This window comes from Crinia signifera, chromosome 1, assembly GCF_055691185.1.
Source record: "Crinia signifera chromosome 1, ASM5569118v1, whole genome shotgun sequence".
NCBI classification, from domain to species: domain Eukaryota; kingdom Metazoa; phylum Chordata; class Amphibia; order Anura; family Myobatrachidae; genus Crinia; species Crinia signifera.
Window position 1 is genome coordinate 264683782 of NC_139217.1, and position 72089 is coordinate 264755870.

The following is a 72089-nucleotide window of genomic DNA, read 5'->3' on the forward strand; positions in this document are numbered from 1 at the left end:
CTTACATTTGCATGATCAAACCTGTACCGATGAGTTAGAAAGCTATGAAAATCCTTTTATAGGCCCTCTCACTAGATCAGACTACCCAATATAATTTCATTTCTCCACATAAGATTTTTATTTATCAAGGGGTATGTATATTTAAATGCCACCTAGCTGTAAGCACCGATGATGGTTTAAAAGAACCATGAATGAGGTGTTACTGTAAATGTCAGCTCTCTGTAGTACAGGATGTTGAAATTCCAACCATCCTGAAAATATCCGTCCTGACGTTCAGAGAAAGCCCTTGACGTTATGAAGGCAAGGGGGGAGGGGGGGGGGGGGGGTGGTGTGACGTACACATTTCAGACAGGCAAGCACCCTGCCCCAACAGTGCAAAGAATGATTGGTGGAAATTTTACGAGTGTGTTGATAGGCCACTAGTCTGGTAAATCATTAATGTTTGTCATGTAAGTAGCATGTAGAGTACAGCGTAAATGTTGGATTAAGTAAACTGAATTATTAGCTATTTATTTTTAGATTTATGATCTACCAATCTTTGCTCTGTGATTAAGGCATAGTTGCTGATATAATGGGACTTCTTTATGGGAGATCATGTAAATTGAGGTCTCAAGAGCAATAGGGGAGAGAATGGAACTGAATTGCATTTTTAAGGTCTCTTCTCTGCTGCAAATCGTAGCAATCCACAGTATTTTGCTAAGGGAAGTGGGGCCATGATGCAGCAAATTGTCCACTTCGGAGAGATGTCCTGGATCCCATCCACTTCACTGTAGAGATGGATGGGATTCCAAAAGCCCTCCCCAAAGTTTACTAGACTTGGACATTCCAGGTTATTATAGTGCGTAAGAGTTTTTTTCAGTTAAAGGAATGAAGTCTTCTAGCAATGGTGAAACATGCTCTGACTAATTGCAGTTAGGCGGGCCATCTGTCCTTTGTACTGAACAAAGTAAATCTATATAATCTATACTTGCTTTTTTTAGTCATATAATAGTTTCTATGTGATGGAATAGTAACTATAGAGGCGTATATTTTTCATAGGCTGCATTGACGAGTACTGGTTTATGTAGCTTACTAGATTCAGGAACGATAATGGTGTTAATGAAGCCGTTGGTTACCTTGTAATTGCAATGAGTGACTCACTAATTTTTATATTGTTATGCACATGGTTGTGGCCAGATTTTATATGCAATTACAGGCAGTCTGGGCGTGATCTCTCTTCTGTCATCACCTGTGAGTGGTGTAATTGCTATTCTCTGTACACAAGGACATATGATGTCATATCACGTACTAGTTCCTGTTATGGAACTTCCTTTCACTCGTTTTATGCAGTGAGGTTTTCAGATGGTGTATTCCTGCTAATCTTCTATATGCAATGCTAATTAAGGTTTAATGGCAAATTCTCAGTATTTCTTAAGTTTTCTACACATCCAAAAATCACATGAACACACACATACTGGTATGTAACCTACCGGAGTGTAAGAGGAAACCTGTGTAGATATACATATTCCACATGGAAGGGGAGGTGGCATTAATTTGTGGAGTGATGAGGGCGTGTGGAATTGTGGAGAGAGATTAGGTCAGACATATACATGGGAGAGGAATGATGATGGAGTGATTTTGTGAGTGTTGGAAGCTTGAATTAGGTTCTGAACGGGTGTCCAGTGTAAATCTCCATACATACCTGGCAATTTTGAGCTGAATGCTCAGTTTTGCCATTGGAGCTGCTTTCAGCACAAAAGCCGCTTAGTGTGTATGGCCCGGTTGTGCGCACTGATGGGTGCTCACACATCATCGCTGGCCACCGCCACTCATCTGCTGATATTTATGTAAAAAGTTATAGGCATGTAGCCAAGTATGTGTTGACATTGCAATGAAGCATCTGTAACTCATGTGTCCATCTTTGGTCAATCTGGTCCACTACTATGTTCTTGTGTGATCGAAACAATGTATACAGATCATGCCTGCAAAGTTAATATTGAATCAAAGCACTAGTCTGACAATCATAGATTCCTGTAAGGGAAGGGGATAATTTATTAAAAATAAAAATCTAAGAAATCACTTGTACACAAGTATTTACAGGCTTTGCTCAATAATTTGTTGATGCACCTTTGGCAGCAATTACAGCCTCAAGTCTTTTTGAATATGATGCCACAAGCTTAGCACGCCTATCTTTGGACAGTTTTGCCCACCTCTCAAGCTCCATCAGGTAGGAATCAAATTCAAGTCTGGGCTCTGGCTGGGCCACTCGAGGACATTCACAGCGTTGTCCTAAAGCCACTCTTTTGATATATTAGCTGTGTGCTTAGGGTTATTGTCCTGCTGAAAGATGAACCATTGCTCCAGTCTGAGGTCCAGAGCACTCTGGAGCAGGTTTTCATCCAGGATGTATCTGTACATTGTTGCATTCATATTTCCCTTTTTCCTGACTAGTCTCCCAGTCCCTGCTGCTGAAAAACATCCCCACCGCATGATGCTGCCACCACCATGCTTCACTGTAGGCAGTGCCAGATTAAGGTCTAAATGGGCCTGGAGCTGAAAATGATCAAGGGCCTATTATTCGCAATAATAGGGGTTGTGCCAGCACCTAATAATGTGTGTGTGTGTGTGTGTGTGTGTGTGTGTGGGGGGGGGGGGGGGGGGGGCGGGACCAGTGTTCTGCTTGGGTGTTCTGCTCATGGGTGTGTCCCTATTTGTGTAAATACTTTCAACTAATTATATATGCCTGAAAAAGGCAGGGGATGGCATAGGAAAATTGCAAAGGGTTCAGTATAAGGTGGAAAATGGCAAAGAGGTTGGCATATGCAAGGGCCTGGCACAGAAAAGAGGGAAATTAGAAGCTGCAGATATACCTTCCAGCGGCGGCTGCAGACTTTGGGCTGTAGTGCCTACCATGTATCGCCAGAACTGACAGCTATAGAAGATATATATGCACATTCCCTCAATCCAAAGAGTGCAATGGCGCATATATATATACTGTGTGTATATATATATATATATATATATATCGCAGGTGGACCGGCACTCCCATTGCTGTAGACTATCTGCCGCTTGGGCCGTCACCACTTGAGATCACGGCGCCCATCGCATCGATGTTATCCTACGGGGAAAACGTTCCAGCTTTGCCCAGCAGTATCTCCGGTTTCCGGGGCTAGCAACGTGGGACCGGGCTCGTTGGAAAGCCTTGGCCCTCAACTACAAAATGGGCCTGTTTGAACAGTGAGCCTGGAGCTGCAGCTCGATTAGGCCCATTGTTAATCCGGCCCTGACTGTAGGGATGGTGTTGGCCTGTTGATGAGCGTTGCCTGATTTCTCCAAATATTATGCCTGGCAATAATGCCAAAGACTTCAATCTTATACCCTGTTCTCACCGCAAGGCAAATTCCCAGGTAATTTGCCTTTTAACACATGTTTTTTTGCAGTGTGAACGGGTCAACACGTGTCTGCATACACGAGTAACACCCTTCTTTTTACCTGTGTTTGAGATCTGGGTATGCAGATACGGGTTGACACGTTCACACTGCAAAAAAACCTGTGTTAAAAAGCAAATTACAGGGTAGAACTGCTTCACCCGCGAATTTGCCTTGCAGTGAGAACAATGGTTCGTCGCCGCAGCTCCCAGCATTTCAAATGCCGGGTAAAAGCTGTGTGGTTCACACTCACCATGTGAACATGACATGAGTCTCAACAGACCAGATCATTTATTTTTCATGGTCTGAAAGTCCATCAGGTGCATTTTGGCAAACTCCAGATGGGCTGCCATGTGCTTTCCGTCTGGCCAATTTACCATATAGGCCTGATCGGTGGATTGCTGCAGAGAAATTTGTCTTTCTTGAAGATTCGCCTCTCTCCACAGAGGAATTCCAACAGAGTGACGATAGGGTTCTTGGTCACTTCCCTGACTAGGGCCTTTCTCCCTCCCCAAACGCTCTGTTTAGATGGCTGGCCAGCACTAGGAAGCGTCCTGGTGGTTCCGGACTTCCATTTATGGATGATGGAGGCCACTGTGCTCATTCGGACCTTCAAAGCAGATTTTCTTCAGTACCCTTCCCCAGATTTTTGCCTTGAGACAATCCTGTCTTATACCCCTTTCAACCGGTAATTTCGTTTTCTGTCTGAATCAGTTCTACCCGGTAATTTTGTGAATAACATGGGTCCTTTTTCTGTGTGAAAGGGCACACCTGTGTCTTAAATCCCATGTCTCCGACCCTGGAATTGACCAGGGTCGAGGACACGGGATTTATGACTCATGTTGACCTTTTCACATAGAAGAAATACCTGTGTTATTCATCAAATTACTGGGTAGAAATATTCAACCAGGTAAATTGTTCCTCTGTGTGAAGGGGGGTCAGGTTGCTACCGGCAAAATGACACAGCATTTGAAATGCTGTGTATTTGCCGGGATTTTCAGACTTTTCTGTCGGAATCAGAGGTCTTTCAAGTTTGGGACCTTATACAGATGGGTGTGTGCCTTTCCAATGAACTGAATTTACCACAGGTGGACTCCAATTATGCTGTAGGAATATTTAAAGGATGATCAGTGGAAATGGGATGCACTGGAGCTCAATTTTGAGCTGCATGGCAAAGGCTGTGAATACTTATGTACATGTGATATCTATTTTTTATTAATTAGCAAAAATCTCCCAAAAACTTTTCACATTGTCTTTGTGGGGTATTGTGTGTAGACTTTTGTGGGGGAAGAATTAATTTATTCCATTTTGGAATAGGGCTGTAACATAACAAAATGTGGAAAAAGTGAAGCGCTGTGCATACTTTCTGAATGCGCTGTATGTCAAGGCTTGACCAAAAATCAGAAAAGCAAGTTTAGACAACTTTATTAAGCGTTTATCATATGTAAGTAAGTTTTAATTTATAGAGTGCACTTTCTCCAACAGCACACAAGGCTCTTTGTACCAAAAAAAATATTTTTATCTCCTTTTTCCCATAAGTGATCTTTACAGTCCTCATTTTCTGTGTATGCGTTCCTACAAAGTAAATACCATTTTTTTTATAATATCCGTAGTTTCAAGGTGCTTCAGAACAAGAAAAAAGTTTTTTTTTAAATGCACCTTTCATACCTGTTTCTGCATATAATATAGACCTATAGGTATTTTTGGTACTTGTGTAGTATCAAGGCGCCCATCGCATCGCAGACCATAAGGCATGCGATGGTATGGTATGCGATGCGATGAGATTTCCCCCGATGTCATGCAATGTTAAAATTGTATAGCATTGTATATGGCATACAATGCGATGTGATGCAATTTTACATTGTACCCTAATGGGAGCTTATAATGCTAAATGCACCCCCAGGCCACCCCCACTATGAACGCGAACCCGAAGAATGGCGAGAAGCAGCGGTACGCGTCCTCTGACCTTTTCATACCCCCACCATCCACATCGGTTGTCTCAGCCACCGAGCCCGAAGCGTGGCGAGGGGACGCAGAATACATGTAAAGTAATACGCGTCCCCTCGCGGGGCTCGCCACGCTTCGGGCTCGCTGCACTCGCCACACTATATAAAATCATCTCCACGCCGACGTGGATAGTAGGGGTATGAAAAGGTCGGAGGACGCGTACCGCCGCCACTCGCCACGCTTTGGGTTGGCATTCATACTGGGGGTGGCGTGGGGGTGCATTTAACATTGTAAGCACCCATTAGGGTGCTTATACAATTTTAAATCGCATCGGTGTGCACCCGGTGTATGGCATGCGATGTGTTGCAATTAAAAGTCGTGCGACTTAATATCGGGGGCGCCGTGATAATACACAAGTGCCGTATTTTTATATTGATCAGTATATGGATCTGGTTCTATATATGTGATCAAAACGTAGCGTTGTTATACCATATTGGTTGCTCATATGGATAATGTGAGCCTCATAGGCCATGACCTTGACATGTGTAATGAAATAAGAGGAGTACAGTATGTTGTAAGTTTTATCGGGTAATGCGTGTGGTTGCAAGTATCTATACATGTAGTTCTTGATATAAGCTCGTACTGTGCCTAATGAAGCGAATTTCATGCTGCAGAACCTACAAGGTCAGAATGACCTGCGGAAGGAAAAGCCACTTCCTCCCTGCAGCACACTATGTCCTTTGTCTCCCCAGGATGTGTCTCTTACTCACAATAGCCGCTCACGGGCTGCGGGAAGTTGAGGCATAGAGAGGGATGTGTGATTCTTCTTAATAGAGTAATTCATATGAGGGAATACCCCCTAGAACTCTGAACACTGCTGAATAAAGCCGGGTAGACTGTTTTTGTTCTAGACTATTCAGATTGTCTATATTCTCAGACTATTGGGAAGGGGTCAAGCATTGCCAGGTTCAAATGAAGATTCATTTTACCATAGTGAAGTACTGTTCATAATTTTTTTTTCACGTTTATGTAAATGACCAGTCATTTTAAGCACTGCTGAGTAATTGATTTTATGGCGCTGCAAAAAATTTAACTAAAGCAATATTACAGCTGCCTTTTAAATTTTCCCAATATTGCTGTGGGGTTAATGGGAAAATATTAAAGGAATAAAAACCAGGTGACCCTGGTGCATATTTATGGGGTAGGTATATAACAGCAAGATTTGTCCATGTGTGGTTGGCAGCATCTCCAGAGGAGGGGCTGCAGCGCAGTGCAAACTCAAATAGGGTGGTCACACCAACTGCCACCGAAAATGCAGCCAAACATCGCCGGCTGGGAATCACTGACTGTTGGCGTGGCTCCCCTATTTTGGACTCCGCTGCCGTCATACCTCTGAAGCAGCAACTGGTGGTTACTATGCGGCAGACTTATAAATGTGTTTATTTTCCTGCGCAACACATTTTTCATATGATACATGGGCCTCCAGCCAATCAGCTCCCAACTGTCAATTTTCAAAGATAATCATAAGTAGCTGATTGGCTGAAGCACCATTTATCACACGCTAGAGTTTTAAAACCCATTGCGGGTAATAAAACGTTGATAAATCAGCCCCTAGATCTTGAATCTAATGTAGGACGATTTCCTGAGTCCTATTTCTTATGGCCTCCTTACATTACAGATGTATTGTGGGCAATGGCCTGATTTCCCCTTTAAAAATCCTGAAAATGTATTGGACGATATGGGGAAAGAAATGAGCCATGCACGTCCAGGTCCCCCCCCCCCCCCCTCCCATCTCACTCATTCCCCTTTTACACTAACTTTTCTACCTTTTTTTTATTATTTCTGTTGAAGTCTACATATTTCTTTGTAATTTCCTATTGTTGGTATTGTTGGTAAATGTGGAAATAGTGGTGAAGTCTTCTTTTTTTTTTTTTTTTGCCGCAAGTTGGAAACCTGTTTCCGATTCTTTGGCGCAAAGGAAGCATGAAGATCGGCAACACAGAATTTTCTTCTGGACTATTGCCTTTGCTGTTTCTCAGGATGATTGTATGTTCAGAGAAATACTGTAATCCTCTGTATATTATGATCATCTTAGAATTGTAAACTCAATACTTATGTTATGTATCCATGTGGCTCTTGCTTTTTACCTTGTGTTTAAAATTTGAGGTCAATAATAAACATATCCTGAAAATGGTCAGATTGGCTAATTTGTTTGATGTTTTGGATTCCCTGACAGACCGCTGTTCTCTAGTGGGCGATTTGGTGGTGCCAGGGAATCAGGCTGCAGATCTATGGTGGCCACCAAAAATTGGAAAATAAGCTTGTATTATGGATTCTTAAGGAGCCCATACACGCTCCGTTGTGTACGGCTCCGTTCTGTACTATGCGATGCGCGCTCCCGCGCATCACATAGTACGGTACAAAAAGTATGTGCTGCACTTTTTGTACTAGGTACACATCGTATCGGATCGCACTGCATGCACTAGGGATGCGATCCGATACGATGTGTGCTGTTTAAGTCCCAAACGGACCGTGTATGGGGGGCTTTATTCATATTCTAGAAGTCTTGTAAGAGCAGGTTACTTTGACAAGTTCAAGTAATGCTAGATCGGTCTACTGTAGGGTAGTATGTTTACTAAAAAAAAAAATCGCACCGGTTCTGTGCTGGAGCCGTTTTAATATATGTGACATCCTATCTATACAATATCAGTACATGTTCATATAGTGGTAATTTCATAGTACAGTAGCCATGAACTGAGTATCATGTGTGCATGGCAATTAATGTTTGGGGGGAAAGGTGGTTAAGAAGCAGCCTCATGAATCCTAAGCCTGTCCTTGGTATGTTACTGCCATGTCCAAATTCCTGGGTTTCAAATGTATGTGGTGTAAAGGATTTTACATTACATAGATTATGGAACATAAGGCCTAATTCAGATTTGACCACTAATGTGAGAATTCGCAGTGGACTGCGAGGAATAAGCTGCCACCCAGACAAAAAAGTGGAAGTGGTCATCGCTAACGTCACAGACCCTCCTCAACTGCCTGGGCACGCCTGCGTTTGTTTCACCACACTCAGAAAATGTCCAGTTTCCACCCAGAAATCTTGGCTTCCTGTCAGTCACACTGCAAGTGGATTAAGTTTAGGATCCATTCTGTCGCTAATTCTGCATGCGCGATGCGCAGTTCGATAATTGCTTGTGAATTCTCTTTATTGCAGTCTCCAAGCCCAAGGTGACTGCACCTATGAATTTGAGAGAGCAAAATTGTCAATACATCTTTAAAGAGCAGTCTGCAGAGAAGTTAATGATTACAGCATTTTTTTGTCATCATTTAGTTTATTTGACGTAATGGCGGCAAAGGTGTAATAGGAAGGTCTGAGTATTGGAATTGGTGTGAAAAATCTGGCTTGGGCTGGAACAAGTGTGACTGGAAAATGTTCATGGCCACAATTAAGGGCCTCATGCATTAACAATCCCCATAAAAACCCTAATTATTTGGGGCTTCCCTTCCTAATTCGTTACTAGCTCTATGCCTTGTCAGCTGTTGGGAAAATGGGGTGAAACCGGTGTGGGGTTTTCCTTATTTACCTATAAGCACCAGATTTAACTAGCTGTGGGGAAATAGGGGAAATAAAATAGAGCCTATACCGTGTGGTGTTCCCCTGACATAAAAACAGTCAGACCAAAATTGGTTAGCCCAGGGCTCAAATTCTACAGAAGCCTCTGGTGTCGGTGAGTGCAGATTTAATGATGCAGATATAGTTAATCTTGTCACAGAACTACAACTACCAGCATTCATGGACATTAAGGCCCAGCTGAAGCCTGTAATATGTCTGTAAGGAAAATATGGCGGTGACTGTTTCGAATTTATGAAACCGGTCTCTCACCTGATGGCCTTTAAGCTTGTTTGCAAGACTTCAAGAATCTTCTTACCATAGCTTCACCTGGTGGAAAATTTGCCTTTGAACTCTGTTAGAATGGCTGCTTCTCCCAGGACTTACTGTACATCCTCTTTCTTCAGGAGCTATTGACTACTCCTTTCGCCAACTTGGGACTCAATGCCACTGGCTCATGTAAGCCAGCCCAAAGGGGTTGGCTTGGTGAGCTGTCATTGGCTTGCCAATAGAGTTACAAAAATGGGGCTATCAGCAAACCAATTATGGCTTGTGGTGCCAATTAAATACAAAAATGGTCCACCCCACCATTGTGCAATTAAGGCAGTGGTGGAAACCCACCACCACTGCCAGACTTTTGAATGAATGGCTAAAAGGGACAGGATTCCTCAAGGTTCAGGCCCAACACTATACCCTTGGTCTTCGTTGTGTTTCATAGCATTTTCAGACATTGCCCAGATCCCACGGACTAGATCCAGTCCAGCAGCCACAGGGGACTATAGTCCCTACCCACAACAACAATTGATAGGCAGCAATTGTTCTATTGGTGAAATAGCTAATTTGCTGATCGTTATCACACATCATATCTCCTATCGAAATGATCTCCTGCTATGTGAGCACCAAAGTTGCAGCATCTGTATGCATAGAAAACTATGGTAATGGTGCAGATGGACTATTTAACAAGGCTTGCCTCCTCTAGCAAATGGGGAGTGGATTATTAGATATTAGATTAGACAGTCAATAGGTCAACATAAAAAAGGTAGACACATGAAAAGGTCCACATGAGTTTTTGACTTTTTTGTGAATGTCGATACAGACCCCCAATTAGTGTAATGGCTATATGTCGCATGGCTCGCCATGATTTGTAGAAAGTATAGAGGGGTTTAGGACACTGAGTGTCCTAGGAGGGCGCCTGGAAAGGAGTGGATTTGCTCCAGCTGTGGTTTTGTTAGTTTGGGTGTCAGGCCCAAATATTGTGGAAATACAAAAACAAAGGAGTGTGAAACCAGGCTATAGCTAAAAACATGCAACAGGTGTAAAGAAGTATTAAACAAATGTAATAAAATTCTGATTAAAAAATAATAATAATCTGGTAAATTCATAGAATCATTGTATTAGGAAATGTAGGTACCAAGCAATTAAAATAGAGCATGGATAGTTACCCAAAGTTCAGCGTGAATAGTGTCCTGTGTCCGTTCCTAAATTGCTTCCTTAGTTGTAAGGTCCCAATTTTTCAAGGCTGATTTTGTAGGACTTGTTAGGAGAGATTGCAGTCTCCAATCCAGGGAGCACCTGTTGGTATAGGGTTCTACCTGGGAAGCTTTATGTTGTCCTGGTAGTCACAGCTGCTGGGATAATTCAGGAAGCTGGTCCGGTCACATGGAATAGGGACAAATTTAGGGTCCAAAGAATGGGTGTCCTGGCTCTGCTCCACCAACGCATTTCGCTTTACAGCTTTCTTAACTAAGGAAGCAATCTAGGAACGGACACAGGACACTATTCACGCTGAACTTTGGGTGACTATCCATGCTCTTTTTTTAATTCCTTGGTACCTACATTTCCTAATGGAATGATTCTATGAATTTACCATATTATTATTTTTTTAATATCAGAATTTTATTACATTTGTTTAATACTTCTTTACATCTGTTGCATGTTTTTAGGTATAGCGCGGTTTCACACATGTTTTAGGTTGTGCCTGGTGCTTTTGGTTCCCTACGAAGTCGTTGCTCAATTGTAGTCCATGTGGATGGTAAAGTATGGAAAAAGTCCACACAAAAAAAAATTGTGAAAAACTAATGTTGACATTTTTGTTTTGACCCTGTTGTCCTATTGCATCTTGACCTATTCATTGTCTATCAAGACACTGTATTTCTATCAATTGGAACCAGGCAAATGCTGTCTTCTTGCGATCCCTGTCTGGTGGATTGGACAGAACCACTGTACACATACTATCCTAATTTATTCTTTATTTATTTTCAGGACAATTCTATTTTTGGGGGGCCACTCTTCAATCCATGGGCCCGCAGTGTCTTGGGGTATGGGCAAAGTTGGGAGGTCCACTGTAACTCACACGGACAGTGTCTTTTCATGGGTCAGAGGGTCTGGGAGAATGACTAGCAGTTTCCAAAACAGGTTTTGTGACCCTGATCATTGTTTTAGGCTGTAGTCTGAAATTAGCTAATGGATTGCCTTTTACACATAACCTGGGTTGAGTAAGCCGGGTCCATACTTTCACACTGACACATGACCTGGTTTTACCTGTCTTTTTCCTGGCTCCAAGTTTGATGTGAAATATGTATTACTAATCATATGAACAGGTGCTTTAAGCTTTCATCACAACAATTTGAGGTGAGTTGGATACATCGTCACTGGTGATTACCTGGCTCCTAATAATGACAAATACGTTCTTACATCTGCTGGTCATATGGTACTTTCCAGATTCTAATACCTATTCCAGCCTCCATTTGTGATTATATTGAATGTTCTATTTTGATATTTTTGGTGAAGAACCAACTTTCTGGCATTTCATTGCTCCTCTGTTCTACATCAGATGATGTAGCTAAATGGTTCCCAAACTCTGTCCTCAAGGATCACTAACTGTTCATGTTTTCCAGATCACCTGTTTATTTTTCAAATGTGGCAGTTGGTGATACTCGGTGCTCCAGCCAGGTGATGTGTGTGTTCCTAGACTGTATTTGAAAACCATTAATCTAGAGAAAACTGAGTTGGTACATTGCACTACACTTTGGGGGGGTAAATTTCAATTGTGAGCGACAGGTGTGAATTGCTGTTGCTGTAACATTTAAACACTGGTGGTTTTTACCTAGGGGCTGCAGGGCTGCAGCCCCTTGGTAAATTCCGCAAATGTTCTCTGCCTAAGTGAAGCCAGATGCTGTTTGCGAGACTGCTCTAGCTTCACTTTGACTGGCAGATACTTCCTATTGGAAGTTCGACCTGCCAGTCACTGAAGGCAGTCCATTGGGAGGTGTTCCCTACCTCCGGGATGCCCCTCTATGCGCAACTGCCGGGCAGCCCAAAAAACGGGTTATGCACATGCGCCGGACCCTGAATATACCTCCGGGGGCTGCTGCAAAAGCAGTCCATAGAGGCTGGGGCCAGCGCATGCACAGTATGTAACAATCTGCTGTGCGGGGACCGGCGTCTGGGATCAGGATTTGCAACAGCAGTGGGGATCACTAGCACAGCAGCAGCAGCAGAGGGGAGGCCTACATCCACAGAGGTAAGAGCCGTCACTGCATTTAAATGCTTAAAAACATCCTGGATCCCACCGCTCTTGCATAAAAGTGGTACGAGGGATGGTTATGGGTGCTAAACACACTGATGGTGATACCTACTCACTACCCCTGGGGTAGCCAACTCCAGTCCTCGAGAGCTACCAACAGTTAATGTTTTCCAGATCTCCTCACAGAATCACAAGTGAAGTAATTAGCTCCACCTGTGGATCTTTGAAAATGTTTCAGCTAGTAATGAGTGCACCTTTGCAGCAGCTAGGATGTCTGGAAAATGTGAACTGTTGGTAGCTCTCGAGGACCGTAGTTGGCTACCACTGCTCTACCCTAAGGAGGTAATGAACACTGGTGAGCAAGTTTATGCTGTTGTAAAATATGTTGGATTTTTGCAGTTATTTGACCTGGCAAACAGATTCCATTTAGCGTGAGGTGTACAGATGCTTGTGAATAGTAGACTACACATCACAATTGAAACATCGCACTAGCTTTTATGTGTACTGTAGATAAAAGCCTTAAAGCTGGGTACATACACTGTGATTTTAGACAACGATATGTATTATAATTATATTACTGTACATATTGTTTAGTGTGTACCCACTTTAGTGTGTAGTTCCGGGGATGGTCGCATGCACGTGGATCTCCGATCCCCCATCCACGGAGCTCCACTATCTCCGGCCTCCACCACTCCTTACCTCTCTTCACTGATCTCTATCCACACTCCCTCCCGTCCTCTTCGCTCTGCCGCCGACCAATGCCTGACCTCTCACCTAATCACCACCTCCTACTCCCGTGTCCAAGACTTCTCTCGCGCTGCCTCCCTACACTGGAACAACCTCCTGCCACCCATCAGGCTTTCTGATTCCCTTACCTCCTTCAAGCGCTCCCTCAAAACCCACTTCTTCCGACTAGCTTATCTCTCCTCCTCCTAACCTCTTTCGCTCCTCCTATCCTGCCTACCCTACCCCTCCATCTGTTCCCATCCGTTCCTACTTATCCTATTGTTTTTCGTTCGTCCACCCACCTCCGTTTAGTCTGTTAACTTATGAGTAGGGCCCTCCTTCCTCACGTACTCACCCTACCTCATTACCTCACCTGTGCTCCTGTCCTGTTCTTCCCTTCCTCTACTTCATCTTCAGTCTCCTCGACAATTTTGACACCTACTTCAGAACTGATGCTGATTTTAGTTCTACCAGCTATACCCCTATTTATGCTGGATATTATCAACACACCCTGTACGTTACCTTGTAATTTGTTTTTTTGTTTGCAATATACAGTGCTGCAGACACTTTGTGGCGCCTTATAAATAAACAAACTACTACATTAGGCATGATATGCACACGATCTCTCATAGGACACTTTGAGATTGCGTTCGGGGTGCAATGTCGTTCTGGTGTATGGGGGTCTTAAGACTCTAGCAATGCATATGTACGTCATTTATTTTTAAATTTGTATCTCATATTCATTATTTTCCGCAGATGTATGGTTTTTTTTTGTGTAACTACACCTTACAAGCCTTCCTTGTAACCTCCGCGCCCCCTGTCACCCGTCGGCTGCTTGCATCGTCTCCCGTGACCCATCTCTTTGTTTTAAATCCAATTTATTATGAATGGCCGTGAGGGCGTGGCGATTGAAAGAGTGGGAGGGGTAAGTGGGCGGCATCAACGGTAGCTGAGCGGTGATTGGTTTAAGGCTTAAAGTAGGCGTCCAGTAGTCGCCACGTGGGGGGAGGTGAGAACTCGCTGTGATTGGCTGGGAGGCGGCGTCGGTCGTATCTTCTCTGGAGGGGGAGCCCGTGTAACTTTGTGTGTTAGTTTTTACGCCGGAGCTGCTGAGAGCGTAGACCGGAGCCGGCCACCGATCCCGGATGGAGCAGCAGCCCAGCACCCGGAGCTGCATAAACGGAGCCCGAGAGCCGCTCATGAACCTGAACATTCAAAGCACAACGGGCACCCGCTATGAGCTTCATGTGCCGGCCGAGGAAACGGTGGACGGACTGAAGCGGCGGATCTCTCAGCGGCTCAAGGTGCCCAAGGAGCGGCTCACCCTACTGCACCGAGAGACGTGAGTGGCAGCGTTGGCCGGATACATTGCCCCTCCCCCCTTGTGCTGTGTGTGCCCCAGCCGGGCAGTGCCGGGCTCAATCGGGGGGGAGCACAGTGATGGGCTTTGTGTGGACGTGTGATTCACCCCCACCCCCCTCCTGCCGCGGGCGTGTGCAAGTACCCCGGTGTTTCCGTCCTTTGTTCCGCAGGCCGGGGCGGGGGGTCTTTGTCTAAGGAAACCTACACGACCCACGATGGCTGCTTCCTTCCTGTCCCCCCCCACCCCCATGCTCCTTGTATCTGTCGGTCCTAGTGTACAGCTGACCCCCCCCCCCTCCCGCTAATGGTCCCCGGTGCCTGCATAGGTCTCGCTGCTCCCGTTCCCCTGCGCCTCTCGTTGTGCTCTTGTATCTATATGTGTGGCTGCAGTCTATGCTGTTGACTAGGTTTAACATTTATTTATGTCTGGTCATTCTATAGCTGAACATCTATCACAGTGTGTGTATATATCTGATATAATGTGCTGTTCTTACCTTTTTTGGGGATATTCTGAGTGTTTATGGTGTACCCTATGTTTCTCATGCCAAGCCGGTTTACATTCTCTAAGATCCCCAAATATCCGTCATTAGAGAGTGGAATCTGTTGACTACTCCCCAGGTTGGCCCCAGCTACCCCCTCTTCCAGTAAGTAATTCAGGGAGGCTCTAGAAGTGATGACATCACCGTAACTTCTCACCCCACCTTCCCCCATCACCACTGTGGCACTTCTAAAGTGGCCTAGTCATAACCCATTCATTGCCAAGAATAGCCAAAACATGACGGAAGGTTAAAAGAGACCAAGTAAGCCAGCCAAGTAGAGGGTGGTCTCTTGTCTGGGGAAGAAGGGGGGTTGCTGCCAAGCTATTTCCTCTGGAATGTATGTCTTACGTCTATCTCCCTTCTCTCTTTAGACGTTTAAGCTCTGGAAAACTGCTGGATCTGGGAGTTTCAGACGGAAGCAGGCTGACCCTCCTACCTACTGTTGAAGCTGGGCTCATGGTGAGTGTATGGATCAGATTAATGCAGGAGATTGTTAACACAAAGTACTGTGTAGTGATAGCTCACCCTCCCGTATGTCCCCACAGTCCCAGATGTCCCGCCCGGAGCAGTCAGTTATGCAGGCCCTAGAGAGTCTGACAGAGACACAGGTGAGTAGCTACAGCGCTGTATGGTGGGGGAGGACTTATGGAAGTCACTGCATTTTGTGTGGTGTCATCATGTACTCTGGTGCAGATCATGCCTGTCCTACTGACAAACGTACAGGTTGCTAATTAGATGGTGCAGTGGTAGTGTGGGTTTTTGTATTTTGGGGGTGTTTTGCTTTATGGCTTTCTTGCTTTCATTTGGTTTTATTTTATTAATTCTCAGCATAACTTCCATTCCATGTTGGTGTTTCCTTCTCTATATATTGTTAGCGTTTCCTTGTTGTGACACACTACTGCTATCGCTACTTGTCTCACGTCTCATCTTGCAGACTAAAACCTCTTAGTAATCACTTTTGTATTTGTGGTTTTAATTCGTTTTTTGTTTTATTCCAACCCTTGGTACAGTTTCTATTTCCCCTTGCATTGTGGACCTACCTTTTTGGGTTGCACCTTGCAAGTCTTTACCATTTCTGTACCTGAGTCCCCTCAACCCCCTCCCATGGCCTTATTCTCCTATCTGCGTGCTGGACTCTGCTATATTTAGCTGTTCCTGCAGGCGTGGGCTGGAAGGGGGTGAGTCAGAGAGAGCAGTCTGATAAAACTGGGAGAGTAGCTGTGTTCGTGTATATATGCAAAGGAGTACATGCCGTACTGGTCATATATGCAGTGTTTATGTATTGTCTCCAGTCCTTGCAGGGTTAATGTTCTGCTCTTTGTCCAGTGATGCGGGGGTGGGGGAGTCGTGACGTGGGGGAGGGGTGCTGAATTCATGACTGCTAGTATGATTGAGTCGTGATGGTGTGATGCTTCTGTGTAGCTTGTGTTTACTCCATTTTGGATGGTTTCATATTGTAGTCTCTAGATCGCAATTCTGGTTAACCTGTTCAGTAGCCACAATGAATGTGTGCCGATGGCTGATAGGAGGATATTGCAAAGGTCACTATTTTGTAGCTCTGAAATGTTTGCTTTATGAGAGGGGTGTCTGGTGACTGATATAAAACAAATTGTTATGAATTCAGTATCACTTTCTGGTAAAATGTTAAATGGTAATAAGTCTTGTGATTTTGTTATATTTACATATTTTTAATTTGTGGGTGTTCTCCCCATAACACTTTCTATAGCAAGTATAGATCTAATATATTGTGTTCTTTGTTTATGTTACTCAGGTGAATGACTTCTTATCTGGACGCTCTCCCCTCACTCTGGCACTTCGTGTTGGGGATCACATGATGTTTGTGCAGCTTCAGTTGGCTGCCCAGCAAGCTGGGGGGTCTCACCTTCAGCACCGCCATCTGATCACCAGAGGGACTGAGCACACTGCAGCCCCACACTTCCGTACCCTGCATACAACGACCACACCTGCGCTTACCCGACTGGCTGGTTGCTCACAGAGCTCACCTCCTCCGTCTGTTCCGGCGCCCGCTGCTTCCACAAATGCCCCTCACTCTTCCCTCACCACTAGCGTCTTCCGCTCACATGGAGAGGGTGTGACTACATCACCCCCTACGGAGGTGAGTACAGTGGCCCAGTTTGTTTTCAATATCAAACTTTAATGGAATATTGATACTTGGCTTGTTTGCTGCCTGGTGTTTCCTGATCTGATATGGACTTTGCATATTTTCCATTGTTTCCCAGCAGGTAGAATGCAGTAGCAGCAGTCGGAATAGTGATGATGCCAGTACTTCCCAGTCGGGTAGACAACGCAAGCCTGGTGCAATCATAGAAAGCTTTGTCAACCATGCTCCTGGTGTCTTCTCAGGGACTTTTTCGGGTCAGTTTCCTACCAGTACGCCATTTCTTAAAATATGAAACCTGTTTCTGAAGCCTAGTTTGTCCCACTCATACCTGGGGTTTGTTTCTATTTGTTTGGGCAGTAGTGCAAGCGCAGTGTAGATTAGTGTGCGTTGTTGGGAGATTTTCATCAATGTGCTATTCCTTTCTCTGGTAAATAGGGGGCAGTGTTGTAGTTGGTGAATTGACCTTTCAATGATCATAGTTCTGTAACACATTCTCTGAAGTCCCTGTTATGTAGAACTAACCTACTGTGCATTGCAATAGGAAATATTGAATGGTAATAAAGCAAGAGTGAGTATTTGCAGAGTCTTAAGCCCCGTACACACAGGGGGAGATATATTGCTTAGCAATACATTGCTGAGCAATATATTGCCCAGTGTCTCCTTTTCATCAGCGACTAGAGATGGTCGTTGATGAAAGGGAACCTCTACCGGTGGTGCCGCAGAGGTAATCAGCTGGTCGGGGCTAGAATGGGGCTGAAAACGGGAGCGCGCACCTGGCGATTTATCGCCGGGGCACACTTCCATCACTGGCAATATGGTCACCTGCGACCATATTTTCAGCCCCTATCGCCCCCGTGTGTACACAGCTTTAGTGCTATATCATTGGGTTGATCAGTTTAGGAAGTGAAAGTTTTCCTGAGACTGGGGTAGTCAAGGCAGTTTAGAGCAGGGATGGGGAACCTTCGGCCCTCCAACTGTTGAATTCAACAACCCAGCATGCCCTGCAACAGATTTAGCATTGCCAAATAGCAAAACTGTAGCAAGGCGTGCTGGGATGTGAAGTTCAATAACAGCTGGAGGGCCGAAGGTTCCCCATCCCTGTTTTAGAGGATGGTTTTAGAAATTGCCAAATCCTCTGAAGAGGTGAAATACAGGAAGTAGTTGTCTGTCTAGAGAAGGAGAGAATTCCAGTGTGTTGTAACAGCAACGAAAAGAAAAATGCTTTTTTAATGCACTCCGGTTAAGCATCTTGTGTTGTGTTTAATTTTGACTTCATATTCTTTCCATTCTGCAGGCACTTTGCATCCCCACTGCCAGGACAGTACAGGACGTCCTCGCCGTGATATTGGAACAATTCTGCAAATCCTTAATGACCTACTGAGTGCCACTCGCCACTACCAGGGTATGCCACCCTCACTCACCACACTCCGCTGCCACACCCAGTGTGCATCACAGACCAGGAATGCCAAGGCTACCTCTCCCAAAAATAGTGATACCCAGCAGACAAGTCACCCGGCAGGACATTCCCAGCCTCAAGCTCGCCAATGCAAACCTACTGGTAAGTAGCATGTAGAATTTGGGAACCTAAAGGTGCCCACACACTAGAAAGATCTGCGATCTAAAGATGTGTGTATAAATTAGCCTTGAAATCTTTTGTCCGTCCTGGACAAAAGATTTCAGGCAAGCGCACACCTTCACCAAAGTCTTTTCTTTTTCTTAAGATCCCGTGTGCGTTCCTATGGATCTTTTGCTAAATCTTCTGATATTTCATACAGCATGTAAGATCAGAAGATAATCTGAAGCACGCATCCAATTTAAGATCGGCTGATTTTCAGATAAAATTCTGAAGGAAATCGGCCGATCGCCCAAAAAAATCGTTCTAGTGAGTGGGCCTTTTTTTTTTTTTGAAGATCTGGTCTGATTAGTACTGAATGTGTTACCTGACCTCTCCCTCTTCATACTCACGGGAGTGGAGGCCAGTTGCCTGTGTTTGTTTAGTGGGCTGCAGATGGGGAGGGAAGTAGACAAAGGTTTCTTAACAAAATAGTCCTCACAATGCCTCTACCAACCCCCACCCCCATGGTGTCTAGGTGTATTTAGAAGATTAAACCTGTATTGCCCACCTCTTCTCACCCAACCACAGCCTGCAACAGATTTGAAAGAAGGCAAAGTCAAACACGTGTACATATTGCAGGTATGCTGATGCAGACGTTTTCCTTCTTTTCTTCCCATTGACCTGCCTATGTGGAGTCTGTGTGCAGTAGGGTGAGGAATGTGTGCTTACACAGGATTTGTGGGGGTGTACAAATAGAGTGGGTTGACTGTTTCCTAGGGGCAGTGCATTTAGCAAGACAACCTAACCGGCAGTCCCTGGGAAGATTGTCTGGCTGTGTACTGTGCACATTCTCACAATTTGACTCCTGCAGTCAGTGTATTTGTAGACAGACCCCAGGAAGAGGTACCTCCCACCTTCTTCACGGAGGGTGTGGGTGAGGAGGAGGGGAGGGGGGTCTAATGCATCTGGCCGGTTACATTCTGTGTTTTATGTTGGAGAACAAAGAGCGCCTGAGTGTGGGAGGGGTGAGCAGATCCCATTATACAGCAGGAAGCTGTGGGAGCTTCATGATAAAATATTCAATGCCTGTGTGCAGCTGATAGTCCACAGTCTGTTTAACTATTTCAGCGATTTTACCCTTTTTTAAATGCTTTTTCAGATCAGAATAGGCCAGATGTGGTATACAAAGGGCTATAGTGCACGAACTCAAGCTCTTGCCTCTAAATATAGTTTGTCAGTATACCCGGGTTCATGAAATGTCTGCTCCCCCAAAAGTGTTTAGAAACTGATTGCTGCTCATTTGCTAGGTGCAGTTCATATAAAAAAAAATTTGTAGCAGGTGTTTGCTATTCAGTTGTCTCTTAAAGGAATACTGGTACTTCTTTACTTTCACGGCGCCAGCATGGCGCCGCGCGTCAGAATCCCCTTGCGGGGCTCGCTTCGCTCGCCCACGCTGCGGGCTCGGTGGCTCGCCACGCTAATTAAAATCAACTCCATGCCAACATGGATAGTGAAGGTATGAACTATCCATGTTGGCATGGCGTTAACTCCGTTTATTTAACTTAATTAGTGGCGAGCGTAACCCGGAAGTACGCGCGGCGCCATGCTGGCGCCGTGAAAGTAAAGAAGTACCGGAATACTATGTTCATGCATTTTCTGGGAGCATAGATATTTGGTTAATATTTTGCCATTATAGCACACTCAAATTTCATAATTCTGTTTACAGGTGATCGCTTGCGGCAAACTGAAAACAGGGCAACTCGCTGTAAAGTGGAAAGATTGCAGTTGCTTATGCATCAGAAGAGACTACGCCGGAAGGCACGGAGGGACTCTAGGGCTCCATATCAGTGGCTTCCTACTAGAAAGTCCAGTCGGACCAGCAGTAACAGCAGTACATCTAGTGGAGAGGGTGCCCTTGACATAGACTTTGAGGATTCTCTATGGAAGCCAGATGTCAAGGCTGAACTTAACTCAGAGTTTGTGGTGGCGTGAGGCATATACTACAGCATCGTATATTTTTATTTTACTTTTTTGTATTTTTTTTTGGTCCAGGAAGGAACTGCTTCAGTTGCTGTGTATGTAGCTTGGAGACTATAGTATCGTATTGAAGATGTGATTTACCAACGAACACAAACAAAATGGTCAACATTTAAAAATAAAAAATAATCTTAGACTTGAATGACAATAAAAAAAACTGTCTGCCTTAAACGCTTTCATGAGTGTTACAGGTTTAAACTGTACCCTTGCATCGGAGTGTGAACGCAATAAGGCACACTCTTGTTCCTGGAGATGGTTTCTCCTCCCTCCTCCCCCACTCCTGGATCAGTTCCACAACACATGAATGCACAGGCGGGAACATTTCAGAGCCTGGGAATACTTAACACACCTGCTCTGGAACAGAATCTCAGATATGCTGCTGTTCAGGGTGCATCTGCCTCTATAGAACTTTATACTTGGAATTTACCTGGGTCAAGGATAACCAGGGACCTATCTACAATACTGCATTCGTAAACGTCACCGTTATTGTCATATGTAGCATCAATGTACTATGCTGTGGGCCCCTGTACCCCCTCTGACTGACTGGTTTTGGGGTGGGACCTGTTCTGCATGCTGTGGCTCCCATCCATCCTTGCCCCTTTTAATAACCATGAAGTGGGGACAGTAGCAGGGAGGGAGGCAGCATTCCATGCTGTTTAAGCTTTCTATCATATTTACCTCACATGTTGAACTTATTATTATTTGCCCCCTGATCAACTGTTTAGGACACTCTGGTTTTTGAATGGATTTTTTTTTTTATTTTTGTGTTCTCTGATTAAATGTTTTAAAAGTTTTATGTGCTAATGTTGGGGGAATGAATTCCATATGCAGTATTGGTACACATGGGTATGTTCCTCCTAGTTTCTCCCTGCCCTTTTTCCTTGGCTCTTGCTCTGTGTGGAGAATTAGCTTTCTCACTGTGACGTACTCTCTGCGTGCACCAGGTATGTTTCCTGGCAGTCTGTGCATGAGAAATGTTACGGTGCTTCTCCCCCACTTGTGGGTGTTGCAGGAAGATGTGGAATTCACTAAGTCTGCAGCACTGCAACATAGGGGGCCCACTCTTCTCATGTGTTGCTGCTGTCCTGAAACTACGCTGATCTCAATGTTAACATTGAGTAGTAGTGGGCTGATAATGACTTTGGTCAAGCAAGATGGCAACGGTGATGTGGGCATATCAGCCATTTCTCCTCTGTTTCTTCTTCAGGCTATGTTGTATGGGTGTAGTGTTATAAAAGCCAGTAATGGTTTTTGTTTGTGTCTTTTCTGTTTTTGTGTGTCTTCCCCCATCTTTTGGTTATAAAACCTGCAATGTGTGATCTGTTTTATATTTGATTTAAATTTGCAATACTGTTCTCCAAGCATTGATTTGATTTCAAAATACATGTTTCTGAGAAATATACTTTTGTTTGAGGTTCTGTGGGCTCTTCTAGTGCAGTTGGTGCATCTATTGGCCTCATCTGCACCAAATCTGCTTTATTTATGCATTACTGAATGTTTTATAGACTGAAGTGTTGGGGTAGTTCTGTTTGGATGGGTTCATATATAAACAGAATTACTTTTTGTACCTCCGGTACACTGCTTTTCTGGTTTTACAGAGCGAAAGACTATGGCTGGGGCGCATTCATTTGCAGGTAGAAATGGAAAGTACACTAACCAGGGAACGTAGTCATTCAGCTTAGAATCTTTCTCCAAATAAAATGAAAAACCTAGCAGAATGTTTTGGTTTTATTTTTTTGTTTCGTAACTTAAGGCAAAACCATTTAAAGAGTACAAAAATCTAGCTTAAGTTGTTAAACAAGTGCCATCTCTCATGATTATCTCTTGGCACCAAATGCCAAGTAACTCACTTGGGAGGTTGGCACAAAGTCTGCAGGTCAGCTGCCATGCCTGTTTTGGGGCCAGGGTCCAAATGGCAGTATTATTCCAAATTGCAGAAACATGGGTTCTAATTCAGACTTTATCGCAGGACAAATTTGTTCTAAAAATGGGCACAAACGTGCACTGCAGGTGGGGCGCTTGCAAAGAGTTAGTTTTGGGTGTGTTATTTTGTTTTCTTTTTAAACACTGCAATTTAGAATTCCGCACCCAAATGTAACACTGCATCTCCGCATGGTTGTGCCCATTTTGAGAACAAATTTGCCCTGCAATCAAGTCTGAATTAGGCCCATGGTCTGCATTTGTGTGTCTTTGGGAGAAGGATGTTTTCACTTCTTCCTAAAGCACTTGCTTTGTTTGTGATTTTAAAGTGCCAGCATCACCTATAACCAGCAGCATAGGAAATGTAACACTGTAGCTGTTGTGGAACTATATTAAATTAACCAAGCAGGCTGGAATGTAATGTGTAGTTCCTTGGCAGCTGGCATGCCACACACTACTGATAGGTTGGTGATTTTGCCCTAGTAATCGCTTATTTGGTGTGCAGTTAATCTGTCTTAACCCAGTTTTTATGACATAATCCTTCCCCTTTTTTTTTACCTCATATCAAACTTGTTTGTAGTAGCAGCTAAAGACCCCATACACTACATGATTTGGGGGCTTTAAGACTTGTATGTTTTTTTTTTGGGCGACCTTGATGAGAAATAACATTGAAAGGGGTATTAAGTCTCTATCATGCATAGTGTGAAAACGATTTGTAAAACAGAATTCTACACCAATCTGTCCACTACCCAGTATTTCACTCCACAATGGCAGGTTCTGTATTGGGAGGGAGGTGCTTCTCTTGTGGTCAGTTTCGGCACATTTCTTTAATAAGCGTAGACCTGTTGATCATTAATATGAAGATCTACATCTGCATGTTAGTTTCATGTGGGTCCTAAACGCCCCAAATTCCTTCCCTGGATGAAATTCCGAACAGCTAAACTTCATTTATGATTATTCTCCACAGTGTGAGTACTGCTAGCTATGTAGTTGTTCAGCCACTGTGTGTAGGTTATATATTTTATACATTTGACTGATTAACTGTCCTGTGTGTTAAAATGCTAACCGTGCTTCTAATCTCTTGGAGAAATAGGTACCACTCAAATCCCGCTAAACTCCCTCATCATAGTGCTGTTGTAGCATTACAAGTGGGTGTAGACACTTTAGATAGCCAGCAAGTATAAGGTTGCAGGCACCTAGTAACAGATTATGGGGTATATGAAGGGGGTTGAGTATTTTATTTGTCATCTTCCATTCCTTGCCATAGGAAAGTGGTTCCCAAACTGTGTGCTGGGGTGCCTTGGAGCACTTGCGGTCCATGACCCATTAAAATTACCAATGTAGTAGGCAATTGTGGATAAACAGATGTGAATCCTGTCCCCCATCACATAACTAACACTATGGAGTAGATATAAACACAATTTACTTACTTTAATATTAATTTGTTATTTTCTCAATTAGAAACTTTTGGGCTAGGGGTGCTGTGATTGAAAAAAGTTTGGGAACCACTGCCATAGGACCATTTTGAACCACAGTGCCCTTTTTGAACACTTTTCAGGGCACCCCCTAGATCAAAAGTTCTTAATTTAGAAAAAAATATTAAATTTAAGTAAATTGTGTTTTATAAGTTATCGATATGATTAATTATGTAGTGAGGAATCAGATTTGCTTTTGTTTGCTCTCTTATTTTATGATGGGTGACCACCAACTCTGGTTTTGCATATTGCTTAGCCCATAACAATTATAAATTTGTGCTAGACCACCAATCCAAGCACCCCGCAAGTGTCCTGAGGTACCTCAGGGTGCCTAGGCACACAGTTTGGGGACCACGGGCATAGGGATTTAGCAATTTTTTGGGCGAGTGCTAGATTATATTTTTATTTTAGCTAACAGCAGATTGTTAGAGCCATGGTAGAAGTAAATCCTGCCTTCTTTAATACAAATTACTTTAACACCCTATCGAAATTTCTTGCGGGACTTTATCAGTTTCCTTCAGTTATGGTGTGTACACACGGTCAGATGTGCCTTCAGATACTATCCACGATCCGATCAGATTGGATCGTGGATGGTATCTGAAGGCACATCAGATTTGCATACAAGTCTGACTATATAGTGCAGATCTGCACTATATAGTCAAGGCAGACAAGACTTTCTGCTTTGCAATACGTGAACACGCATCGGAATCAGATCGGGATCTGAAGGGTTAAAACCCTTGCAATCTGCATCCGATGTTGACTATCGTCAACATCGGAAGGCAAAACGTACCATGTGTACACACCATTAGTATTAAATGAAAAGGTCAATGTTATTGTTTTCCTTTTAAACGGTTTGTTTGGGAAACTATGGGGTAGTATTAAGCTTGGTGAAGTGATAAACTGTCAGGTTTTTATCACAGGCCAATCAGCTCCTACCTGGGAAGTTACAGGCTTGGTTTGAAACATGACAGGTAGGAGCTGATTGGCCGGTGATAAAAAAAACAGACAGTTTATCACTTCACTGAGCTTAATAAATCTACCCCTATGGTAGGTATTATGAGCTCATTGCTCTTGATGTAAAGCTGGGTACACACTATACAATTTCCCTGAATGTTATGCACATTAACAATATTGTTGTGTGTATCCTGTAATATATATGTCTGGTGCCCATGTGACTCCAAAACACTGCCATCTGTTGTCAGCAAGTGAAACTGCATCTACTAGCTTTAGAAGCATTTGCTTAAAGCAGGCTAACTAGCATAGTGATATGTGTGCTGTGCTGTCCTGGCGATTGTTAATGATATGCCAGATTGACAATATCATCAGTGGCTGCATTCTCAGTGGGGGTAGTACTATATTGTATTGTTCAGTGTTCATCCCGCGGGTTGTTTCGTGGCACTGCTGGTCTCATTCACGATATCGGCCGTGCTGCATATCGTTCAGTGTCTACAGATCTTAACACTTTGCTCATGAGGTGTGTGTGTGTGTGTGTGTGTGTGTGTGTGTGTGTGTGTGATATATATATATATATGTGTAAAATTAGAGCACACTTGCAATAAAGCCCTGCATTGTAGGACCACTTAGTATTGCATGGAGGATTTGTGTGCACTTTTCAGGATGCTATGGATGTGTTTGCTGTTATCAAAATCTAGCTTCACAATTCTATATGTGCAGACTTTTTGCTTAATATAAAACTTATTATTTATTTTTTTTTGTCTACTTCAGTGGTTCTAAAACTCGAACCTCACACAGTTCTTGTTTTCCAGGTCACCCCACAGGTGCATTCATTACTGACTGACATCATTTAAAATATCTAAAGGTGAAGCTTATTATTTCACTTGACACTGTGAGGAGACCTGCAAAACATGCACTGTGGGATTTTGAGAACCTGTGCTCTAGTTGATGGCCTTTACGAAGATTGGTCTGTTAAACAAATGACTGCTCGGCAGTGACCTTAATTTGTTGTTGTGAGGGGGAGGCCAGTAGCCTGGCTGCCGAGAAGTAGCTGCTACTGTTCCTGGTACAGGGCAGGAAGAGGCTGTGTGGGTACCCAGGAAGGGGTTGGAAAGTTAGTTTCAGCGATACTCCGCTCTTTTAAACCTTATACCGTACACCATTTTTTTGTTCACACAGAAGTACATTTCTGTAGTAACTATAACTCTTGCTAACAGCGAAACGGTTTATCCAAGAAGATGAATGAATTCTTTCTAGGGTGGTGGAGCAGACACAGGAAGCCGTTGCAAGTTGCTATGGCAACCTAAATATTGCTACAACAGCATGAGATTATGAGGCTGCAGATCATCTCGTGCGTACAAAGCAGATGTATACTCAGTCACGTTTCAAGTCACCAGTGGAGTGGTTCCCAAACTTTATTTGCAGAACCCTTAGGCTTCAAGTTTTTTTTTTTTTTTAATTCGGAAAAGAAAAAAAACCTTCAATTAAGAAAATAGTTTGCCATCTGCAGGTTGTTATGTGGTGAAGTATAGCTTTCACTTTTGTTTGTCTAAAAGAGAACTGTTTGAAATAAACATGTTTCTTCTATAGGGTGGGGGATGTATGGCATTGTGAATGTGATACATCCTGTATGTAACCCATTGCTGTCCCAAGGCCAGATGCACTAAGCTTCAAAAGTGATAAAATGCAGATCAATGAACAACCAACCAATCAGCTCCTGCCTGAGATTTTTCAAACAGTCTGTGACATAGCAGGTAGGAGCTGATTGACTGTCTAACTCCATTTGATCACTTTTGATGCTTAGTGCATCTGGCCCCGTAGTGAGAGCTGTCGTCTGCAGTTTGGGGATTTTGGGGTTTAGACCTGGTAATCAGTTTGCACATGCTGCTAGGGTGCTGGGAGGGATTTGTTCCCTATCAGAGTAATGTTAAAGAACTTTATAGCTTTCTACATTACCCACTGTATCCAAGCACTGAAATATAATCGCATTCCAGTTTGGTGCATAAGTTGGTAAGTAGCAAAACCTCAGAAAACAGGATTTTCTTTTTGCGGTTTGGTTGCATTTTTAGCATTGAATTCTGTCCCCATGTCTAAACCTAATGCTGCCCCTTCCCTGGCCTTATTTCAGGCATTCCCAACCACAGTCCTCAAGGCACACCAACAGTGCAGGTTTTAGTGATATCCAGGCTTCAGCACAGATGGTTTAATCAGAATCACTCAGGTACTAATTAAGTCACCTGTGCTCAAGCCTGGATATCACTAAAACCTGCACTGTTGGTGTGCCTTGAGGACTGTGGTTGGGAATGCCTGCCTTATTTGGCTAGGTATGCCAGCATTCAGGATTTCAGCACTGGTAACCTTATGCCTAGTGTTGTGTTTTGAAGCTTAACTCATGGGCTAGGGCAGGGGTTCCTAAACCTTTTTGAATCATGGTACCATAGAGTACTAGAATATTTTTCACAGCGCCCCTAGGTGCAAAGGTTGTTAATGAGAATTTCAGCAAAATAATATTGAATGAAATAAGTTGTACTTATGTCATCCTTACTTTAGGACCAGTTATGTGGTGAGGATCAGGATTCACGTCTGTTTATCCACATATCTTATGATTGGCGGCCACAAGCACTGGTTTTTGCCTTTTACATGACCATAAATAATGACCACCAACTCAAAGCACCCCTGCAAGTGTCCTGAGGGACCCCAGGGTGCCACGGCACACAATTTGGGAACCACTGGTCTATGGAAATTTCTTGGCGTAACCTCATCCGCTAAGGACCAGTAGCAGTAATATAGGCAAGGTCGCCTTGTGAAAATTGTGACTTTTGAGTTGTGCATATTCCTGTCAGTTTTATCTGTAGGAGCTTTAAGGTATTTTAATTATTATTATTATTTATACACCAGAAATAGTTCTCGTGATTTTGTCTGATAAAATAAGACCATAAGAAATATTTACTAATTAATTAAAAGTAACCAGTTGGCTTTTGTAGTGGGCCCTACACACGTAGTGACCGGATGAGCGTTCTGAGTGGTGCAAGAATGCTCAGCATGATCACTCGGCACACAGCTGTATGTCAGTGCTGAGCGACCTGTCAGGGCCAGTGTTCTCAGATTAATAACCTGGGCTGTGCATTTACATTGCGCCACACACACACGCGCATTTTCTGAGCGATATAGTAAAATTATATAAAATCGCTCAGAAAATGCATGAATACCGCGCCCTGCGTAGGACACATTAGTCTACTGTAGCAGAATATAGATGGTGAAAGCAAACTAGTAGACTTAAAACAGAGCTTAACCACTTTTCCAGTATTGCCAAATGAACCAAATAGTTAAGATTTTGTTCAATTTAGAACATACTAGGATCAACCATTTTCTCTCTAAACCTAGAAAATAGACCAAAACATTTATTTTGGCAAATCTGTTGGATAAAGTTGATTGAACCAATGTGTGTGTATGATATATATATATATATATATATATTATACACACACAATTACCTTGGTGCCCTGGACAAATGATATGGAGCCTAATACATGTGGGTTCACACAAGCGATATAACCCAGTTTACTGATTATCTGGATACTGTGCATTGGTAGGACCAGTTTTGTCCATTTCCAGAATGAGTCCTGCTAGTAAAGGTGCGTACACACGGGTGCAATTTCAGCACATATCGCTGTGAATATGGTCGCTGAGCGACCATATTGCCAGTGATTTGTGTGTGCGTTCAGCGATGAATCGCCGAGTGCGCGCTCCCGTGTGCAGCTCCTGATGGTCGCAGGAGCTATTCCCTGCCTCTTCCCCCGGCAGAGTCTCCTGATTATCAGCGACCATCTCTGGTCGCTGATGAACCGGAGAGACACTCAGCAATATATTGCTGAGCAATATATCTCCCCCGTGTGTACGGGGCTTTAAAGAAAACTCAGTGGAATGGACAATTGCAAAATTGTGAATGCATTTCCGAATGGCAATCCATTTTCAAACAAACACACACACAAAAAAAAAAAAACAATACACTTGCCACTGTTGCAAAACCTATGTCTCCTGACGCTAGACGAAGAATACACTATTTTGGAAAGTAAGTAAATTACTGACTAATTAAGATAATTGGAAACTTCTGATTGCTTAAAAGGCCTGGTGATTGTTCTTAAAATTAACAAATCTTGGAAAAATCAGACTTGCTTTGGAGGTGCATGCAAAAAAATTCACCATCTACCATGTTCTGCCCTTCAATTGAATGCTTGAGCACAGATGTTTCAATCAAAATAACTGAGGCACTAATGGTGTGTACACATTTGGACAATGTGCAGGAAATTTTGACTAGATAGTCAAAATCTCATCTGGATCGCATGCAGATTGTATGGGTTTTAACCATTGTGATCCCGATGCGCACTCCCGTATCGCAGCCAGAAAGTCTTGGCTGCATAGACTATATAGTAAACTGTATACATAGTCTAAATTGTAAAAGTGTGTACACACTTGTACAATCTGCATGAGATGCAGATGAGATTTTGACTATATAGTCAAAATCTCATCTGGATCTCATGCAGAAAGTCTTGGCTGCATAGACTATATAGTGCATGAATTGTATGTAAATAGTACAGAGTTAGCAAAGATTGCATAAACTTGAATCTTAATGGTGTGTACACACTTGTACAATGTGCATGAGATTTTGACTATATAGTCAAAATGTCATCTGGATCTAATGCAGATCGCATGGGTTTTAACCCTTGCGCTCCCGATTCTCGCTCCCGTATCGCAGCCATAAAGTCTTGGCTGCATAGACTATATAGTGCAGATCTGCACTATGTAGTCTAAAATGTATGCAGATAGTCTAAATTGTATACACTGTCTCAAATTGTATACATAGTCAAAATCTCATCTGGATCTCATGTACACACCTTAAATTTACCTTGGATTTATGTCCCAGGTTGACCCTTTCACACAGAAGAAATGCCTGTGTAATACCCCTTTCACACAGAAAATGAAATACCCGGGTGAAGCAGTTCCACCCGGGAATTTCATTAAATACACGGGTCCTTTTTCTGTGTGTCATAAATCCTGTGTCTCCGACCATGGAATTGACCAGGGTTTGAGGACACAGGATTTATAACCCGTGTTGACCCTTTCACACAGAAGAAATACCCGTGTTATTCAGCAAATTACCGGGTAGAAATTTTCAACCTGGTAATTTGTTTTTCTGTGTGAAAGGGGGTCAGGCTGCTCCCGGCAAAATGACACGGCATTTGAAATGCCATGTATTTGCCGGGATTTTCAGACTTTTCTGTCTGAAAGGGGTATTATTCAGCAAATTACCGGGTAGAAGTTTTCAACCCGGTAATTTGCTCTTCGGTATGAAGAGGGTGGATCTGCTGCAATGCCTCACCCTATCCACCAGAGGCTATGTGTACGTGGGGCTCCCTATCTCAAAGTAATACTACATACTGGAAACCCTGTAACATATAGGAGGGGGAGCTGTTCTAACAAATGCTCTAATAAAATACCATGTACAGTATGTGATCTGTGCTACCAAAGACTATAGTGCATCTTTAATGCATCTTTAATATGTACCTTGGGTGTGGTATGGCTGTGCGGCATTTGGGATCCTGACTGCCAGTGCTAAGACGGGGTGAGCGCAAAGAAGCCCCTTGCGGGCTTGGTGGCTCGCCACAGGTTCTATTCTCCCTCTATGGGGGTCAGGCATTTAAACAGTCAGGATTCCGATGTCGGAGTACTGATAGTCGCAATCCTGTCTGTCGGGCAGTCATCCAACACCCATGTACCTTGGGGTGTGGATTGGAAGGTCTACAGCATGGGTCTTCAACCTGTGGCCCTCCAGATGTTGTGAAACTACATGTTCCAACATGCATTGCCACATTTTTTCCTAGAAGAGCATGCCAAAACTGTCAGGGCATGCTGGGAAATGTAGTTCCACAACATCTGGAGGGCCACAGGTTGAAAACCTGTGGTCTACAGTGTCTGGGTAGATAGCCAGTAGGTCGACAACAAAAGGTTGACCTGCAATAGTTCTGGGGTAGCCAACCCTAGTTCTCGAGAGCTACCAACAGTGCATGTTTTGCAGGTTTCCTCACAGTATCACAAGTGAGCTAATTAGCTCCATCTGTGTATCTTTTAAAATGTGTCAGTGATTAATGAGTGCAGCTGTGCAGCAGCTAGGTTGTCTGGAAAATGTGAACTGTTGGTAGCTCTCGAGGGCTAGGGTTGGCTACCACTGCAATAGGTTAACACAGGCCCAAGGGGGGAGATAATTGCCCATTGCCAATGGGGAGTGACACCGGGCACACACAATTTAAAGAAATGACAGCCGGGCTGTGCGCTAAACAAAGTAGCAGGTCTGTCTATATCATCAATCCTATTGGCTCGCAGGCCAGCTGGAGCATTGAAGATTTCTGAGATTCTGCTTTGCTTAGACAGTGACTATATAGCCGGGCAGTGAACAGCTCTTTCTGCCCGGCTGTCATTTCTTTAAATTGAGTTTGTGGCAGCAGTCGGCAGTCTAATGGGACCACCCCTTAGATTCGCCTATGCTTGACAGGAGCCTATAACCAAGCGAAGAAACTCGATGCCGCAGCTGCAATACAGACTGGGCGATGCTGAGATGGTGCAGCAACTAGTTAACTCTACTGAAAAAGTGGGCAGACTTGGAGGCGTGCCCGGGGCATCGCGTAGGGAAGCTTGTTATACATAATGATCTGATGCACTGCATTTGTCAGGTCCTTGTACACTACAGTACTGTACACACAGCCGGCCATGCATATAGATTCTATAAATAGAATGAAACTCCTGGGGGTAATGGACAGTCGGACGGTCGCATTGCCGATACACAGCCGATTCATATGCATGCCCCAAAATCCTGGGGGTAATGGACGGTCGCGTCCATTACCGCCAGGATATTCATTTTTACCCCATTTGGAGTAATTTACCCCTGTTCCGATCACTGGTGTACAGAGAGGCCATACTCTGTATTAGGTTACCAAGATATAAATATACTAATATATCACTGATGGGAACTTTGAATGTAAATGTTATAACAGTGGTCATTGGGCTTTGGTGTGATTGATAATGCGGCACCATACCAGGGTTGCCTACCTGGTCCTCTACAGAAGGGAGAAAATGCTTTGCTCCTGGCCTTCCCTGGTAATGTAGGATTTCCATCACCTGTGGTGAAACACCTTTCTTATCAACTACCTAGCTCCCCACAGGTGATGGCAATCCTACATTACCAGGGAAGTCCAGGACCAGAGCATTTCTCCCTCATGGAGAGGGTCAGGTAGGCAAGTACGCACCATACCCAAGGGGCCGTGTCTGTGCTGCCCCCTCCGTGACCTCGGGCCTGCCAGACTATATAGCCAAGCGGCTAGCACATATGTATGTACATACCGCGCTCCACTTCTACACACTGGCCCATCACCAGCAGCACTTATTACATAGCACACTGTGACTGCCCTGCAAAGCTTATGCGTGCTTGTAGCCAACTGGTTAATGGAGCTCATACCTACAGCACATCCACCTACGTCCCCACTCTCCACCCCGCCCGCCTTTCAGCCTTTCCCTCCCCCCTATGCTCTTCCTCCCCCTCCCTTCCCTCTGTCCTTCCGCTGCCTCGTACACCCCCTCCTGTCTTCCTCCCCTGTCCCTCTCCTCCTCCCAGCACATTCCTTTCAGAACTCTCCGAACCACTGAGGTTTTACTGGCGTCACTGGGGAAAGAGGGAGGCGGTGATGATGGTTGTGAAATATGAGGGTGTCCAGAACTGGGGGAAAGGGTGCTAATTATGGAGGATCTCTGGATCAGTGGTCCTAAATAACAGCCAGAGCTGACATCTATCTTTGCTTCAGCCCTAGTGGCACAGCCATAATCCCTCAACTGGTAATTATCCCAGAAGTGTGGCTTGTGTATGTCACTGGGAACACAATTCAGAACGTTTGCAAGACACTTGTCATTTAGAAAATGCTATCACTGTTAACATTCAGATTGTGTTACTTAGAAAGGGCAGTTAAATGCTGTATAACTGTGTATGTGCCCATTAGTTTATTGTAAATGTACTTTTTTGGCCATCATTTTATAAGATGTAATCTATTTATCTATCTATTTCCCTTTTAAATATGTAACAACACAATATATAGAACATATGGCATTCTTTTATATATTTATTTACACTGTTACACTATTATTCATATTATAATGCATGTTTTCCTTAAGTGCTGTACTATTGTTGCCATAAAACCATACTCCCTTTTTCCTAGATTACACAATACGTGTACATACCATGAAGTGCCAATTTTACATTGTGAAATATTTAATTTCGGACTAATTTCTACAAACTCGGTACTATGGATTGTGCTTCTTTGTGCCAAATTTGTGATGTTTTAGATAATTATTGTGAAAGTAGGGTCATTAGTATTGTGACCCTGCAATTTACAAAACAAAACTTCTTTGCCAATATATATGTAAATCCTAAATACACATAAGGAATGTTCTGTATTGATAAAGGGAGAACATCAAAACATAGGCTGGCATAAGAAAAAGAGCAGGGGAACCACCACAAAGAAGGGGTTAAAAAGACATTAACATATGGAATGAGAGGGTGCCAGCGACAAGCAGATGCACAGAGAGACTGCCAGAGACAGGCAGATGGATAGAGAGACTGCCAGAGACAGGCAGATGGATAGAGAGACTGCCAGAGTGGGGCAGATGGATAGAGAGTGAGAGGAGGCAGGATTAATGAATCAAAGCTTTCTTGAAGAAACACAAAAGGCCTTCTGTCTATGTATGCGGGCATTACACTGACTGTGTCACCTCTGTACAGTTGCTTGCTGGTTCTATTGCTCTGTGTCTTCTTTCCATTCTGCTGCAGTGCATGGATGTGGTTGCTATATGATACCATAATATGAGTATTTTACTGTCAAATGTTATTTGATTTGTTGTTTCTTTCTTGGGTACTTATGAGTTATCTGGGCGCCCGATTTTTTGATTGTATGCCTTAAGTTAAGGCATACAATCAGATGCGATGCGATATCGCATCGCATCGCATGCGACCATCGGATGCGATGACCCGATTTTTCCATAGGAATCAATGTTAAAATGGACAGAGTCCATTTTAACATGGAATTCAATGGGAAAAAGGGGTCCTCTTCATACCCCTACTATCCAAGTGGGCATGGAGTTGGATATAAACCTGTAGCGAGCCACCGAGCCCGAAGCGTGGCGAGCGAATGGTATTCTATGTCCCCTCGCGGGGCTCGCTACGCTCGCCACGCTTCGGGCTCGGTGGCTCGCTACGCTCGCCACAGGTTTATATCCAACTCCATGCCCACTTGGATAGTAGGGGTATGAAAAGGACCCCTTTTTCCCATTGAATTCCATGTTAAAATGGATTCTGTCCATTTTAACATTTTTTCCTATGGAAAAATCGGGTCATCGCATCGCATCGCATCCGATGGTCGCATGCGATGCGATGCGATGTGCCCGATCCGACCCGATTTAGAAATCGGGCGCCCGGATAACTCATAAGTACCCTTTCTTGAATCAATGACATTATGGACCTGAATAGGTCATTATTGTGTGGACTATGCATAGATGTAAAAGTATGCATGCAAGGTTGCCGTCAAATGTGTATTTTTTTTGTTTTTTATCCAAAGGTGGTCAAACTGTGGCCTGTTGGGAAAATGCAGCCAATACCTTGCTACAAACAGGCCCACTTTTTGGGATGCATCCGGTACCAGAGGCAGAACTCTGGGAGGCAATGGAGTCATCTGCCACTGGGCTCCTGCTCCCAAGGGGGCACCTCTCCTCCCCTGCAAGTTTGACTCAGTTAATTGAAAGCCGTTGATATCGCTTCTGTGGCTGACTCCTCCTCTTAGCAGGACCATAGATGTCACACTCTCTTTATTCTAAACATAATGGGCCAAATGTAATAGGGTGAGAGTTTCAGAAAGCGAGAGATTTTGGGAGAGTTTTCCCATGTCTTTTAAAGCAGCAATCAATTACATGGCAAAGTCAACCTGGTTTTGCAGTGTAATTGATTGCTGCTTTAAAAAAAGGGGGAAAACTCTCCCAAAATCTCTCACTTTCTGAAACTCTCACCCTATTACATTTGGCCCAGAATCTATAACATACACACATGCATACATATATTTATATAAGATGGTGTGTGTGTGTGTGTCAGGGGGGGGGGAAGCACCAATATTTATCTTGCCTCCGGGCAACTGGGACGAACTTACACCACTGTTCGGTACCCTGCTGCCAGTTGACAATGGGCTCTATCCAAAGTAGTTGTAAAAATAAAAAACAAAACACACATATATATATATATATATATATATATATATCCAGCATGTACAAGCTGTGCTTCCCTACCCCCTATTCTTTGTTCTGTATCCCTTTCCCCATATCTGTTTACAAAAATTCAATAAACACTATTGATGTTTAAAAAAGTAACCAGAATGTAACCCCATGCCTAGTATCGACCATGTCAAGCTGGACTGTCCCTGACTCAATCACATCAGATGCAACCATGTCAGAGATGCTCACTGGCAATTGATCTTCCAGCAGCCATCAGACTCAGAAGGAAGTGTTGGTCCCCCTGCTCTCTCACAGGCCCACCCTGCCTCCCTGAGCACATTGAAGAATGATCCTCACAGGAATGATAGTATACTATTGGCCTGACCTCATTGGTCACAAAGTAGCCTTGGCTGCCTCCACCTACCCCAGCCTCACTGTCTATCAGACTGTGGGATCAATCCAATAAGCTGCGAAGGGTGCGATGTGATGTTGCCATGGCATTTCAATGCCTGCAATGGCACCCAATCTTGCACTCTTGTGGGTTTCAGCCCACATTCGCACAATATTGTTCGCTGTCCTATGGTACGCCGTAAAGTACAGCTTCTGACGCTAATTGGATTTACCCAAGTCTGAGCTACCTGCAGCTTCAACTCCCCACAGTCGCTCCCTCTATCTGAGGCTGCACCAGTAATGGTCACTCCTCAGGATCACCTACCCTCTGCTGCTGTGTCTGCTTGGAGGACTGTGATAATAGAAATACAATATAAAACTGTGTTAAATGAAGACCATGGGTGACATTTATTAGAGATCGATGGTGGGTTTTTGGCGATTTTTATCGCAAAAACGGCTGTTTTTTCATTTTTTTCCCAAATCGATTTTTTAATCGGTGGCGATTTGCGGCATAAATCGCACTTTTTACCGCGAAATCGCACTTTCTAAAAGTGCGATTTTTTTTTTAACTCCGGAATTCGCATCCAGATGTTTTCCCCATTGAAAAAGATACAATTCGCATTTTTAATGAGATGCGAATTTGGAAATCGCCAAAAAAAATGGTCTAAAGTTCCAAAAAAAAATAGACCTGATCCTGACTGGCGGTTTGGTCAGAACCATGCACAGATCATTGTGATCTGTGTATGGTTCTTTGTTAAAATGTGTAAAAGTAAAAAAAAAAAATTGGCGTGAGGTCCCACCTCCTGTATATAACCAGCCCCGGGCTCATTGAGCCGGACCTGGTTCCAAAAATACGGGGGACAAAAAGCGTAGGGGTCCCCCGTATTTCTGAAACCAGCCCCGGACTCTTAGACCGGTCCTGGTTCCAAAAATACGGGGGACAAAAAATCTGGGGGTCCCCCGTATTTTGAAACCAGCACCGGTCTCCAACAGCCCGCAGTGTCATGCCACAGCCGGGGGACACTTTTTACACAAGGTCCCCCGGCCGCACCATGAGCACCGTGGCTGGTCAGCCTTGGACGAGGTACCTGGAGGAGTGGGGACCCCCCCAATAAAGGGGTCCCCCCCCCCCCAGGCTTCACCCATCCAGGGCTGAAGCCCGGGGCTGTCACCGGCGTCCCTGGCCATTGGACGCTGGCCTGATAGGGTTAAATTCTCATTCCTAACATTGCTTAATACAGGAGAACTGCAAGTGCCAGCAGACCTCCCCCGCAGCCTGGGACTTGGAGAACCACAAGTCCCAGCATGCGGGGCATTAATGGGCCCGCTGGGACAGTATGGATGTGTCCGTGCTGTTTGCAGAAAGGAAAAAGCTATGGTGAACAAAATAACACTGTGGGGGGACAAACTAAGGGAGGGGGGGCAAACTAATGGGGGAACAAATAGAGGCTGCATCAATTAATGGGGGAACAAATAGAGGCTGCATCAATTAATGGGGGCTGCTGGGTGGTAGGGTAGGGCTGCCCCGAATTAGTCCAGCTGTGCTGCCCGGTGTCCCGTATCAGTCCATTTGTTTTATTGAAATACATTTATTTATTTATTTTTTAACCTGCAAGGGGTATTAACCCCTTCCCCACATTTGACGTACATTTACGTCATGGTCGGGATGTACTTCCCGACACATGGCATAAATGTACGTCATGACTTGTAACTGTCACCGCGTCTAGAGACGAGGTGACAGAGGGACGATGTCTGCTGTCCCTGACAGCAGACATCTTCCCTCATTGCCCAGGGGGTGCAGCGATGCCCCCCGCCATGGGCGATCGCTGCGATTGGCTGTTCAAACGTGAACAGCCAAAAGCAGCGTTTACTGTGTGATGTGTAAAATTTAGACTCTGCTGCCCCCTAGCGTCCAAAAAAAATAAAAGAAAGTTGAAATAATGATGTAATAATAAAGTTTAGATATGGTCTATATTAGTTATTAACTATTTTGAGTGGTATGATTATTTGTCTCACAAGCAGAAAATTTTACATTTTGCAAATAGCAAAATGTTCAATTTTTTTACGACATTTTGGTATTTTTCACAAAAAAAAAAAACTGTATCGACCAAAATTTACCACTAATTTAAAGTACAATGTGACACGAGAAAATAATCTCAAAATCACTGGGATAAGTAAAAGCAAAAAAAAGTTATCCCCACTTAAGTGATACATGTCAGATTTGAAAAAAAGGGCTCTGTCAGGAAGGCAAAAACATGCTGCGTCGGTAAGGGGTTAAGTGTGCTATATCAGTCCAGCTGTGCTGCCCAGTGTCCCATATCAGTCCAGGGGTTCCCGCATGTGTGCCATATAATTCCAGGGGTGCCCAGTGTCCCATATCTGTGCTATATCAGTCCAGCTGTCCTGCCCAATGTCCCATATCAGTCCAGGGGTGCCCGCATGTGTGCCATATAATTCCAGGGGTGCCCAGTGTCCCATATCAGTCCAGGGGAGCTGCCCCCATTTTTTTATTGAAATTAAAAAAAGTTTTTTTTTTTTTTTTTTAACCTGCAAGGGGTGTTAAGTGTGCCATATCAGTCCAGCTGTGCTGCCCAGTGTCCCGTATCAGTCCAGGGGTGCCCGCATATGTGCCATATAATTCCATGGCTCCCCCATGTGTCCCATATCAGTCCAGGGGTGCCTGCATGTGTCCTGTATCAGACCAGGGGTGCCCGCAAGTGTGCTGTATAATTCCATGGGTGCCCCCATGTATGCCGTATAATTCCAGGGGTGCCCACATGTGTCCCATATCAGTCCAGGGGTGCCCGCATGTGTCCCGTATCAGTCCAGGGGTGCCCCCATGTGTGCCATATAATTATATGGGTGCCCCCATGTGTCCCGTATCAGTCCAGGGGTGCCCCCATGTGTCCTGTATCAGACCAGGGGAGCTGCCCTGTTTTTAATGAAAAGAAAGAAAAGGTGTTTTTTTTTTGTATTTTTACTGCGAGGGCTGTTAAATGTGCTGTATCAGTTAAGGGATGAGCCAAGAGTGCCGTATAATTCAAGGGGTGTTGCTAAGTCTGCCATATAATTCCAGGTGTGCTGCTCTCTTTTTTTTTAATTAAAAGAATACAAGTTTTTCTTTTTTTTTTTACTGCAGGAATGTTGCCATGTCTGCTGTATAATTCAATGTATGCCGCCATGTGTGCCGTATCAGTCCAGGGGTGCCGCTATTTTATTCCACATGTCCCGTATCAGTCCAAAGATGCCCGCATGCAGGGACGGCGATTTATATTTTTTCCGGTGGGTGCTCCCGCCCCCACAGACTACACCCCCACACTCCCACCCCACCCCCGGGACACACCCGCAGCCGCCGCTCACCGTCGGGGATCCTGGATCCAGCGGGGTCCCAGCAGCGGATATGCCGTCAGCAGCAGGGTCCATGCAGAAGTTGGGAACTAGCAGTGGTATTAATACCGCTACTAGTTCCCATCCGACACAGGGACCCCCACTGATGACAGCATATCCGCTACTGGGACCCCGCTGCCGTGGCCTGTGCCATGGGTGCTCCACAATTTCCGTGGGTGCTCGGTTTCGGCGCCTATGCCCGCATGTGTGCCGTATAATTCCAGGGGAGAGCCAAGTCTGCCGTATAATTTATGGGGTGCTGCCAAGTGTGCTGTATTAGTCCAGGGGTGATGCTAAGTGTTGCGTATCAGTCCAGGGGTGATCCTAAGTGTTCAGTATCAGTCCAGGGGTGCTATTAAGTGTGCCATATCAGTCCAGTGTTTGTGCCGCCCACTTGGGTCACTTATCATAGTCATCCAGCTACCTTGATGCAAACTTTTGGCCGCCGCTAAATCGTATGCGATATCGTATGTGATTTACATTAAATCAGGCGCCGTGATAATACACAAGTACCAAATATTGTGAGGTGTGAGGTATTCAGAATAGACTGGAAATGAGTGGAAATGAATGTTATTGAGGTTAATAATAGCGTAGGAGCAAAAAAAAAAAACACAAATTATTGGATTTTAGCATTTTTTTATGCTTTTTAAAAAAAAATCAGAACCCAAAACCTTAAGGGGGTGTTTTGGCAAAACCTATTAGAACCCAAAACCTGATGGTAATCAGAACCCAAAACGTGAAAAGTGGCCGGTGCACATCCCTAGTTTTGATAGATAGACCTTGCTACTTCAATATATTATTGGATTCTGATTTTGATATGCTGCTATTCTACAGGTTGAGTATCCCGTATCCGAGTATCCGTTATCCAAATTATTCCGAAAACCACACATTCCAGAAAGTGAAAAAAAAATATTTTTTTTGCTAAAAACTCACTGAGGACATTTGTAACAGCACTACTTGGGACATGATATGTAACTGGCACTATATATGTGCAAGAAAATGATTGCTTGGCATTCAAATTCAATATCTGAGATAGTACACAAATTTTGTTTCATGTTTTGAAACCTTGTTTTTGAACAAATAAAATATATTTGTGTGCATTTCATGTGGTAATAAAATATATCTGTGTGTATTTTATGTGTTTATACAGCATACATGCAAGATACTTCAAAATACATAATTGAAATATTAAAATATTCCGAAATACGGAATAATCCGTTATCCAAAATTCTCCTGGTCCCGAGCATTTTGGATACGGGATACTCAACCTGTATTTCCATTTGATAAGGCTGTTTTTGTATAATGTGATACACAACTGCTCTCTTATTATGCACCACTGCTTATCCATGACTAAACATACCCGAATTGTGCCTTTGGGTATTTAGGCTATCTCCCTGTTATAGGGGGGATTCGTAAATCCTGAGTATATTATGGGGGAAATTTGTAAACAAAATAGGTGTATTTGTATCCAGAAATACACATATTTTTGACATTTACTATCCCGAAAATACGGCAATTCGTAGTCGTATTGATAGCACATGTCAAAAATAAGTGTATTTCTGGATACAAATACACCTATTTTTTACAAATTTCCTTTAGTAAATTTCCCCCTATATGTCTCTTGCCTGTTTGTAATATTTTAACATTTTGAATTGATGCATATCATCTCTGTCCAGTATGTCAATCTTAGTCTGTAGCTTTTATTCTGTAGCTAAATTATTGCAAATATGTAATAAAAATCATCGAATTAAAAAAAAATATATATATATTTTCAGTGTGTATGCGCTATATCGTTTGCTGGGAGCTCTAATGATATTATTAATGGAGCTTATCAGTTACTGTGTATGGAGTTTAAGTTAGCGTTGCCGAGCCAGATTTTCGGGGACAAATAAACACCAACCAAGGGGTTCAGGACTAAACAGTCGTCCCCCACCCTATTTTTTACATAATATATTAGGCTATTACTGGTAGGATCTTGACAACAGAGTCCAAATGGAGAAAGAGTCATGTGTTGTCCATATTGGAGCAGATGTATCAAGCCTTAACAAGATATATAAACACAAGGGTGATAAAGAGTGATAAATGACCATCCAGTCAGCTCCTAGCAGTTATTTTTCAAACACAGCCTTTAACACGGCAGTTAGGAGCTGATGGTTTATCACTCTTTATTCCCCTCGCGATAGTCTCTTAAGGCTTAACACATCTGCCCCATTGTGTGCATGTATTGGTGTTTTCTTTCTAAATGGTGTATGTCATACTGGTTTATTTCATATTGCAAAACAAAAGAGAAATTGCTAGAAATTTCACATCATACAGTTTTACATAAATGAAATACAGACAGATAAGGTGATGTGAGGTCATGCAACGCTGTAATATCATTTAAACTGGGTTAGTCATAACCACAATTTCCCTTTAGAAATGCGTTCAACTGAGTTACATGCACACCACTAGTAGGAACTTAAAGACACATTCAGTTATTCACCCATAAGAAGAACACATTTGTAGAAAATAACACAAAGCAACTAACAGATGTGTGTGTGTGTGTGTGTGTGTGTGTGTGTGTGTGTGTGTGTGTGTGCACGCCCGTGCGCACATGGGTGTTTATTCTTCTAGTTTCAAGCCTTACTTGGTGTGACTTTAGTAAATGGGTTGGTTTTAGGTGTGTCATACTGTATCTCGCAGTTGTGAGATATTTCTCTCTGTTTGTGCCAGTGATGTCCCGGAGCCGTGTCCCTGCAAATAAAACTACATTCTTCAGTTGACTTCAGGGCATGATTAAACAGGGGGCGGGACTGGCGTGAGCTGCAGCTGAGGGAGCAGAGACATATACTGCCTTGAAAAAGGGGTGGAGTCTGAGGCATATTTAGACATCATGGGGCCCTATGCAAGATAATGGTTTGGGGTCTCCTCCCTCAAACTATCCAAAGCACTCTATTTTTGCTGCTGACTGCAGGTGGCATCCATAGAGCACCTTGTGTGAATCAGGCTCTAGGTCTCTTGAAAGTAGTTTTAGTTTTAAGATCTGTGGCACATTCAGGGCCGCCAACAGGGGGGTGCTGTGGGTACAGCTGTCCCAGGCCCTGGCCTCTGGGGGGCCCGGGCAGCTGCCCAGTGTGACAGTGGCACGGTACCACACCCCACCCCGCGACCACACACCGCCTCCCCCACCCGGCGGCCAGCCAGAGAGGCAGGCACAATACACAGTGCAGCCTGCAGAGCGTCGAGCCTAGGATATAGAGGGTGGTGGTGTGGGTGCGCAGGGGGTGCCCGGACTGAAGATTAGTTCCGGGGGGGGGGTGGACTGGAGGTCAGTCCCGGGCCCTAAGATCACTAGTGCCAGCCCTGGGCACATTTAAAGTAAACCGGCTGCCCACACACATACAGTGGATAAAACCATTTTGTGTGTCAAAACATTTTTTGGGGGGGAAATATTTTGGACAGCCAGAAAATCTTTATGGGTCCCTGTGGAGCTTGCTGGGCCCTAGACTGGCACTTAGGTTGCCTTGTGGAAAATCCACCTCTGGGTGGAGTCTATGGGCCAGAATAGTTGATAAAATGGAGAGTGATAAACAACCAACCAATCAGTTCCTGCCTGATATTTTTTTATATATCAACACCAACAGCCGCGCACACAGGGGGAAATCTATTCGGAACTACGCACCATCTAATATATCCCTAGACTTACTCGGTGCTGCGATGGCCATGGGGAGAAGGAGGCTGCTGTTAATGTCAGCAACCCTCCCTCCCAACGGCTCGGGAACTCCCTCCCAACGGCTCGGGAAATGCAGGGGTTAACGCCCTCAAAAGGCCGCAGGGTGTCAATCACACTGCGAGCAGCCAGTGAGGGCTAGCCTTCACTGTCTGTCTTCATACCGATGGCTCACGCATGTGCATAGCGTACTGTGTGCATGCACGGTCATCCAATAATTGCTTGTGCTGCAAATTCGCAGCAGAGAAAGCAAGTCTTAATTAGGCCCAGAAGGTGAACTGCTGCAGGCAGTGGGGACAGTGGGCAATTCCCTGAGGAAAGATGGTGATAGAGAAAGAGTCCCTAAATGCCTGCATCATTGGATTCCAAACTGTCTTGACTCACGGGTACTCTAGACCTGGGGTATCCAACTACAGCCCTCAAGAGCTACCAACAGTTAATGTTTTCCATGTCTCCTCACAGAATCACAAGTAAAGTAATTAGCGCCACCTGTGGATCTTTTTAAATGTGTCAGTGAGTAATGAGTGAACCTTTGCTGCAGCTAGGTTGTCTGGAAAATGTGAACTGTTGGTAGCTCTCGAGGACTGAAGTTGGCTACCACTGCTCTAGACTATCACTATTGTTTTTATGGCACCTCTGGGATGAAAGTTTTTCTTTAAAAATTTGGAAAAAATATAAAATGAATTAAATTGTGCCTACCTGCCAACCAGAGTCAGGTATGTGGTGGTGTACAGTTGTGCTTCTGATTGTCCACATATTTTATTATTGTCTGCCTATAGTACTGGTTATGCCTATCACTCTGACCACAAATAATAATTTGGTCCTGCACCACCAACCCGAAACAAAGCTGCAAGAGCCTTGCGGCATCCCACAGCACCTAGTTTATGAATCATGTGCTACGGTGATCCAGCAGGCCAAACACCATGGCAGCATGATGATAGCGAGCTGCCTACATGGCCACACAGTCTGCCATAAATCATTAAAAAATATTAAAATAGTTTTTCTAATTCTCTCACAGAAGTATGCAATTTTTCTATTTGTATGTATTTAAGAAGATATTTGGGCATGATAGTGTATGTATATGTGTGTGTATAAGTATGTGTGTGTGTGTGTGTGTGTGTGTGGGGGGGGGGGGTGTACATACCCATGTAGCTCTGGAACCACTGATACAGCCAGAGGCACCACAACTATTTTGGTTGGGGGGCATGATATCATTTCATTATGGTGCCCCTAAATTGCTGAATGTCGCCACCTTAGGGGCATCTGGACTTCTTAATGACAGAGGCATCTCTCTATCTATCTATCTATCTATCTATCTATCTATCTATCTATCGCCAGCTTACCTGAAAATGGGTCAAATGTGTGGCCGCACCACAACTGCAACTAGCTGCGCCCATGTGCTCCCTGCTCATGGGAGCATGCACAACCAAGGAATCAACTGAACCATGTTGGAAATGGGGAGATCAGAATGTGCCGTGAGGGAAGGATGTCATAGAACAAAGGTGGAATGGAGCAGGGCTGATACCAAAGAAGGGGCTAGCCCACAGTAATTAGCCCCACACTGTAGGGACCTGAAGCTCGGTGCAGGGAGTGGTTGGCCCTGGTAGCAGGCGGAGCAGGGCTGTGGGGAGGAAGGAGGTGAAGCAGCCCAGAAAGGGTATTATCTACCTACTGACATTGCCAGTATTAACTGTAGATGGCAGCCACACTGCATCTTTCAATCCAGTATTTTGACTGGCACCTCTGAAATATTTGGTGGGTCATGCATGCTGCCCCCTACCCCCCTCTGACAGAGCTGCTCTCCTTTTCATTGTATGCCCTTGAATATTTCCAGGCCCATATGGCTTTGCAGAGACAGCCCCAGAAGATTATATACATACCTCCATTGGTGGAGTCGGGGGGGGGGGGGAGGGGGACACCTGGGCATGTGGCCCCCCTGTCATTTTAGACATAGCTGAGGACCAGCCCCGCCACGCTAGCCAACCAGGATCTGGAGATATCATGTGACGAAGCTGGAACATCTTCCCCATAAAATAACATAGGACCCGCTAATTCCGACCCCCACCCAGTACCGATGACTGCCAGTCCCCCCAGCCCCCACCCCGGCATCACAGAAGCTCGTGGTTGATCTCATTCGAACCAAAAATTGGTTCCGAAGATATTGCGAGTAAACCGTTGTTTTTATTTCTAAAATGTAATTTAATGGCTGTTCATGTTCTTTGAGGGCAGATTACTATGGAACCGAATTGCCCAGTTTCACGGGGCCAAAATCATTCAAAGCCCACTCAAAACTTCTTTAATATGTTACTGGTGTCATGTACTGTAAATGGGCCAGTTGGCTCTGAAGATTTAGCCAGGGCCGGATTATAATGGGGGCACAGGGGGTTTTGTGCATGGGAGTGGGGTAGTGCTGCATCTTCACCTATCTGCCAATGTGACAATGATTAATGGTGCTGAGCATCGGGTTCCAAGACTCCCATAAGACTTTGCACAAGAGGTTGCGAGGCTTGTTGGAGCTCATCATATGCTTCTCAGGCCCATGAAGGATAGCAGCAGCAGCCTCGTCATGGGAGGGTTTTTAATCAGTCAGCGCCGAGCCTGTCAGGGCTCCTACAGAGTAAGGTACAGAGGAACAAACAAAGGCTTTTCATGTGGTAATATAAATATATATATATATACATACTTTGACAGTGTAATATTCTCCCGTGCAGTTTGCAGCCAGTAATGACAAGTAGGAGGGGCCCCCCTTTCTAAAGTGCTCCGGGCCCCCCGAAGGCTTAATCCGGCTCTGGATATAGCCGGTTAAACAAGATAGCCGGTTAAAGGGGGGGTGGGCGGGTTTTCTCTCCTCCTCACACCAGAAAATGCAGCGACTTGGCTGGTGTAAAAGGAGCCAATCCCTGCATGATCCTAAGACCATATTCCTGGGTAAGTCCCTTCATTTTCTGGTGTGAAAGGGGTGTTATTTCAAATAGCCTGGACCTGCAGTGCTCTGAATACAGCCGGGCAGCCTCCCGCTCTCTGTCCGGCTGTCAATGGCTGTTACCACGAGCATGTATTCCCTCATGGCAATGAGCATGTAATACCGCATGGCAATGAGCATGGAACCCCTGGCAATGAGCATGGAACCCTTGGCAATGAGAATGTAAGTAAGCAGCACTTAGGTAGCATCATTTTTAATAGGCATTATGGCAGGGGTGTCCAAACTTTTTGCAAAGAGGGCCAATTTGGTGAGGTGAAAATGTGTGTGGGCCGACCATTTAGCCTGAACCATGAATCACATACCTCACTCTGCCCCCATGCAATCTATTTCACCCAGCCAGTGTATATTCCACAGCCTGCCCCCCTTCTCTGCATGTCCCCCACTCTGCCCCCATTCAGTGTATATTCCCCTGCTTGCTTGCTCCCTCCTTCTCTGTATGTCCCTTACTCTGCCCCCATTCAGTGTATAGTCCCCTGCCTGCTCCCCCCTTCTCTGTATGTTCCTCACTCTGCCCCCATTCAGTATATTTTCCCATGCCCTCCATCACTGCTGAGTCTGCTCTACATGCTGTTGCCACCGTAACCCCCCCCCCCCCCTCCCTCCCAGCATACTGCTGTCAGTGTGATCGTAGCAGGGAAAGAGATTGCGACCAATGATGGCGTGGAGCCCGGGTGGGGGTTGGACACATACTTACAAGAAGACACCAAACTGTGGCTGCCAACACCCGCTCACTGCTGCACACACACAAGGTAATGCACACTTGCCGGAGGCCCCACCTCTACAGTCCCATGCTGTGTGTCCCACATCTAATGCCGCGCCTGCTTCCAGCTGGAGGCTGTGGTCCACTTAAAGTGACATCACGGGCCACAATTGGCCCGCGGGCCGGACTTTGGACATGCCTGCATTATGGTGTTTGGCATAATACATAATGGACATTATGATGTGTGGCTTAACATATAATGGGCATTATGGTGTAAATTTTTAATGTGCGCATTTGGCACGCAATGTCCCTGTTTATGAAGCATATTGTGAATTTTGGCTTAATCTTTTTGGCATTATGTGATTTTTTGCACTATCCGTGCGGCATTATGTTATTTTTGGCTCAATCCGTATGGCATTATGTGAATTTTGGCACAATCCACGTGACATTATGTGAATTTTGGCTCATTCCATTTGGCATCATGTGTAAGGGGCAAGTATAATGTCTAGTATTTTGTTGCATAATATGTAGAAGTTGTATATGGTGTGGTACACTACACTGAAGGACACGCCCCCTTTTGAGTAGCCAAACCCCCTTTTCCGGAGTGCACCTTCGGCGCGCGCACAACTACATCCTTCACTTTTGTCGCCAAGGTGGTCCTGTGTACTTCAAATGCCAGGGCCTATTTTTAATCCCATTCCTGCCCTCTCTCTGCTCTCCTATCTCTTGCAACTCTCTTAGCATGTACACTGGCACCACTAACACCCTCCCTCCCCCTCCCAAACTCACTCCTATCATGGTGCCCCATTGTAATTTTTTCCTGGATCCACCCCTGCATACCCCCTATCTTTCCTCTGAAGAAAAGAGGGAATGTTGCATACGCATAATGTGTGGTACACAATAGACGACATTCAAGTGATATGATGTTGTTCTCGGTTTCCCTTGAACTACAGGACATATGAATTAAGGGGCACATTTAATGCGATTTGGGTGGGATCTTAATAACCCAGGATCACATTGCAATATGCAATCCTATCAACGGAATGTATGAATCTGCACCTGCAGGGACATGGGCTTCCGAAAGGAGCATGTCCCTGCAATGTGCTCTGCCGGCTGCCGGGGGAAGCGGCACAGTGACCATTTCTGTGGGAACCTTCTTCATGACCACAATGCAATCTAGCCCATAGGCTGCAGGGGCCAATATCTCGGATGCTTCACATTCCGGATATTGGTAAATTGGGTAGCATTGCATCCCCCACTATATGGAAAAAAGTATCCAGACACCTAACCATTGCTCCAACAGGAACTGTAATAACGTATTAAAATACATATACTATAATATGGAGATGGTCCCCCTTTTGCAGCTAAGGATCCAAATGATAGGTTGGCAATGTAAAGGTTGACAGTCAGTAGGTCGACACCAAAAGGTTGACATGCACAAGGCTGACATTAACAAAAGTTTGACACAAGCAAAGAGCCAACATGGCAATGGTCATCACATGAAATGGTCAACATGAGTTTTTCATGATTTTGTCCCCATGTTTTGGACTTTTTCATACTTTAATCTACATGTAGTCTCTAATTTGGGAGCGGTAAAGTGTCTGGAAGTTTGGCATACGTGCTACACTAATTGTAATTGGTGTTGACATGTCCACGTCGACATTTTGCCTGTGCCAACCTTTTGCATGTGTCGACCTTGTGCATGTTGACTTTTTGTCAATGTTGACCTTTTGGTGATGACCCATTGACTGTCCTCCTAGACGCTGTCGACCCCATGAACCCTATCCTTGCAGCTATAACAGCTTCTTGGAAGGCTTTCCACAAGATTTTGGAGTGTTTCTGTGGGAATTTTTTCCCATTCATTCTGCAGAGCATTAATGAGGTCAGACACTGATGTTGGACAAGGACTGGCTCGCAATCTCTGTTCCAGTTCATCCAATGATGGGGTTGAGGTCAGGGCTCTGTGCAGGCTAGTCAAGTTCTTCCACATTGATCTCATTAAACTACAGTATGTCTTTATAGTCCTTGTTTTGTGCACTGTGGCATAGTCATGTTCGAATAGAAAGGGTCGTTCCCAAACTGTTTCTACAAAGGTGGATTGATGGCATTGGTCAAAATGTCTTGGGTTACTGAATCATTAATATTGCCTTCACTGGAGATAAGAGGCCTAAACCTAACCCTGAAAAACAGCCCCATATCTTTATCCCTCCTCCACAAAACTGCACAGTTGGCATAATGCAGTCAGACAGGTAACGTTCTCCCAGCATCCACCAAACTAAGACACCCATCTGACTACCAAACAGAGAAGCGCGATTCATTACTCCACACAACACTTGGCATTGAACTTACATGTACAGTTGTGCTCATAAGTTTACATACCCTAGCAAAATTGATTTTCTGGCCATTTGTCAGAGAATATTAATGATAACTCACAAACTTTTCTTTCACTCATGGTTAGTGGTCGGGTGAAGCCATTTGTCAAACAACTGTGTTTACTCTTTTTAAATCATAATGACAACAGAAACTACCCAAATGACCCTGATTAAAAGTTTACATATCCTGTAGATTTTGGCCTCATAACATGCACACAAGTTGACACAAATGGGTTTGAATGGCTACTAAAGGTAACCATCCTCACCTGTGATCTGTTTGCTTGTAATCAGTGTGTGTATAAAAGGTCAGTGAGTTTCTGGTCTCCTGAAAGACCCTTGCATCTTTCATCCAGTACTGCACTGACATGTCTAGATTCTCAGTCATGTGGAAAGCAAAAGAATTGTCAAAGGATCTGCAGGAAAAGGTAATTGAACTGTATAAAACAGGAAAGGGATATAAAAAGATATCCAAGCAATTGAGAATGCCAATCAGCAGTGTTCAAGCTCTAACCAAAGACAAGTCAGCCTAATGTCGGCCCCCACTTACACTGAGCTCCCCCGGCAGCTCCTGAAATGATTTGGCACTTCATGTGCCATTTTTTACATGTGATAAATCGGATCGATTTATCACATGTAAATCCAGGGGAGCTGCAGGAGAGCAGGGTCTGGGGGGAGCTTGCAGACGGGGTGGTGTCAGGGTCCATGGCGGGGGCAGGGTCCTGGTCCTTGGGAGCAGGTCGAGGGGAGCGGGGACCCGAGACCAGAAAGCAGGGTCCGGTCCGTGGGAGCTGCAGAAGGGGTAGTGAGCTAGCGGCAGGAGAGGTGGCGGGGAGCGGGGTCTGGTCCAGCTGCAGGAGGGGTAGTGGACTAGCCGCAGGACTGGAGATGTAGCGGCAGGCGGGGAGTGGGGACAGCAGAACAGAGTCCGGGTAGCGGCGAGCGGGAGAATAGGAAACATCTTATTCAAAGAGAGCTCAGCCAGTCAGCGGCCGCCCTGCCCACCTAGTCTTTTGAATAGGATGTTTCCTATTCTCCCTCTCGCCGCTACCCGGAATATGTTATGCGGTCCCCGCTCACCGCCTGCCACTACCTCTCCAGTCCTGCCGCTAGCCCACTATCCCTCCTGCAGCTGGACCGGACCCCGCTCCCCGCCTCCTCTCCTGCCGCTAGCTCACTACCCCTTCTGCAGCTCCCACGGACTGAACTGGACCCTGCTCTCCGGTCTCTGGTCCCCGCTACCCCGGACCTGCTCCCTGCTGGCTGCACATAATCTTATGTGTAGACCGTCCGACATCCAGATCTGATCTGATGATCACGGGACCGCGCATCGGATCAGATCGGATGTCATACCCTACGCTATTTGAGCAATTTCACCTGATTTCTTGGCCCGATCCTCCAGAATCGGGTGAAATCGGGCCCAAATCGCGTAGTGCAGTGGTAGCCAACCCTAGCCCTCGAGAGCTACCAACAGTTCACATTTTCCAGACAACCTAGCAGCTGCACTCATTAATCACTGACATTTTAAAAGATACACAGATGGAGCTAATTAGCTCACTTGTGATTCTGTGAGGAGACCTGCAAAACATGCACTGTTGGTAGCTCTTGAGGACTAGGGTTGGCTACCCCAGGTGTAGTGTATGGTGGCCTTAAGAAGTGGAAAATGAGGGATTCTGTGGAAACCAAATCACGGTCAGGTAGACCAACAAAAATTTCAGCCACAACTGCCAGAAAATTTGTTCGGGATGGAAAGAAAATTCCACTAAAACTTCAGCTGAAATACAGGACTCACTGAAATAAGTGGTTTGGTTGATTCAAGATGCACAATAAGGAGGCATTTGAAGAAAAATGCATGGTCGAGTCGCCAGAAGAAATCCATTACTATGAAAATGCCACAAAGCATCCCGCTTACAATACTCCAAACAGCACAGAGACAAGCCTCAAAACTTCTGGAACAAAGTAATGTGGAGTCATGAGACCAAAATTGAACTTAATACGAATACTTAATACAACCATAAACGTTACATTTGGAGAGGAGTCAACAAGGCCTATGATGAAAGGTACACCATTCCTACTGTGAAACATAGAGGTGGATTGCTAATGTTTTTGGGGATGTGTGAGCTACAAAGGCACTGGAAACTTGGTCAAAATTGATCGCAAAATGAATGCAGCATGTTATCAGAAAATACTGGAGGAAAATGTGCACTCATCAGCCCGGAAGATGCGCATGGGACCTACTTGGACATTCCAACATGACAATGATCCAAAACACAAGGCCAAATCGACCTGTCATTGGCTACAGCAGAATAAAGTGAAGGTTCTGGAGTGGCTATCTCAGCCTCCGGACCTCAATATCATTAAGCCACTCTGGGGAAATCTCAAACTTACAGTTCATGCAAGACAACTCAAGAATTTACAGGAACTGGAGGATTTTTGACAAGAAGAATGGGCAGCTTTACCATCTGAGAACACAAAGAGCCTCATCCACAACTACTACAAAAGACTTCAAGCTGTCATTGATGTTAAAGGGGGCAATACACGGTTATAAACTTTTACTCAGGGTCATTTGGGTAGTTTGAAAGACCTGACTTGAGGCTTGAAAACCTGATCCTGTTATCAAGGATATGATGGTGAAGTCCTTGGTAAATGGAAAGACTCCAGTGATTGACAGGTGGTGGTGTCCCTTCTGATGTCCAGTTAGTAAATGTCCAATAGTTGGAAAAGTTGGGAGCTAGAAGAGTTGGTCCAAGTGGTAAACCTGTAGTTGTAATCCAAAGTATAGCAAGGGAGTCACTATGCTATACTATTGCTTCACTGCATTGCTGACGGGGCCTGGGGTCCATACCTTACCCCTCTGCTCGCCGCTGCCAGGACCGCAGATCCATTTTACTGCAGTCCTGGCTCTCCTCCAGGCAGGCTCCAGTTAATGAAAAATAGTGCACACAAAATGTCTGCCCCCTTACAGCAGACACTTTTTGAGGATTTTTGTGAGGGTCATTTTCATTAGCAGGAACCAGCCAGGAGGAGAGCCGGTACCGCATCAAGTAGATTTGTGGGTCCCGTTGGTTGCGGTGAGCAGCGGGGTAAGGCAGGGTTGGGGGTTGGAGGCAGGCGATGGGCTTTATTTTAGGGGGGTGGGGGGGCTTTATTTTAGGGGGGGCACCCAATTTATAGTTATGCCACTGGTCTAGAATAGGTTCACCACTCTCTGGTTTGGCACCTCCTACCCCGCTGCCGGATGACCCGGAGGGACAGTGATGAAATACGGGCACATTCTGCTGTGTTGCAGTGCAGGTCCGAGCGGGAAAGATAAAGAATCATTTATGTTGTGCTGTTATCCCACTCAAATTTCGGGGCCCGGGACTGACAATATCGGCAGGGCCCTCTCTCTCTCTCTCTCTCAGCCCCCCCTCCCTGGTGTTTACAATATATTTATCTGAATTACCTATTCCACGGGCAGGCTGGCTGGGGTTGCAAAATGCTGATCCGGATGATGGATCTATTCCAGGCACTGGCAGGTTGCTTCTTACTCCCTACCTTGTTCCACCAGCGGCGCTGGCTCCTCGTCCTCCGGGCTACAGCTGGTGTGCGGCGTGACGTCGTCACGTCACACTTGTGGGGCTTCCTGTGGGGTCCTGCCTGTTTTTTATTTTTGTTGTTTTTTTGTTTTTCAGAGTAAACAATATCCCTTAATTAGGTACACACATACTTAATAAAATAAAAGGTTTTTGCATTGTTTTTCAAATAGGTTAAGAACTTTGTATTAATAGATGGCTGTGTATCAGTAGTATTGTTGATAAAACATTTGGATCATTTGGATGGATAACCTGTAATGCTCATGCTTTATCCAAGCCCAGTTCTTCTGGGGTGGAGATACCCAGCTCATCTAAAGTCGGTCTCAGCTCCTGAATGACATAGGGATAGATTTCCTTATAAGGTCCAGCTTTGTTCTTTACTGCTTTCAAAATATGGACGCTACTGGCATAGTCATTTAACCTTCTGCAAGCACGCAAAGCAGCATCAATTATTTTTGATGTGGGCGACAGCGGGCAGGCTCCGGAGGCCAGAGGACACACAGCGCCATGTAGTGGCTCCCAACATGGTGTTGCCTGAACGGTGTGAGGAGATGCAGCATGACACAGAAAGCCCTGGCCGGAAGGAAGGAACATGCACAATGTACAAGCACTCGTTACCAGGTGCCGGAGCTGCCGTCCTCCCTGTTTTACGGTTCCAGGCAGGCAGCGGGCAGTAGGCGCACTCTGGCCACTCTGAGGCTGTGCGACGGGCTGCAGACGAAGGGTAGCCCTCCGCTGTCAGGAAGGATGGTGGCCACCGATTAGGGGTTAGGGCCTGGCAGTGGCCGGCGGCTATGTCCTGAAGAGGCACGGGGGTGCTGTGGGGATAGAGTAGCCTGGGCCCGGCCCTACCCCTCTGGCAGAGCGGCAGGTCCCGGGACAGTTGTCCCCATAGCACCCCCCTGTCAGTGGCCCTGAACCCACTGTACAGGAGCGTGGATCATTTCCCTCCTCTTCCACTCAGCCATCTCCTCAGATATACGGGTAGTTGCAGGGAGGAGGAATCTTGGCAGGAGGGATTACAAATTTCAGCATCTATGCAACTCTGGCCAGAAGGTGCTGTAATTATGTTTATTTACTTTATAGGACTCGTTCCCATTTCACAAAAGCACCTGCCTCACCTGACACTAACCTCACCGCACCTCACCTGACACTAACCTCACCGCACGTCACTGGTACATTTCTAAACACCCACACACACTCACACATATGTGTGCAATGGTGCCTGTGCACACACATTGAGTGTTATATGAGGGCATAGTATAGATTTGTGAGTGTATGTATGCAGGGCAGCTGCAGCCCTGAAGGCATCCCAAGCCCTATAGCAGCCGCATTGCCTGCTCCTAAGGTAGTTACGTCACTGGTCAGTACTGACACATTATAAAATAAATCAGGTGGTCTGAGAGGAGAGAGTCTTAACATATGGGAGAAAAATCTGTCAGCCCTGCCCTTTTATCTACACACTGAACGATATTGTTAGTAAAATCATTCAGTGATGTCATTGGGTCCCCATTCCTTACATAAAATTTATGGCAACAGCAATTTGCACCCTTCATCCAGACTGGAATTCCACCCTGTGGTCTAGATTTACTGGAGGGCCTAATTCAGACCCGATGGCTCATCTGCAAATTTTCAGATGACTTTGAGTAGATAGCCACCACCCAAACAGTGAAATCCTGTCTGAGAGAATTGTGAATGGAACGCTGTTCGCTATTCACTGCAAATCCATACGCAATTTATTCACCATGGAATGATTTTCCCAGTCTGTGCAAATGTGAGAAGTTCTGTCCCTTCTGTAAAGGTGCGTACACACGTACAGATTGTCTGTCTGATCTATCTGGTGGGAACAAAAAACTGGAAATGTATGGGAGCAAATGACAATCAAAAACTTGTTCCCAAACACTTGAAAACAGACAGTGATCAGTCAGACAAATTGTTTTAATCATTCTGATACAACAAATTTATCAAAGCATATATATTTTTTTGTTTTCCTGCATTTGGGTGGAAATTTTTGATTGTGATATGCTCCCATACATTTCCAGGTTTTTGTTCCCACCAGATAGATCTGACAGATCATCATAGCATTTTTTTTTTACTCCAACCTGGTGCCCAAAAACCACCTGAAGATTTTTTAAGCTCCAACCCAGTTTGACCAAATACCACCAGGGGTGATTTTGCCACTAGGACCTGGTACCCAAATTCCACTTGGTGCCTTTTTATTTACACTAGCCTGGTGCCCAAATACCACCTTGTGCCTTTTTTGACACTTTTTTGACCTGGTGCCCAAATGGGGCCTTCTTTTCACATGGACCTTGTTCCCGAATACCACCTGTGGCCTTTTTTGACACGTACCTGGTGCCCAAATTCCACTTTTATATCTGATCTTGTGCCCAAATACCACCTTGTGTCTCTTTTTTATCTGACCTAGCTCCCAAATACCACCTGGGAGCCTTTTTGTTGGATACAGTGCCGGCGTTTGAATACCACCTGGGGCCTTTCTTTATTTATACCAAATTGCATCCCAAATACTACCCAGGGCCTTTTATTTTCTAAAGACCCGATGCCCAAATACCACCTGGGGCCTCTTTTTTTTTATTCTGATCTGGTGCACCCATACTAACTGGAGCTTTTTTTGCTCCAACCCAGTGCTCAAATATCACCAGGGGCCATTTTTTGAAACAGACCTGGCACCCAAATACCACCTGGTGCCTTTTTGACACTGGACTGGTGCCCAAATACCACCTGGGGCCTCTTTTGACACCAACCTGGAGCCTAAATTCCCATGGGGCCTTCTTTTCACATGGACCTGGTGCCTGAATACCACCTGGGGCCTTTTTTGACACCAACCTGCAACCCAAATACAACGTGTGGTCTTTTTTCAAATCTGACCTGGTCCCCAAATACCACATGGGGCCAATTTTTGACACCAAGCTGGCATCCAAATACAACCTGGTGCCTTTGTTTATCTATACCAACCTGCATACCATATACCACCTGGGTCCTTTTATTTTATAAAGACCTGGCGCCCAAATACCAACTGGGGACTCTTATTTTATACCATCCTGGTGCCCAATACCACCTTGGGGACTTTTTTCTTTACACTGACTTGGACCTTGATTTAGGTTAGCTTGATAAGCTGCGAACATTGCAGCTTATCGAACACCTGAGACGCCGCCTGGCCTAATCCCCTGGGTACCATGTACAAGGACACATCCCCTCGCATGCCTCCACAAGCAGGAGAAATAATTTGATGGTCACCGAATGATTTCTCCTGCTTTTGCAAATAGAAGTAAGTGAAAACTGACTTTTATTTATGAGCGCTACCATGAAGAAGGGGCGGGCGGCTGACATCCTGTGAGGCATTGGTCCGCCCGCATACCCATGGAAACACCCAACGATTTCATGGGTATGTCCATAAAACATTATGCATTCCCATGGTATTGTGCCAACACCGACCAACCTGCCCCTGGCCCTCCCCGAGTGTGTAACTCACCAAAGCCGTTCGTTGCCAAGGTCTGCCCATGCGCAGATATGTACCTGCACATGCGCAGACCTTCCAGTATCGGAACAGGGCCGAATTTGCCCTGTTTTGTATGGAAGTGAATTAGGCCCTTAGTGTCCATATACCACCTGAGGCCTTTTTTTACTCCAACCCCGTGTCCAAATACTACCTGGGGTGATTTTTTACATGGAACTGGCACCGAAATACCAACTGGGGCCATTTTTGAGAAGGGCCTGGCACCCAAATATCACCTGGGGCCTTTTATGACACCAACCTGGTACCCAAATTCCACCTGGGGCCTTCTTTTTCACATGGACCTGGTGCCCAAATACCACCTGTGGCCCATTTGACACCAACCTGGTGTCCAAATTCAGCTGTGCCGCATAAGCGTCCCTCTTCCCCATCTCTAGAAGTTGGGAGGTATGAATTATCTACAGTGCCTTGCTGTTATTAATTTTATATTATCATGTATGCACTAGCAGTATTTAATATATACATTTATTAAGGATCCCAGACCATGTACTTTCTAATGTTTATTCAAGCCTCTGTGGTAGGCAGCCACAACCCCTCTGACCACACCCCTAAACATAGGCCCCTATTACTATATCCCCTGGTAGGCCCCTCATGCCCCAGTCCAAAACTGGATGTCACATGAGGGCCATTGTCAGGAAAATGTGTGTAGCTGCTTGGACTATTCTTTAGATACTGAGGGCAGCACTGAAGCAGTACTACTGGTCACTGTGTCATCCCAGGCATTCTGCTGGTGAGATGCAGGGGCTGTAGGGAAATGACAGCACCCTGGGCAAAGGCACCGCTTGTACTGCTTTCAGACCCCAAATGCAGGGTTGCAATGGGACTTTTAAACAGTACAGTCCCGGTGCGACCCTGTATGTGCGGTCTGTTCAGACTGCGGCAGTATTGCTGGTTGACTGTCGTCATGAGAAGGCAGGGTTTATGGTTGGTGTGTCATCGGGTGTGGGGGGAGGAGGCAGCACTAAGAGCTGGCGCGGCTCCAAGCGCTGCCTCCTCCATAGTATGAACGGGAAACGGGTCACTGCAATGTGAAAGGGGTAACCCGTCCTTATGTGTAAATGCTACTCAGAATCACAACAAATATGAATAAACATGACAATACAACTGTAGCCTGAATTAATTTAACTCGTTTCTGAAAAGGCATCAGGATTTTGTGATTTGTAATGTAACTGTAAACCAGGGTTGCCTACCCTCCCGGAATGGCCGGAAGGGTCCCGAAAATCAGGTCCCCCTCCCGGCCCCCCGGAAAGGTGGGCAACCCTCCCGGATTGTGGGGCACCCCGCTTGCCCCCCCTGTTTGTGGCTTCCTCCCCCCCTGACCGCGGAGTTTAGCTAACCTCATTTGCCAAACTCAGGGAGGGGGCGGGGCTAAAGTGTCAATAGCATAATTTAGCCCTGCCCCCTCCACAGAGATAGGCACACAAGATAGGGGTGGGGCTTAATGATGTCACGCTCAAGCTCCGTCCCCCGAACTCTTGCTGAAAGTCTTGTCTCCGGGCTTCTCCCGGAGAGGAGATAACAAAAGTCGGCAACCCTGCTGTAAACAAAACTGCTTGTCCTGAAATGCATCTGATAAAATCACGATATCACACTCGAATTTCTGTAAACCTATGCTGAGACATAAAAGTGACATTTGTGCATAAGAGAGTTGTCCCTTGTATGTGTTTCATCTTTCCATCCATATGTTTACAGTACTATCTGTATGGTACAGTGTCCTCATACATTTCTATCATGGGCATGTGCTGTACTTACTCAGTATCTTTCACAGACTGTGCTTTCGTTCCCCCTCAGTGTCTGCACCTTCAATTTACTGGTGTTTTACAGTTCCTCTTGTGTACAGCATCAGACTGCCATCTGCTGTGCCTAGGCAGTATTGAAACATCTAAAACAGGATCATTGTCATCATCTGCTAATTTAAGTTTAGTTTGAGATTGACGATTTACTCATACTTGCCTACTTTGTTATTATTATCCTTTATTTATATGGCGCTACAAGGGTTCCGCAGTACACATAATCAAACAGGAAAAACAAAAAAAACAGTAACTTACAGTTAAAGACAATACCGGGCAAATACAGGGTAAATGATTATAGGAACATCAGCGATTGCTGCAACATAAGTATCCACAGCATGCTTTGGTGCAGGTAAGAGGTCCCTGCTCGTGAGAGCTTACATTCTAAAGAGGAGGGGCAGGCAGACAGGGGTGACACTGAAGGGGTAGACAGGGCGAGGAACAGGGGTTGGGATCATTTGGTGTACAGCATGATGGTCGACAGTCATTAGGTCGACACCATTAGGTTGACATGGGAAAAGGTCGACATGGGTCTAGGTCAACATGGGAAAAGGTTGACATGGTTATAGGTCAAAAGGTCGATATGGGGTTTTTCACTGTTTTTTTTACCTGAATGTCAACACTGTCAACATGGACACAGCTACCTTTTGACTGTAGACCCAGACATTGTCGAACTAATGACCTGTCGAACTAACGACCTGTCGAACTAATGACCTTTTAACCTAGAACCATGTCGACCTAGACCCATGTCGATCTTTTCCCATGTCAACTTAATGGTGTCGACCTAATGAGTGTCAACCATCATGCTGTAGACCAAATGACCACATCCTGAGGAACAGAAGGTTAGGAGGATAGTTTGCTGGGTTTGGTGAAGAAGTGGGTCTTAAGAGCCTGTTTGAAGTTCTGTATAGAAGAGTCTGAGGGGGGAGGTAGAGAATTCCACAGTAAGGGAGCAGCACGTGAAAAATCTTGGAGGTGGGAGTGGGAAAAGGTAATAAGTCGACAGGAGAGCTGACGGGTGTTAGCCGAGCGAAGGGGACGAGTGGGAGTGTAAAGGGATATAAGGTCAGAGATGTAAATGGGAGAGGAGTGGGTGAGGGCTTTGTAAGTGAGTGTGAGAAGTTTGAATTGAATTCTGATAGGGAAAGGAAGCCAGTGAAAAGGAGAGGACCAAGAACAGAACCTTGTGGGACACCAACGGTTAGTGGAAGTGGGGGGAGGTAGTGTTATGAGAGGATACAGAGTAGGAACGATCAGAGAGTTAGGAGGACAGCCAGGAGAGAGCAGTATCATGCAAACCAAGGGAGTGAAGGATTCGGTGGAGAGGGTGGTCCACAGTGTAAAATGCAGCAGAAAGGTCAAGAAAAATAAGCAGAGAGTAGTGGCCCTTAGATTTGGCAGCATGAAGATCATCGCAGACTTTTCTGAGGGCAGTTTCAGTGAAGTGGAATGGAAGCCAGATTGGAATGGGTCAAGCAGAGAGTGGGAGGAAAGAAAGTAAGTGAGGCGATTGTAGACAATTCACTCAAGGAGTTTGGAGGTATAAGGGAAGAGAAAGATGGGTCGGTAGTTGGAAAGGGTGTTAGGATCAAGGATAGGTTTTTAAGAATAGGGGAAACAATAGCATGCTTGAAAGTAGAGGGGACAGTGTCTGATGAGAGGGAGAGATTGAGAAGGTGGGCAAGATGGGAACAGGCAGAAGGAGAGAGGTGGCGGAGGAGGTGGGAGGGGATAGGGTCAAGTGGGGAGGTGGTGGGGGAGGAATGGATGAGGGCCATAACTTCCTCACCAGATACATGGGAGAAACATGTCAGAGTTGGTGAGAGGGAAGGGGAGGGGTGGTAATGGATAGGAGGTGGCTGGTTGCTTGCCTTCTGGTGGGATACAATGTCTTGATATATGGAGTCAATCTTGGATGTGAAATAAGTGGCAAAGTGAAGAGCCGACAGTGAGGAAGGGAGAGGAGGTGGTGGTGGGAAGGAGTTGACAGTGGCAAAGAGATGTTGGGGGTTGGAAGACTGGGAGGAGATGAGAATTTTTAAATAAGATTCTTTAGCGAGGGAAAGGGCAGCACCAAAGGATGAGAGCATAAGTTTGAAGTGGAGGAAGTCTGACTTAGAGTGTGATTTCCTCCATTGTCGCTCAGCATTGCGTGAGCATTTTTGAAGATATCTGGTGCATTTGGTATGTCATGGTCAAGGTGTTGATTTGCTAGGGTGAATTGTGGTTGGTGGGGGACAGTGTCAAGTGAAGAGGTAAAGGATGAATTGTATAGGGAAGTGGCTTGTACAGGGCATGAGAGAGAGAGAGAGAGAATAGGAGAGAGAAGTGAGTCAAATGTGGAGGACAAGGATGAGGTGTCAATAGCCTCAATGTTACGTTTGGTCAGGGCCGGCGCCACCACTAGGCAAATCTAGGCATTTGCCTACGGCCACTGGAGGGCGGCATTTCGCCCCCCCCCCCCCCCCCCCCATGCCCCGGGGGTACCTGTCCTGTGGCTGTGTATATAAAGCTTGCGGCGGCAGCGGGGGGTCCCTGCAGTCAAGAAATAATGAGCGCTATCCGCCTGGCTACGCGGAAACGCTTCTGTTGTGGAAACACTGGCCGCACGCTGATTGGCTGAGATTCAGCCAATCAGCGTGCGCCGTGCGGCCAGTGTTTTCACAACAGAAGCGCTTCCGCGTAGCCAGGCGGATAGCGCTCGTTATTTCTTGACTGCAGGGACCCCCCGCTGCCGCCGCAAGCTTTATATACACAGCCGCAGGACAGTGGCAATCCCAAGAATTTTCCGGGCTTGCCAGACTGGGTACTGAGGCACAGCCCGGAAAATTCTTGGGATTGCCACTGAAGGGGTTAATAACTAGTAAGCCTGATCTAAGCAAATCCTTCGAAAGCTAGATGTAGTTTCACTTGCTGCCAACAGAAGGCAGTGTAAGCCCGCTCGAAAAAAAATGCTTTGAAAGCTAGATGTAGTTTCACTTGCTGCCAACAGATGACCTTGTTTTTGTGACACACAGACACTAGACATATATAAAGATGATTCTTCTGACCTATTCAGTATGCTGATTTTAGTGAAAACACATATATACAATTGTGGGGCCGTTCTTCCGTTCTGGGTCGGATTGCCATTCAATTGTGTAGGTGTGTACGCTGTCCCGTACGAGCGATAAACTGCAAAAAACTGTCTTGACCGTCCATACTCGGTCAGTCAACGGTTCTTTGCTGTTTAATTTTCCTCCGACAGGATGGCCCCATATCGGAACAAAAGTGCAGTGTGTACGCATGTTCGACCGATATGCTGCCGTCCTTGTGACTATACTGCCAAAGCTGGAACGCCCATGTGGGCGTTCCATAGCTGCATGATCTCTCGGCAGGGTGACTAAAAAAAACCGGCGTGGGATCCCACCCCCCACTGCCGTAACCAGCACCAGGCTTAAAGAGCCGGGGCTGGTATTAAAAAATCATGAAACCCGACAAATAGGGCTTCGCTGTTTTTTTAAAACCAGCCCCAGGCTCCAGGTCTGAGGCTGGTTCCCAAAATACGGGGGACAAAATGACTAGGGGTCCCCCGTATTTTAAGAACAAGCCCCAGGCCAAACCAGCCAGCAGGGTAATGCCACATTCCCGAAGGTCCCGCGGCCAAAGCATTCAGCCCTCTGACCGGTCAGCCTGGCCAGGGGTCCTGGGGAAGTGGGGACCTCCCAATAAAGGGGTCCCCCCCTCCAGGACTTACCTGGCCAGGCTGAAGCCTGGTGCTGTCCCCGGTGACCCTGTGCGGTGGTCACCGGGCTGATTGTGTGTAAAAAAAAAAAAAGAAGAAAAACTATTTTCTTTTACTGTGGAACTATGAGTCCCAGCAAGCCTCCCCCGCATGCTGGAACTTGGAGAACCACAAGTCCCAGCATGCGGGGCATTAAAGGGCCCGCTGGCAAAAAAATAGTCAAATAAACACACACTGACACACAATACAAATAAAACTTTAATACATCCAAAGCCCATACACAGTGATACTTACCTATCTTGAGCCCGTCGGTAGGTCCCTGGGTCCGGTCCGGTGCCTTGGTTCCGGGGCTGGTCCGGGGCTCCAGTGCTGAAGATTCGGCTCCTGATTGGCCAATGATTCTATTGGCCGCCCATATTTTGGGAACCAGCCCGGGACCTGGAGCCTGGGGCTGGTTTTAAAAAATCAGCGAAGCCCTATTTATCGGGTTTCCTGATTTTTTAATACCAGCCCCGGCTCTTCAGCCTGGTGCTGGTTACAGCCTGGGGGGGGACCCCACGTCGTTGTTTTTTAATGGGTAAAAGGGTGACTAAAATGTAGACAGATAACCCATCTATATAGAAGTTTAGTCACCCTGCCGGCTGACTAAAGTTCTATATAGACGGATTTGCGTCTAAATTTTAGTCACCCTGCCGGCTGACTAATTTCGCGTATATAGCGGTTTGCTATAATTATGCCCTAACCCAGCCCATTATGATAATTTTGCTCACATATGACGTGTCAATAGCCCAAATCGATACAGTGTGTACGGTGGTACAATCTGTTTCTTGCGACTGTTTGGACGGTAGTACATCGGACGTCGCAAGTAAAATTGTACAGGTGTGCACGCGCGTGATCGGCTGTTGTTTGTGGACGGTCCGATGGGAGTACGGTCGGCAGGACGGTCGCAAGAAACAGGGATTGTATATATGTGTACCCAGCTTTATTACTTTGAAATTAAGTGCAGATGAGCAAGTCTGAAAAGAGAAAAGGGATAATAAGATTTTTTTTTTTTTGTTCTTTTTTTTTTTTTTTAAAGACAATTACATACAGTTATGCATCCAGCACGCAGGCTTAGCATTACTTATCTACTATTATACAGGGATAATCCCTAGATAGCATAAAGAGACATTTATAGACATATATGTGTAGTTCTTTCTGCATCAGATATATAATCTATTTGTAATTCAAGGACAACAAGATGCCGCTTTTATTTACCTTTTTATTATTAGGGAGTAAAGAGGGGGTTATTTGCATAGGTGTATTTTCTACTACAATCGTTTTTTATCTAGCACCGGGCATCCTCCCTGGACCTAGTCAGATCTGCATATTCCTCCGTTATAGCACATTCTCTCTCTTTTCCCCTTTCTTTTCCCTCTCCAGACCTATAAATTGTGTTCATTACTGCACTGGTACAGATCGCGTAGGACTCATTTAGGCCACCTGTGTTGATTGGTTAGATACTAATCTGACTTGTTTTATTCGTGTGTAACTATAGTGTTAGTGCACTATCTTAAGGTGAAAAGAACACAAAAAAAAAAAAAAAACACATTATGATATGTAGACAGTTGTATTATATATATACATGTGAATTACATTCGCAGTTTGTGATGTATTTGTTTTACAATATATTATGATTTAATAATATTTTTTCCTTCGTGAAAAAGTGTCGTGTGAAGAAAAAGCAAGACTCTCATACCACTTTCACATCGCCGACACGTTTTAAAAACCGGTATTTTAAAACGGTAATTAAAACGGGTCAGAGCCTTTACATTGCCGCAGATTACCGTTTTAAATACCGGTTTATACCCCTTTTACATCGCACTTTTTAAACGGTAAATTGCCGTTTTTTTTCCCTTTTTAAAACGTTTAAGCCTGCACTGAAAATGCATAGCATTGTACACATTCACATTGCACAAAAAACGGCAAGGAACCGTGTAGGACTCTGCTTTTTACACGGTTCGAAATGCCAGTTAACTTTAAACGGTAAATCGGCTGTGGTGCATTCACAGTGCAGGCTTAAACGTTTTAAAAAGGAAAAAAAACGGCAATTTACCGTTTTAAAAGTGCGATGTGAAAGGGGTATCACCATCTGTGCCATATTTTTGTGTATGTGGATACATTCTTTCTACTTAAATAAACATATCTCTCTTGTGAAGCTGTGTAATTAGTCAGAGCTATCCATGCTGCAAATTCTGGAGGGATAATAAGATTTTAAATAAAACATTATGTTAGAAGAAGATTATTATTATAATTTTATTTATAAGGTGCCACAAGTGTTTCGCAGCGCCGTACAAAGGAACAGTACAGGGAGACAAAACTTGGCATAACATTGAATAAATAACAAAATAGAGTACAAATAAAGAGCGCCGCAGTTCAATACACATTACAGCTTAAATATAAGTATTGAGGACTCAATTAACATACTATAAGCGGCTTGAGGCCAATGATGGAGATGAGTATGCAGACGAAGAAGGTCACTGAGGGCCTCATTCTGGTTAGGTCGGTGAAATGTACGTATGGTCCGTCCACAGAACATCCGCACACGGAAGGTCACAAAACATGACAATGGGGAGTGGCGTACACTTCAGCGTATGCCACCGTGTACGGACGGATCTCTCCTCAGCCACCGATAACTGGCGTACATAAGAGCGTACGCCACTGTATACGGATGGAGTCCGTTTTCACACCGACACCTTCTGTATATTTGAGCGTACGCCACAGTGCACGGACGGGTCTCGCCTTTTTTCAATGTAAAACTCAGTGTGTGTCACCGATTGTGAGAGGGAGCGTACGTCCGTGCACGGTGGCATACCCTTCACATATATGGCCCTGCAAATCTTGCCTTTGAACTATAATTAAGACAATTAATTAATTATTCTAACTGTTATTCAATAATTGTTTTCTATTAACTCAATTGTCTAACTTAATAAACACCCAAATAAAACAACATTTTAACTCTCATTACATGCAGTGGTCGAAGTGGGGCGGTATACGGGGGTATGCCATACCGCCACTTTAATATGAAGATAAAAAAAAAAACTTTTTTTCCCCCTCAGGATGCTCTCTGATCACTCAGCAGCGCATATTGTGCTTTTGTAATACCCCTGTACAACGGGGCAGTCTGGCAGGGGACGTTGATGGACAGGGGGGTGTCCGAAGGTGCGCACTATATTCACTCTTTACTTTTCCATACCCCCACTTCAAAATTTCCATACCCCCACTTCAAAATTTCCACTTCGACCACTGAATTTACATGTATATTTATTATGTTCTAATGTGGCATTTTAATCACTATCTATGTGTACCCACATTGGTTTAACTTTTAAATAAAGTCATGTTGCTGTTTGTGTGTATGTAGTAAATTTTGTCCATAATTAGTTTGTTCTGAATTTTTAACATGTATACCTACCCTGATGTTATGTGTGATGTTTTAATCTAACAACATTTAACATTCATGCATTTTCACTATGTGTTATTTAACCCAAAAACACACACATTCACACATCAATCGTTACCCCTCACGTCAAATTACAAATATAAGTGACATTACACATCTGTATGTACCTGCCCTTACAAACCCTATAACATATTTCTGATTAAAAACACAGGCAACTTCTAACTGTACATAAAATTTTATATTTTTACAATATAACATTCAAAATAAAAAAAAATAAAGGAGGGCCTCCAGTTGGGCAAAAAGAATATTAAAATAAAAGAGGGTTAGGAAAATTTCCCTCAGTATCTGGGCCACCTCATCCTGGTGCTGTTCAGTGTCTGTAGTGAAGGGGAAAAAAACATTATAATTAATATATAATATACACAAATGTTTGTTGTATTTTAACATAATAAGAAGTTGTGAGTTAAGTGTGTAGGCCACATACATTTTTCAACTACATTGAAGATGGGCCTGCTGTAAACACAGTACTAAAAACGAATATGTTTATACATACTGTACATATTACATAACATGAAATAAATTCATCCTTCTTGGATGAATGTATGCTGCATCCCAATTGGGAGGTTTGTGCTGGGGAATCACCTCAAACCTCAGAATTAACCTGTGCTATTTAAGGGTAATGACATTGTTGAAGCTTAACCACTCCTTACTTTTTAAAATGTAGGACATTGCTGTACAAATTATAGGCCTACAGCTATGTTTGAAAAGCATGCATCCGCATGGCCTCACACACTTAACAAACCAATATATAAATGAATGTTCCACATCATGCTGGGAAGTGTAGTTACACAACAGCTGGGCCCACATAACTTCAACACCACTACTCTAGGATAAGTCATTGGATGTACTGTTATGTCAATTACTCAAGGGGTGAGGCATGCCCACACTCAAAAAATACACCAAGGGGACCCTTGTTCCTGGAGGAGGACAGGCCACAGCTCAGGGTGGCACTGCAGTGATATGTTGCAACTAATGATGATGTGGGCTACACATATGTGGGTGTTGTGATTGTTTATGTGTAGAACTGTGTATGTAAACATTAGGCACATTGTTTACTTACAGATGTCAGTCCCATCCTGCTCACCTCTGGACGCGGGTCCTGTGCTTGGGGATGGGGGGGGACAGGTTCAAGGTGGATGGGATGGAAGTTGGGGTTAAGGTGATGGGGTGGAGTGGGGATTGGTAAGGGTTGGGGGTGGGTGGTGAGGAGTAGTAGGGGGTTTGGAAATGGGGTTGGGGAGGGTAGTGGGTGGGGGTAGAGGAGTGGGTGGGAGTAGGGAGGTGGGTGGGAGTAGGGAGGTGGGTGGGGGTAGGGGGAGTGGGTGGGGGGGCTAGGGGAGTGGGTGGGGGTAGAGGAGTGGCTGCTGGAAGGTGAGGGGGAGATGGGGTGGGCACCAGCGGGCCCCAAGGTGCTCTCAGCATCCTCTTCCTCCTGTTGCTGGGCCTCCTCTCTTGCCCTCATGCGTGCCCTGGCGCGTGCTGAAATTTTCATGTTGATGGTATTGAATTTGATTGTTGCGGATCATGAAAAGAAAGAAAAACTCACATTAGTCATGTTCATAACAGTAGAAATGTACATTTTTCATATAACTAATAAAAATATCATGCTAATGAATAGATATGCTACACACAAATACATACATTAGCCGGTACTCTTTACCTAGAAGGGCGCCCATCGCGGCCATCGCGGGCATTGCATGCACTAAAAAATCGGGTGCGATGCGACCGACGCGATTTCCCATAGGGAACAATGTTAAATGTCTCAATTGACCCGATTTTCCTGTTCAATGCCTCAATTGACCCGATTTTTCCATAGGAAACAATGTTAAATGGGCCACAGAGGCCAAATAGGCACCCTGAAGTGTGAAATGGCCCCCACAATTGTTAACGCCACCCCACGATCAACGTGAACCCGAAGCGTGGCGAGCGGCGGCGGTACGCGTCCTACGACCTTTTCATACCCCCACTATCCACGTCGGCGTGGAGTTGAGAATAGAAAGTGTGGCGAGCGCAGCGAGGGGACGTGGATACCTTCACAGGTATCCGCGTCCCCTCGTGGGCTTCACAGCTGTCCGCGTCCCCTCGCCACGCTTCGGGCTCGCTGCGCTCGCCACACTTTCTATTCTCAACTCCATGCCGACGTGGATAGTGGGGGTATGAAAAGGTCGTAGGACGCGTACCGCCGCCCCTCGCGGGCTCGCTGCGCTTGCCACGCTTCGGGTTCACGTTGATCGTGGGGTGGCGTTAACAATTGTGGGGGCCATTTCACACTTCAGGGTGCCTATTTGGCCTCTGTGGGCCATTTAACATTGTTTCCTATGGAAAAATCGGGTCAATTGAGACATTGAACAGGAAAATCGGGTCAATTGGGACATTTAACATTGTTTCCTATGGGAAATCGCGGGCATCGCGTCGGTTGCCCGTGATTTTTACTAACGATGCCCACGATCAAAATCGTGGGCGCCGTTCTAGGTAAAGAGTACCCATTAGCCATATATACCCATAGACACTACCCATATAGGCCCATATATACCCATATATACCCATATAGACACTAACCATATAGGCCCATATACACCCATATAGACACCCAGATACTCATGCACATATATGAAAGCATTCCTTAAAACATTGCTAACAAACGCATACATATTTGTGAATAAAAAAAATACTTACATCGGCTAATATACCGCCGAATGCTTGATAGCAGCCCTGGCTGCCGGCGCAGATCGGACCACCGCCGCTCCACCTGACCCAGGCTCCTACGAACACAGGTCCGGGCGTAGATTAAGCGTCGGGCAGCGTTATACGCCCAGAGCTTCTCCGCATTGGAGACATAGGGGCCCCTGGGCCCCAGGCGCTGGTCCATTACCAGCAGTTCCCAGGGGGAAAATGGGGCAGCCCGTGTCGTAGACATATTGGCAATGGCGCAGTTATTAATTGCAGGTACATATATACGTTTTGGTGGTTGCTGATTGGTCGAAAAAAACATACCGTATGCATTCAATGTAGGGAGACACGTACTGTATATACAGTATGCGAAAATTTCTACACGCAACTATGTATTTGTTACGATGCCCTGGCCTGGGCGCTGGAGACAATAGCTGGTTCCAGAAGACGAGGTGATCAGGCGTGAGCCCGTAGCCGGGACCACCGGTTAGGACGGCCACAGCGGGTACTACACTCACTCTGTTGAGTCCCCGAGGCAGATGGCAAACCCCTGCGGAGCTAGGCTTCACCTGGGGCCGCCGCATCCGAAGGAGCGAGTTAGGCACGCTCCGACCCCGATGCAGCCAGGTCTTATGTAATGACAAGGGATAAGCGATCGCCACGGGGTATCCCAAGAGGACCAGCTAACTAGGGAAAAAGGCCCCTAACTGCCAGCACCAGGCCAAGACGGGAACGCGACCTAGTCGCAGACACCAGCTGAAGGAAGGGAGTCCCCAACAAAACACACCAGAGGTACCGTGACTCCCTAAGCAGGTATCTGGAGGAAGAAGCGACACTCCTGCCTAAACTGAATTCTAATGACATACAGGGGCAAGGGAACATATACTGAAAAAGGGGATAAAGAGACAAAAGAGAGGATATCAAAGATAATCCCACGGAGGTGCAAAGCCACGGAGGGCCAGCGGACCAAGGAAGGAAAAGACCAGGGCTCCACTGGAGCACTTATGTGACCCACGGAAGATGGAGACTGTGGGTCCGATGCAGGCTCACAGGCTGAGAATGGTACACAGCTGAGAAGTCCAGGAGAAGACTGGAAAGGATCACCGCTGGAGAAAACAGACTGACAGGCTGGGAACACCAGGCAGACTGAAGCTGAGTACTTCAGTCAGGATACCTAGGACCAAGGACCTAGGGGACCGGAGGGCATAAGCAGAGTGCTTTAGGCAAGCAAAAGCTATAACCGGCGTCTGTGCCCAGCAGACGCCGGCTATTCATTCAAACTTCGTGCCACCTGACTGATGTCAGGTGCGCGCGCTCCCGGCCGCCGGGCGGAAGTTCGGGGACGTTGCCTAGCAACGCCTCGACGCTTAGCCTCAGAGTGAGGCTTGGGACGCTGCCCGGCAACGTCCCCCGCCGTGTCAGATGATGCTGCATCCGCCGTCCGGGTGCAGGGACTCCCGGACTGCGTGCAACAGTACCCCCCCCCCCCCCTTGAGGAAGGGTTAACAACCCTTTCCCACCAGGTTTATCTGGGAATTGTTGAAAAAAAAACCTCCTCAGGTTGGGCGAATGCAAGTCTCCATCGGAAACCCACAACCTCTCTTCGGGACCAAATCCCCTCCAGTGTACCAGAAACTGCAAGGAACCTCTCACTAGTCTGGAATCGAGGATTTTTTCCACACAGAATTCCTGTTGCCCCTGCACCATCACTGGGGCAGAGCCACTCCTAATTCTGCGAGGAAACATTTGTGAAAAAACCACTGGCTTAAGAAGTGAAGCATGGAAGGTACTTGAAATTTTGAGGGACTTAGGTAGAGCAAGACGGAATGCTACCGGATTAACCCTCCTGACAATCTGAAAAGGACCAATGAACCGAGGCCCCAACCTCGCCGAAGGTTGGTGAAGCTTTATATTACGGGTGGATAGCCACACCCAGTCACCAACCTTGAAACGGCAAGGGGGTCTGGACTTGTCAGCAAATACCTTCTCTCTGAAAGAAGCTTCTTTAAGGGCTAAATGGACTTTCTTCCATATGACTGAGTCGAGAGGCCGCTGCTGAAGAAGACCCAGGGGCACCAGGTCCCAAAGAGTTAGCCCGTAGATGGAATCCGTAGACTGCAAAAAAGGGCGAAGTCTTAGAGGCCGAGTGATGTGCGTTATTATACGCAAATTTGGCTAACGGCAGGAAACTGACCCAATCATTTTGCAGTTTGGAAACAAAGACCCTCAAATACTGTTTGAGAGACTGATTGAGACGCTCTGTTTGTCCATTGGCCTGTGGATGAAACGCAGAAGTGAGGCTGATCTTTACCTTTAAGGCTGCACAGAACATTCTCCAAAACTGTGCCACAAACTGTGGACCCCGGTCGGACACGATGTCACTGGGAAATCCGTGCAAACGAAAAATGTGCTGAAGGAATATAAGAAATAATGAAATTAAACCGCATAAAAAATAGAGCCCACCGGGCTTGGCGAGCATTCAGTCTTTTGGCTGACTCAATGTATTGCAGGTTCTTATGATCAGTTAAGACAAGAATCTGATGAACAGCTCCCTCCAGCCACTGTCGCCATTCGTCAAAGGCCCACTTGATGGCGAGTAATTCCCTGTTGCCAACATCATAATTGGACTCTGCCTGAGAAAATTTTCTGGACATGTAGGCACAGGGGTGAAATTGTAAAGACTCGGGATCTCTCTGAGAGAGAACCGCCCCGGCCCCTACTTCGGAGGCATCGACTGCTACCACAAATGGCAGATCGGGGTTGGGGTATTTAAGAATTGGAGCCGAAATGAAGGCCTGCTTCAAGGTCTTAAAAGCCTGTTCTACCTGAGGACTCCATGCCGATAGATCTGCCCCTTTTTTGGTCAGAGCCACCAAGGGTGCCACAATAGATGAAAAGGCATGAATAAAACGCCTATAATAATTGGCGAACCCAAGGAATCGCTGGACTGCTTTTAAATTGGTGGGGCGAACCCAATCCAAAATGGCTTGTAATTTCTTGGGGTCCATTTGGAACCCTTGAGAAGAAATTATATATCCCAAAAAAGATACCTGGGTCACCTCAAATTCGCATTTTTCAAGTTTCGCGAATAACTGGTTTTCCCGCAATTTCTGCAGCACCTGGCGCACTTGTGCCCTATGTGAGTCCAAGTCTTGGGAAAAAATTAAAATATAGTCTAAATAGACAACTACGAACTTGTTCAAGAATTCCCGAAGGACATCGTTGATGAAATCCTGAAAAACGGCTGGGGCATTGGAGAGACCGAACGGCATTACCAGGTACTCATAGTGCCCTGTTTGAGTACTGAACGCCGTTTTCCATTCGTCCCCTTCCTGGATTCTTATGAGGTTATAGGCCCCCCTTAGATCAATTTTGGAAAAAATGGTAGCAGATCGTAGTTAATTAAACAGAACCGTAATTAAAGGAAGGGGATAGGTGTTCTTCACCGTAATTTTATTGAGGGCACAGAAGTCTATGCAAGGCCTCAAAGAACCATCTTTTTTTTCCACAAAAAAGAAGCCGGCACTGAGCGGAGATTTAGAGGGCCGAATAAACCCCTTGGACAGACTTTCTTGGATGTACTCATCCATAGCCTTTGTTTCCGGGAGAGACAATGCATAAAGCCTGCACTTGGGCAATGGTGCGTTCGGGACTAACTGGATGGCACAGTCGTATGGCCGGTGTGGAGGCAAACTGTCGGTCTTACCCTTAGAAAAGACATCTGAAAAATCCTGGTAAGGAACGGGAACCCCTGCTAAAGAGGTGGATTTTACTGGGAGTGAAATATGAAGGCACTTTTGTTGACAACTGGGATTCCAATGGGTAATCTCCCCCAGGCGTCAATCAATGATGGGATTGTGTTTCTTCAACCAGGGGAAACCCAACACGATGGGCACCGAAGGACATGAGGTTAACAGGAAGGTAATCTCCTCCTGGTGAAAAAGACCAATGGTCAACCGTACGGGAGGAGTCTGAAATGTGACGGCCCCATTGGATAGCACCCCACCATCTAAACCCCGTAGGGTAATGGGGATAGGAAGCTTGAGTTGAGGAATCCCCAAACTGTGGGCGAGGGCAGAGTCTAGGAAATTACCGGCCGCGCCACTGTCGATAAACACAGGCCCTGAAAAATTACATCCCTGAAAAGAAATATGCCCCGGTATTAATAATGAATCTAGAGAGGAAAATAGCTGAAGGCCAAAGTGAACCCTCTCTTCGTTCACTTGGCCCGGCCTTTTACTGGCCTATTGGGACAATTTCTCAAAATGTGACCCTTACA

General features: G+C 45.3%; 1 protein-coding gene across 6 annotated transcripts; it reads left to right on the plus strand.

The window, feature by feature from the left end:
• Nucleotides 1–14251: 14251 nt before the first annotated feature.
• Nucleotides 14252–22234, plus strand: MIDN (midnolin). Of its 6 annotated transcripts, none has more exons than XM_083182536.1 (8): nt 14254–14561; nt 15492–15579; nt 15666–15728; nt 16892–17236; nt 17364–17496; nt 18537–18800; nt 19386–19436; nt 20524–22234. In XM_083182536.1, exons 1-8 carry the CDS (start codon nt 14365–14367, stop codon nt 20787–20789), a joined length of 1407 nt encoding a protein of 468 aa, XP_083038662.1. In that variant the 5' UTR covers nt 14254–14364; the 3' UTR covers nt 20790–22234. The 6 variants fall into 6 exon arrangements, with proteins under 6 accessions (XP_083038679.1, XP_083038662.1, XP_083038671.1 ...); XM_083182526.1 differs by having other exon boundaries at nt 14257–14561; nt 17361–17496; XM_083182562.1 differs by lacking the exon at nt 14254–14561 and adding an exon at nt 14999–15381 and having other exon boundaries at nt 17361–17496.
• Nucleotides 22235–72089: the final 49855 nt, after the last annotated feature.

Excerpts from the sequence above, each read along its gene's own strand:
- MIDN (XM_083182526.1), top strand. The coding sequence starts at position 14,365 with ATGGAGCAGCAGCCCAGCACCCGGAGCTGCATAAACGGAGCCCGAGAG. Across the intron at positions 14,562-15,491 it reads ACCCTACTGCACCGAGAGAC|ACGTTTAAGCTCTGGAAAAC; the intron begins GTGAGTGGCAGC and ends TTCTCTCTTTAG. Across the intron at positions 19,437-20,523 it reads AACACGTGTACATATTGCAG|GTGATCGCTTGCGGCAAACT; the intron begins GTATGCTGATGC and ends TTCTGTTTACAG.